This window comes from Dipodomys ordii, unplaced genomic scaffold, assembly GCF_000151885.1.
Source record: "Dipodomys ordii isolate 6190 unplaced genomic scaffold, Dord_2.0 Scaffold72, whole genome shotgun sequence".
NCBI lineage: Eukaryota > Metazoa > Chordata > Mammalia > Rodentia > Heteromyidae > Dipodomys > Dipodomys ordii.
Window position 1 is genome coordinate 2,579,693 of NW_012267288.1, and position 72,089 is coordinate 2,651,781.

At 36.9% G+C, this 72,089-nt stretch overlaps 1 protein-coding gene across 2 annotated transcripts; it reads left to right on the forward strand.

Annotated features, from left to right (window-relative positions):
• Positions 1 to 12,098: 12,098 nt before the first annotated feature.
• Tmem196 (transmembrane protein 196) lies at positions 12,099 to 60,537 on the forward strand. Of its 2 annotated transcripts, none has more exons than XM_013024016.1 (4): positions 12,099 to 12,263; positions 51,784 to 51,840; positions 56,361 to 56,615; positions 60,478 to 60,537. In XM_013024016.1, the coding sequence occupies exons 1-4, from the start codon at positions 12,099 to 12,101 to the stop codon at positions 60,535 to 60,537; spliced, it is 537 nt and encodes a 178-aa protein (XP_012879470.1). The 2 variants fall into 2 exon arrangements, with proteins under 2 accessions (XP_012879470.1, XP_012879471.1); XM_013024017.1 differs by having other exon boundaries at positions 12,099 to 12,245.
• The last annotated feature ends 11,552 nt before the right edge of the window (positions 60,538 to 72,089 follow it).

Below are 72,089 nucleotides of genomic sequence, written 5' to 3' on the forward strand. Positions count from 1 at the left end.
ACAAGACACTATGTTGAAAATGAACTTTACAACCTCCGGGGGCAGGGAGGGAGGAGTTGGGGAGGTGGGAAGGGAAGGGAGGAAAGGGAAAATCAAAGGAGAGGGTAACAATGCTCAATGGGAAATGTACTCATTACCTTACTCATATAACTGTAACCCTCTGTACAGTATCTTTAAAATAATATATATTTAATTAAAACATAAATAAATGATTTAGTATAAATGATAATGCTTGAAATTTTAAGATTTTTGATGGCTATTCTTTTTCTATATTTTACATATTGTTTTTTAAAATATTTTTCCAGCCTTATCAAGTTATAATTGACCAAAACAAGTTGTAAATATTTAATGTGTACATTGTGCTGCTTTAATACATTTGCATTGTGACATGAATACCATAATTAAAATAATTCACATGAATATCATATCTTGCATGGTGTCAATGGAATCATGATTAACAATTTTCAACAAATTTCAAGTATATGGTATAGCACTGGAAACTATAATGATCATGGTATACATTAGAGCCACCAGACCTCTCCAGAACCCCTTCAACTCCTACTCCCTTTTATTGACATCTTCTTTTCCAGATTCTCTACTCCCTGGCAACTTCTATTTTCTGTATTATTATGAATTCAGTTCCTTTAAATTCTGCATGCAACTTAAAATAATCTAGTATCCATCCTTCTATGACCTATGTTACTTAGAATAATGACTTCCATGTCTATCCATATTTTCACAAATGGAAGGAATTCCTTCTTTTTATAGCTGAAAAACGGTATAATGACGGATAGTCATTTTTGTTGGTGCAATTTCCATTCATTTCTGTGTGATGACCTCACCTGGATTTCTCTTCAGGAAATAACCTTTCCTTTATTTTCTATCCACGTGGTGTCATTGAAAAAATTCCTCCCATACTTCATGAATAGACGCAGTTTGGATGCCTTAGATTTCTTTTTCTTGTTACTTAGAAAGCTAGGACTTCCAGTATAATTTTGAATAGAAGTAATGAGAGGAACACCTGGCTTAATATTAGATCCTGAAAATAATATGCTACAGTTTGATGTTGGCCCTATTAAAATACATGCTGACATTTAATCCCCAATGAACTAATAGGTGTGGCCTTTGGGATGTAGTTAAATTATTAGGGCTCTACCATTATGAATTGGAGTACACCCATACAGGCTGAAGAGATCTCGCTCTTAACGTTCTATACCTTCTACCATGCATACATTCCCTCTGGAGAAAGATGCCATGAAACATATTCTTGCTAGCCTACAGCAGCTTTCATTTGACAGTGATTATGTGTATTTCTTTTGTTTTAGGATTTAAAAACATGAGAAACCATTTTCTGCTGTTTACAACATACTTAGCCTATAGTATTTTGTTTAAACCACAAAAAGAAAAGTCTTTATGTATATGTCCCTCACTGATTATGGTGTAGCTGATGGATTTTCACATTTGGCCTTTATTTTATTTTTTTGTGGGGGGAGGTTCGGTCGTGGGCCTGAACTCTACCACTTGAGCCACAGCACCACTTCCAGCTTTTTTTTTCTGCTTATGTGGTGCTGAGGAATCGAACCCAGAGCCTCACGCATGCAAGGCAAGCACTCTACCACTGAGCCACCTTCCCAGCCCAGATTTGGCCTTTATTGAGTCTAGTTAATTCCTTCTGTACCTGCTTTGTTGTAGTATTTTTATAGTAATTTATTTTTCTTCTAAAAGGTGTATTACATTGGTTGACTTGGTTATGTTGAGCCATGCTTGAATCCCAGGAATAAATCTACTTGCTCATGGGTTATAAATCTTTTAATGTGTGGTAGATTTTAATCTGTATTTTATGAGAATGTTTGCTTTTACATTTACAAAATCTATTGGCTTGTAAGTTTTTTGTTGTGATGTTTTCATCTGGCTTTCATTTCTTCCACTGTGACACAAGCCACAGCTATCCTCAGTCTTGAGCTTTGCAACTTCCTGGAATTTATACAAGGCTAGGTGGATGCCAGACTTCCACAAGGACCCATTTTCTGTTGAGGAATGTGATGCTTGCTTGCAGAAAGACAGATGAGCTGAGAGTCTCCTACCATCTTACTGACATCATTTTTCCTACAAACATAGTTTTGAAATTTTTCATGGGGATGTAAATGTTCTCAGTATTTAATTACGTTTTTTTTTAATCTAGTGTTTTAAAATGGCCTATAATTGAAAAATTGCTTTCAATGTAGTCATGAAAGGAATAAGTGCTACAAAAACAATTTTCCAGTAAAAGTGATAGCAGAAGTTCAGTACTTCCACCTCCAGAAAATTCTGCATCCTCTGCATGTGCCTGAATGGCCAATACTATCCCTTTATAGTGCCTCAAGTACCTAGAGTTTTTCCAAAGGCCAATTTGGGGCTGGGAATGTGGCTTAGTAGTAGAGTGCTTGCATTGCATACATGAAGCCATGAGTTCAATTCCTCAGCACCACATACAGAGAAAAAGCCAGAAGTGGTGCTGTGGCTCCAGTGGGAGAGTGATACCCTTGAGCATAAGAAGCTCAGGGACAGCGGCCAGGCAGAGTTCAAGCCCCAGGACTGGCAAAAAAAAATAAAATAAAAAAAGAATAAAATTCTAAATAAAAGCTAATGATGGGATAAGGTAAAGAAAGCTAAAAAGTATAATAATTTATAGACATTAGTTTTGTAAATGCTGATGTCTATGAAGACAATTCAAAATACATTTTAAATAGCATAAACTAACAATACTTTTCTTTAAAAGATAAATATAAAGAACATTGCAAAGAACTACATAGTCATATTAGATTTAGGGAATGATTATGGATTATCTTTTTCTTTGTGCTCTCTGTTTGTAAGCAATAAAACAACCTAGTATTACTTTTTAATTAGAAATAACAATAAGACCCAGTAACTAAAAGAGCCCACTACTCTAGGGTCATTCAGAAGTTTATAAGATTTTTAGAAATATATGTTTTTTGGTTCTTAATGATAAGGGTATATTGAAATTAAAATAATGTGAAATGCTCACTCTACTCCTAATAAGCTACAGTTGTATTTGGTCATATGCACAGAGCTTGAGAAAACACAATTTCTTTGGATTCCAAAGATAGTTTTATCCACTCAACCAACTCCACATTCTCTTAGTGCATATGACAATTGGGAGTCAAAAGAAACACCAGAGGTCCATTTAATTTTTTAGGCCATTGAGATATGAATAAAATTGGTATTCTATTTCATATACTACATATTCATTAATAAAAAAACCTAAGTCAGGTTAAAATAACATTTCTTCTGAATTATTTAAGTCCACCCACCCACACGTATCAGATCCTTATGGAATGCTATGTGTGATCTCAGACCCTGAAAAGATTTTAATAAAGAGTTCAAAGAAAGATTGAACAAGGAGATAATACCAAATATGGATAAAAGCTGTTACTTTTGACATGCCTTCTATGTGCTAGACATAATGCTATCCATGAAAAATAACACATAAATAAGACAACTAGTATTATATGCAACTAGTATTATATGATTTCAGACCACAAAGTAAATTAGAACAGAGCATAAGAATAAAGAAATTGTGTATAAGAACTGTAGAATTTGAACAAGTGACACATGGTCACATGACTACAGTGAAACCTGTGAGTGAAGCCCAGGAGAAGGGGAAAGAAAGTTAATCAGCAAAGCACAGAAATTGCCCTTGAGCCTTTCCACAATGGCAAAAGTCTAGTGAAGTAGGGGAACTGAGATAGATTGTTAAAGAAGTAGTCAGAGACTACATATTTCAAGATCACCTGAGCGTGCTATTTTATATTTACTTCTAAATGGATAGATTAAATGATTTTGAGATGAGGAGTAACATGATCTAATATTTTAATAACCCTAGTCTGCTAATTAGCTAATTCTAGATACAACCTACTGAGAAATGAAGCAAAGATTAAAAAAAATCAGAATCAGCCACAATAATAAAAGAGAGCTCACTGTAGAAAAGTAGGGTTGAAGTTGGTAGCAAGAACATTTTGAGGGGAGGCGGGAGGAGAAAGGGAAGGGATGGGAAGGGGAGACAAAGGAGGAGGCTACAATGCTTGATAAGAAATGTACTCATTATTTTGCCCATGTAATTGTAACCCCTCTGTACAGTATTTTCACAATAAAGAAAAGAAAGAACATTTTGACAGTATCATGGAATGGAGAAGAACCATATTCGTGTCATCTTATTATTTACTACAGGATTGAGAAACTGAAACCAGGCCAAGGAACCAAACAGGATACAATTTGGAAAAGTGGCTTCTATATAAAATTGCTTAAGGCAGAAGTTGGTTTTGTGTGCAATTGTTTTGAAGCATTGTAATAGTCCTACTTATATCCTAGGAAATACTTACTTTCTCCACTTTTAGAGTTGTTTTTAAGAGGTAAGAGAGGATGTGCATGCATGAGGTCCTGGGTTCAATTCCTCAGCACCACATAATCAGAAAAAGCCGGAAGTGGCAGTGGACCAAGTGGTAGAGCATTAGTCTTGAGCTGAATTGCTGAGGGACAACACCCAGGCCCAGAGTTCAAGCCCCATGACCAACAACAAAAAAGTGGCCTGTATCTTGTATATACACTTTTCTAATTTCGGGAGGGGAAGGGAGATAACAAAATGATGAAATAAGGATACAGGTTGACCCATTGTAACAATGAGATGTACAAGACACTATGTTGAAAATGAACTTTACAGCTTCCAGGGACAGGGAGGGAGGAGTTGGGGAGGTGGGAAGGGAAGTGAGGGTAGAGGAAAAACAAAGGAGGGTTAACAATGTTCCATAGGAAATGTACTCATTACCTAACTCATATAACTGTAAACCCCCTGCCTAGTATTTTTACAATAAAATAGATATGTATAAAAATAAAGAGAAAGCAGTACCTCCTTCCCAGAAAAAATATTATGCCAATTTATATTTTCTAATATATTTTTGAGAAGAATTAGTTATTCCCAACATTATTTACCATTTTGAAATAAATATTGTCTGGCTCAGGAGGAGTAGTCACTCATACTTTTTTGTTTACTACTTAACATTTGTTACATGTTGTCTAGTCATTTGTAATATTATTGTTGTGCTATACAAGTTATTTACTCATTATAATATGTGCTTGTTCACCAGCTTTTCTTTCCTGATTTTAAATTGCTACTGTGGAAATCATATTTTTATTTCTTCCATGTTTTATTATTTTTATTTTCATTTAAGATAAAAAGGTCACTTGGATTGAATCTATTGTAATAAGACATAAGTGATGGATGAAGTTGAAATGGAAAGAGACTGTGGAAGATATTATTTGGACCTGGTATGAGTTACAGTTCTCATGTCTCCTGTACAATGCTATTTGAGGACGGTAGAAATTTTTAGAGGTAAGGACTCTTGAAAGGACTTAGGCCATTTTGGATGTGCCATCAAATGGGATGCTGAGAGATTTCCCCACTCTTCTTCCTTCTTTCTCTTTCATTTCTCACCAAGAAGTGTGTGGTATGTTTCCCATGTACTCTCTTGTCATAATTTTCTGCCATACCACAGTCTTGAAAAGAGCCATCTGGCCATGGATGAAACCCTTTAAAACTACGAGCCAAAACAACTCTTTTCAATTGATTATCTCAGATTTTTTTTCTGATAGTGGAAAGACATCATCTCTTAGATTTTCATCCATTCTCTTCTCCTTACATATGTTCACACATTTTGTAAGTTAGTATGACCCTATATGTGTTCATGCACTTGTTAATATCACCTTATATTTCTTCCCAATGAAAGAAACACTGGCACAATGAGGCAAGCATTTGCATCTCTGAAATCTGGAATTTGAAGGATGAATCTCTGAGCAGATGCTTGAGTTGAAAGATAACTGACTGGACCGAAGGTCTCCTGCAATAGTTACCAGAAATTTAGGGTAGCTAAATTTACCTCAGGTTCTTGAGTCAAGAGAAGTATTTGAGCAAGACTTGAGCATAAGTAACGATTATAAGGAAGTTTATTTGAAAAAGAAATACAACCGAGAAAGAGAGCAAGTGGGCTGGACAGACCATGGGTTGGCAGCAGTTCAGGCTGTCTCAGCCATACTGCATTGTCAAGGGGCTACAGAGACTGGCCTTGAGTTAAATGAAGAAGTCAGGGCCCTTAACGATGGTGGCTTGCTACTACTAAATTATTGCATTTTTTCTTTTTGAAAAATTGGTCCATTTTACCTAATTTGTCAAATTCTAGGGTGAAGGCGTTTTCTATCATTTTCAGTTCTGCACCAATAGCCTACATTGTATATTGAAATTAGTGATTTTCATCTCTCTTTTTATCTGTTTTAACAGTTTTCTAGGGGTTTGCAAACTTTATGATCTTTTCAAAGTATGGACTCATCATTACTTATGTGTTCTTGATTCTTTTACTATTTTCAATTTCACTTATTTATCCTCTTAACTTTTTCTTTCTGCTTTCAATGGATTTATTTTGACTTTCTTTTCTTAGGTCCTTGATGTAGGAGCACAGAGAACTGTTTTTGAAACATTTTTCTATTATATCTATTTAATTCTATAAAGTCCTATAAATGTCCCTCTTAGAAATATTATAGTTCTAGAATGCACTTTTTGTTTTCTTTTCATTTATATCTTTAAAGAAAATTTTAGGTTATAAGACTTTCTTTCCTCCATGAATTTTTTTTAATTTCTTTTTTCTTTTTTTTTTTTTAAGTATGGACCCCTTTAGTTTCCAAGTGTTTGGAGATTTTCTTATATTTCTTTCACTGATTTCTTATATGCTTCTATTCTAATTAGAAAAAGAACTCCATATAATACCTCTTCTTTAATTTATTTAATATTACAAAAATAACTGTAACAAGACACATCTGGATGTGGGTACTAGAAACACACAAATATCCTGTTACTATTATTTGAGAGTTCTATAAATGTTTATTTGATACTGCTGTTGGATGATACTGTAGGGTACTCCCATATTGTTTCTGATTGCCAGGGTAATCTTTCCAAAAGTTACCCAGAGAGGTACAGATGACTGTTACTGTGAATGTATCTATTTCTACTTTTAACTGTACCATTCTTCATTTAGTTTATGTTCATATATTTTGAAGCTTTATTTTTTAATTCACGGACAATATGATGACTGTCTTGGAAGGAAATGAATCACTTTATCTTAATGTGTAATTTTTGCTAATTTTTCTTTGTCAATATTGTCTTACATAAATAAAATTTCTCTTCCACTTTTTAGATTAAAAAAAAAAGATGATGTTTTGGTTCGTGAGTCTCCTCTTTCTCTACTGCATATTTGGAAGTGCTTGGAACCTTGACATTGGTTGGGTGTCTTGTTTCAGAGAAAATATTGAGCAAGGGGCTAAAAGTGTGCCTCCATTGTTCTTTTGTGCTATTGAACCCATCTTCTGAGGAGCCCCATTTCACCAGAGTGTGAAAAACAGGACAAGGATGTATAAAGCAGGAAAAGAGTGGTTATGATTCAGCCTACCAAACCCACATTGGTCTTATCTTGACCCAGGGGATCACAGTTTGTTTCTTGGAGACCTTCTACACAATTCAGCACTTGTAAGTTTCCTTTTTAACATGGAGTCACATGCGTGAGATGGAGTCTTTCATGCTCATTTTAGTACCTTCAACCCCTGTCAGAACCAAAATTATAACTATGATAATAAATTATCTGTTTGAGGAAAGATAATTATTATAATGTATTACATCTTGTGCCCACCTAGATACTACAAAAAAAGCATGCATTTTGATGGAATTAGTAAGAGCTGAAATGTGAGATATAGTAAACAATAATAAACCCAGGAGTGACAGGAATCTAGAAACACAGCGACAGAAAAGAGTCATAAATGAGCAGACACTTGTTAAAAATGCCTAAGATAATAAAAATGACAGTTTTAGAAATGTTGCACAAGAATGAGGTCAGAATAGGCCCGTTGCTTGGGGGCATATGACTAGCTATTCTGGAAGGAATAGCTAGTATGTGGAATAACAAAGAAAGGTTCAGAAAGACCTCAGTAGGAAAGAATAGAGAGGGTCAAAGATAACAAGATGAAGTGAGGTAGTGATAAACGGATAAACCTGCCTTTAGGTTAAAAGAAAATCCACTGTACAAGATTGAAGGAACAAGAAAGGCCACAGGAAAAATACTATAAGATTTCCTTTGGTTACAAGTATGAACCAGAACAACTCAAAATAATCACTACAACCAGCAAAGGGAACATTTGCAGAAATGTTTATTTAGATATAACCTCCACTAGTTTGTCCTTCTCAGAACATACCTGTTGTACAATGTTTATTTATATATGCTGTTACTTTAGAAAGACAGGTGCAAGTTAAGACTCACTAATGCTAGGGACATGAATATTTAATACAATCTCTCAAAAGGCCTTGGAATATGCTCCTATAAATGATGAACTCAATACAGGGAACAAGAGTTTTAAAATGATTGAATGATTAGCTGTCATATAAAAACACTTTTTATTTGCTCCTTATTGGCCTAAAACATAGAACTTAAAGTAGTGGATAGAACTTATAAAATATAGGTATTTTAATAAAATGTGTTCTTACTTATTGAAGAAGTTGAAGAGTTTGGGAATATATGGGATTTAAATATAGGGTTGGAATCTAATTTAAATATAGGGTTGGAGTCAGTTTTCCTAGCCTTTTCAATGGTACCATTATATGTCCATCTACTTCTCATTGTGGCTAATAAAACCTATAACTTGTTCTTCTATTTCTTTCTAATAGTTATGCAAGTGATTGCTCAGGTAATAAATATATCACGCAAATGGTAGTTAAATAATCTTAACATTCACTTTTAAAAAGTGAACAAGGGAATATCAGAAATCAGAAAAAACACGTAAAACATGTTCCTTTCTGGCTACAGGATCAGCAGAACACTTTATTTTAATGAACCTTGGTAGATATCTGATTCTTATTATAATAGAAAGGGCAGCTATTTTTAATCTGCACTAAAAGAAAATAACAGATTAAGACAGTGGCTTGATAGTATTTTTTCAACCTTTTATGTCTTTGGTATTTTTTTCAACTTGTTCTATCAATTGTATGTTAAAAAAAATCCTGAAGTATGACTGCAGAACTTTGTGTCTATCCATTTTCCTCACATATTTGAAATTCTGTCACTGAGTCATGCCTTTGTCAGTCTGTTAGTCCAAGCTCTATGACACTAAAATTGTATGACTTGAAACAGTCATTATCTCAGTTTCTGCATGTTGCAGTCAAGGTGTTGGCTTAGATCTGTAGTCTGCTCACTACTTTATTATGCAAGGATGTATTTCCAAGCTCACTCATAAAGTTATTGGCAAGGTATCTAAAAGCTGAGTTTCAGCTATGTGGTTTATAAAGAAAATAAGGTAAGGAAAGGCACAAGGAAAGTGTAATTTTTTTTACATTCAGCCAGAATTGATCATTTCTGGTAATTCTATTGTTTTTTTCCACCCACGTATTATTTTTCCTCTTGAAGAGCGTATAAAAACTTATGGGCTAAATTTTATTTTGCTTTAAAAACTTGGAAGGATATCATTCTACATATTTCGGATTCCCATGATTTCTAATTAAAAGTCATGACTTTCTGTATGTAATATGCCATTTTTCTTTGTTTTGGATTTTAGAAAGTTAGTTTTGGCCTGCCTTAAATTATTTTAATATTTACTCTGAAATCCATTAGGGTCTCAAAATTTGAATGTCTTTCACCAATGTTTGTAAAGTTTTTGACCAATGTCCTTTCTGACTTTTTTTCCCCTAATTCAGGTACTCTACCACTTGAGTTACAATTTTACTTCTGGCATTTTGTGGTTAACTGGAAATAAGATTGTCATGGACTTTTCTTGCTACAGCTGTGATCACTTTTTTAAATTGCTATTTCACTCATGCTATGGGACATGGGCTATAAGATTCAGCTTTTATGTTTTTAATATTAAACTCTCAAAAGAAAAAAAACCCTCTTATCACAGAAGCACCTGCTCTGAACTAGTTTGCACACACTCAGAAGTCAGGATGCCCTCATATTATGTAACTGCTTCTTAATTTGAAGTTATTTCCTCTCACTTCCTTCAATTAATCCATCTCTTACTGGAGAACTCATATTGTGTGTGTGTGTGTGAGTGTGTGTGTCTGTCTGTGTCTGTGTGTCTGTGTTGTCTATGGTGGGGCTCGAACTCAAGTCGTGGGAGCTGTCCCTGAGCTCTTTCACTCAAGTCTAGTGTTCTACCACTTTGAGCCACATCTCTACTACTGGTTTGGTGGTGGTTAATTAGAGATAAAAGTCTCAGGGTTTTCCTGTCAGGGCTGGCTTTGCACTGTGATCCTCAGATCTCAGCCTGTGTAGCTAGGATTTACAGTTGTGAACCACCAGCTCCCGGCTGAGAACTCAGCTTTTGAGAAAGATAATCCACACCTTAGAACCTCCCTGAAGCCCTCCAACCTCCTGACTATCGTTGACATTTTCTCCTGAGGTAAAATCAGGGAAATGAAAGCAGGATGCAGGCCTAGAGATTCCCAAACATCTAATGCCCACATGCATCGATGATGACAGCCTCAAAATACCCCAGGCAAGCTTCAGCTCCTTGCCTTAACGATTTCTTCAAGACCAGATTTCAAGCACAGTTATCCATTGAGCTAGACTTTTTAAACAATTTCTGCTCTAGTATACTACTTGAGACCCACTTGAATGAGAGAGCGAGAGCGAGAGCGAGAGAGAGAGAGAGAGAGAGAGAGAGAGAGAGAGAGCCCAGCTATGCTCATCTGAGTATGCATCTCGGGATGGTGGCAAAGGGCCTGAATTTCAGGAAGCGAGGATCTCAGAGCTGGTGGGGGCGGGATGGGGGGACAGAAGCCACATCACTGTGGAAATGGGGGGCGGGGGGTTCTAGCCCAAACGTCTTCCTTTTTGTGAATGCAAGTGGGCAGACTTCCTTCACGGGTGTCCTTAGAGTCCTGGTGACTCGGAGGGTGGCTGTTGTGCATCCCCTGCGCGCGCTCCCTTCCTGGGCTCTCTGCTCTCCCACACACCCGCGTACATGCAGAAGAAAGTTTTATACAGCCAGAGCCCGCGTTGACGTAGGCATCGCCTCCCCTCCGGGCTGGAGAGGAGCCCGGAAGGGAGCCCTGGGGGCGAGGTGGAGGTAGGGGAGCGGGGTGGTTGCTTGGATTCCTATGGTTAGGGTCCAGGGGCGCAGCAGATCCAGAGCCACCCAAGAGTCTTGGATCCTAGACCCACAGATACCCCAGGCGTCTCCCTCTTCCGTCAAGCACCTAAACCCCAATGAGGTCATAGCAATGAGAGAGAATCGGATCAAGAGAGAGGGGGAGGAAGAGGACGAGGACGAGGAGGCAGAAAAAACCCAGACGGAAAGAGGCCATCAGACAAGGTCGCTTTTCCTGGCGACACAGCAACGGCGAGGAGGAGCGTGGTGCTGAATATCATCGGGCCGCTCTGCGCGGCTCGGCTCGGCTCTGCCGGGGACCGGGCACCCGGGGACTCAGAAGCACTTTGCCTTACCAGGAAAACAAAGGCGAGGAGGCGAGGCGGGGAGGCAGAGAGCCTGGGAGCCGGCCTCCTGCTGTCATCTCCCAGGAAGCGATGCCCCTCTCCCCAGCCTGGCTCAGAGAAGCGAACCTGATGGGTTTGGGAAGCTGAGGAGGGAGCGGACTTCCCTGCGGAGAGCTGAGACGCGGCAGAACTCTGGACAGCGCCCCAAGAGCCAGCGATGGGGCTCCGGCTCCCTCCACCTCCCCTCGGGTCCTGCAGGTCTCTGATCCTTGAACGCTGGGCTACTGATGTGCGGTCTTGACTCACACCCAACCCCTCAGCCCAGGACCATCCATCTACGACCCCCCCAGAACGAACGTGTCGGGAGGTGGAGTCCCTCTTCTCTACCTCCCGCCAGACCCGGGAAGACCAGTCTCCAGCTCCGGAAATCCAGTCCTTGTGGATAATGTGTCACTGGTGAAGAAAGAAAAGTTTGGGGATCTGGTAGGGGGTGGAAAGGGGTAAGGAGGATCGTGGAAGACAAGAAGGTGGATGGTTGGCGTTCCTCTCTGATCTGGAAGGGATGATGACCCAGGAAGGATGTGCACCAGCGGCCAGATTATTGGGAGCCTCTTGGTGCTCTCCGTGCTGGAGATAGGGCTAGGGGTGTCCAGCGTGGCCGTGGGGGCGGTCAGCTTCAGCCTGGCCCTCCGAGAGCACAAGCCGCAGCTCGGAGACTCGTCCCCGGTATGGAGCGGGGTGTGTGTACGTTGAGCCATTTCACTCTTTACCTATTTAGGATGATGAGCAGTGTGCGTGCTTGCTGTAGTCACTGGGTCACTGCCTCCACGGGAAACAAAATCGTAAAATCTCCTCTGGCTTTGCATGTAGGTCCCTGGTGGGCAGCTTTGCTTCTTGACGCTGTTCTTTTCCTGGGTGGTTTGGGGAAGCTGGAAGGGGAGGGGGGAGTCGGGTTGTTATGCTTCCCTTGGGTTTGAGAGCAAATTAACTGGCTTTGTTTAAACTTGAGAGGAAGGCTGGTTGGGAGAGGGGTCACACATGTCGATAGCAGACTCACTTGTCTTTTGTGCCTTTGATGTGAGAGCTACATTATTTTCCTGTACCAGAACAAGCATGGTCGTTATCTGTCCATACAACTCTGGGCAACAGTGCCCAGGGTGCATCCAAGCAGCCCCAAGATGACAGAAGGGGTGGCTGGTGTGTGTGTGTGTGTGTGTGTGTGTGTGTGTGTGTGTGTGAAAGGAAGGAGGTGAGTGAATATCATCCCAGAAATCATTGCTCTTCATTTTTCTTTTGCTGGTTTTCTCAGACTTCACCTCTGCAAACTCCAGTAAGTTCTAGGCAATACAGTGATGAGAAAAAGAAAACCATTCTAATTGGGCAGCCCCTCACCTTAACGAGTAACTTGGGCAAATTCCATGATTTTCTTTGGGTCAAGTGGCAGATTCATCTAGCTTCTTGGTTAACTCTTAAGATACATCTCAAGGAAAGTGGGTTTTTTTTGGTGCAAGACAGACTCGAACCCAGTACCTGATGCTTTCTCTCATTGGTTAGCTGTCTACTGAGTCATACCTCAACCCCTCAAGGAGAGTCATAAGAGGTCCTTTGCCTTCACAGCAGATAATAATTATGCACTGTTCCTAATGAGGATCTAAGTGTTAAAACACACACACACACACAGCTTCTTATTCAAGTTATAAGGCTATCATGTCCTTTTGGGTCTCTGGTCTTGCTCCTAGATAATTTACTAAGAAGTCATTCTGTCACTGATAGATAATCCATGGTGTACTTAATAGCCATTTTTTCAGTATATAAGCTTTGAGTCACTAACACAGAAACAACCACTTAGAAGTTCAAGAAAAATCAGTACAAAGTGAATTGCTTTTGAGAGATGGTCTAGCATGCTTAATTCTAATAAAATTGCGTTTTGGATGGTTAGTTTTTGCATTTTATTTTTCTAGTTGAAATAAATAGGTTTAAATTACAGGATCTGTAAGGAAAAATAGTGTTTATTCTAACACCAAGTTTCCCTAAGAATCCTTGTTCTGAATTCAACAAGTTATCAATACCCTCCAAGTAAGTCTCTCGTTCTCTATTATGTAGTTTGGGTCAATGTATGTATCAAATGTGAGTATGGGAAGGAAAAAGAAGCATCTTTAATCTGATAATTCTACATCTTATATGTGGCTACAACTTTTGGGGGAGTTGTTATTATCATATAGTTAGAAGTAAGTTAAACTTCATTATGGACTGTGAAAGTATAATGCCAACATATAGAGAAAGGGGGAGAGAATATGATGTTTTGATGACATAAGAAGAAGCTCACATAATCAAATCATTTTTCACTGATTACAGTCAAGAAGCTGAGTAATTAAATGTGAGTTGTCTCTAAGTAATACTAAAGCACACTGTCTATGGGTTTATCTTCAAGAACTAAAAAAATGATTTCACTAGCTTGGAATTGTATAAAATAATTTAATTTTTCTCTTCTCAAAATAGATCAATATTATCTAAATGAGTATGTACCAAAAAAGTAAAAGAAAAGAAAATTGGAATCAGCTGCAGGAAAAGCAATTGAATCAGTTATACTGATATAGCTGTTTTATAAAGAAGTGATTCTATTTCAAATGACTGTTTACAGTAAGCAAGATTCCTCAAGCAATAGTTTTGAATGCTACATTGCCTACTTCAGTAAAATCAAACAATACATTTGAGTGAATGAATGAATTGGAAACAACAATGCCCAAACAGTTGCTCACTTTCATAAATCTAACATTAAAAAGGTAACATTTTTAAAGAAATAAATAGCCAGTGGGAATCACTATGGTTTTCAAATTATAGACAAGATAAGTAAATTAATGAAATTGTTTTCATAAGTCCATTGTGGCACCATCTAAACTATCATTTAATCCTTTCACTGATTAATTCATCTAGCCAATAATTATTAAGGGTTCAGAATCTTTCCTGTAGAAACCATAAAATGATTCAGAGCACTGTCATCAAAAGAGTATCACCTTGTTTAAAAACAAGACTTTGTCAGGGGTAAGAAGTTGGAATGGGACCTCAGATCACAGGAAGAAGAGAGAAGTTGGTGTGGTCACTAAAATATCTGGTCGAAAAAGTGCTATTTTACTCTTGATATCACAAAGCTATTGAATCAATGTATCTCAGTGTTTATATATATATATATATATATATATATATATCAGAGCTAAGGTGTGAATTTGCACTATATAGTTACAACTCACAGAGGTATCATTCCCTGGTTGAGTAAGTAGCCAAAGTTTTCTCCTTCATAAAATAGGATTTTTACAAGGTACAATCCAAATAACGTTGTTAGAAAAGTGTGTGGCCTGAAGAAGCATCGGGTAATAATGAGCGGCTGATGTTGGATGAGACTTGCAGTGGAAAGGGTCACCGGAGAGCCTTTGGGGGCTCCACAGATGAAGGCAGAGTACTGGGATGGGATGGGCTGTGTTTCAGGAGTTGGCTCTTCTGTCTTCTAGGACATGAGTACGTGACAGGAAGGTCAGGATAGAAGGAGTGATGGGGCCAGAGTCTGAGGAAATAGATTTTCCTCATATTTTAATAATAATAGCAAAAACAGTCGTTACTGTTTCTTCTTTCTCAAGAAAACACCAGGAAAGCTCGATAGAAAATGAATCTCCGTGGGAACTTATAAGTAAAAAAAACTCTGTCTTATTTATGAATACCAAATGAGATCTTGCACTAATTAACCTGTCAGCATACACATAGAACCAGACTGTGTTTTGATTAGTGCTGGGAAGATTACTTCAAAACATTAATATCATTATTACAAGATTTCCGAATTAAATTGAAAAGTCAATGGAAGTAAAAGCTTAACTACGGGGGATTAATTTTCTATGGAGAGGCCCTGAAATCATAAGCTTTTATCTAGGAAAAATACACTACATTTTTAGGCAGTTACTTTGATTATTCGGTCTCAAATTTGCAAACATTTTTAAAAGTGGCTTTAGAACCAAGTAGTATTAAGATAAAGAGCTTTAAATTGATAATGTAGAGGCTTATGTAGATTATTTCCAGCCACTATTTCATAGTCAGGCAAGGCAATTCCCATGATCAGTCTTTAAAAGGTGTGCAATTAATGAGAAAAAAGTCATCTGATATAATTTTATAAATGTGTACAGCATTTGATTTTCTTTGTTCTTTTGTATTGCTGTATGGGCACTTGCAATGAAACCACAAAATCAGAAAGTGTAACTGTTAGGTGACAATAAATGAACTATTGATTAAACTGTTTTGGAAAAGACATAGTGCATAAGATTTGTTGACAAGAAGTTAATATACAGCATCGTGTTTCCACTTTCCTGCCAGAAACCAACCCTCTCAGTCTCCAGTGTACCTGGTCCAGTGAGAATGCCCTGCATTCCATATGGAGGCCTCAATGCAGATCCATGCATCCTTGAGAACTTGAGTTTGCTGCTCTAGGAAGTTGGCATTTGACAATCTAAAAATTTAGATGGTGGCTTTAAGGATAGAGACTCATGCTGAGTGGCATTTTATTTATACCATGTTACCATTCCTTCTATCTACCTCTGATAATTATTCTGTACAATTTAATTCAGAACAAAAGGACTTTTTGAAGTCTAGTTTTCCCACATGTAAATCAAAAGGTAGCCTTTTGGAGTATTTAAGACTTTTATTTATCTTAAATCATTTAACATTTGAATGATTTCATTGCTTCTTTTCCCAGAATACCTATGACAGGTATATCATAATTTTATCTGATTGCTAGATCTGATGTTTTGCTTGGGTGAAATTTATAGCACAATCGACGCACATACCTGTTCAGTAGGCTTTTGATTCACCATGGCAACAACTCAGCCAATTTGAAGAGCTTGTAGAAATTCAGCTCCTCACTGATCCATAGCACAGCAATATGAGGGAAGTGCAGTTGCTGCTCCAATACATTAGTACTGATATTTAAATCTAGCAAAATTATTTAATAAAAGATGAAACAACAACATTTTAAAAGCTCTTCAGTTACTTCAAACGCAATCCATTTGCATCGAGGGTCAAAATACCCACCATGCAGGCTCCATATTCCTTATTAGGGAAAGTAATCACTTCCCTCTTTTCAGAAAAAATAATACAAATGCATATTATGCCCCCATTTTATCTTTAATTTTAATCATACAAGTAATCCATGAATATACATATTAACAATTATACTTTGAAAAATAGTGAAGTCATCTTTCTTATCAACATTAGTTATCATTATTATCACAGTCTCAGACACATTTTTCCATGTATAAATACTTTATGGAGGAAGGAGTACTGTCCAATTGCAACCAAGTTTCTGGAAATAATAAAGCCTATCTATAAATTCTGCAGAGTACAGGTCAAACCTATTATATGACTCATTTTCATTCTAAGATGTTGCTATATACCTGATGGGCTTAGGCAATTTGATAAGTTAAGTAAACTGAGTATGTTTATTAATCAAGGAAGTATAACATGTATCAAAAGAGGCATAAACACAGGTAGATTCATCTCTGATGTTTACTGAAATGATACAATGGAAGAAAAATGTTGGTGACATTATTGATGAGATTTTCTTAGTCAAAATGCTGTTCTAATATAAGATATACCTGTTGGAGTAACAAAATTGTCTCTAGAATTATGACTTTTATACAAAGGTACAACTTATTGGAAGTCTTTGACTCTTAGGATTTGGGTGAAAATATTTGCATCAGTCACTTAGTTGATGATGTTCTGATAGAAACATGTACTGATCAAATTAAAAACTGAATTTGGGCATTTAAAATGTTTGGGTTGGCTTTTTGAATGAGCTTACATAACAAGTCTATTTAATATGTATTTTTATCATGGTAAAGCAATTAAAATTTTTACCCATTTGCTCACTCCTCTTGTAATAGTTAATCACACTTGTAGAAGTAAAAGCTTCCCACCCATCCAACCTTAAATGGTTACCTTTAATCTCAATGAAAAGTGCAATTAATTTTATTATATGCAAATATACAAGTGTTTAGGCATGTGTACTTGAGATACACACCACACACACACACACACACACACACACATTCCCCAGCATACACATTACATCTAAATGGGAGAAAACTTAATAGCTTAATATTTAAATGATATTGGGTCAGAAGCATCCCTTCACCTACCAAATTTTATTTTACTCTTATGTTAAAAGAAACATACACACACACACACACACACACACACACACACACACACATATTAAGTACCTCTTCCCTGAAATGCTTAAGACTAGTTTTCAGTTTTTCTCAGATTTTAGAACAAGTATGTGTGTATGTGTGTAAAACAAGCTATCTTGTGATAGAGGTAACAAGTCTTGTTATTCATTTCTGTTTCATACAGTCCTTATACATACAGCCTGAAGATAACTTTAAATAGTATTTTATGTCACCAGCCTTTTGACTATAATCTATTATGTAAATATATACCACTTAAGGTGACACAGAAAATGTTTGAATTGTGGAGAATCTCAAAATTTCAGGTTATGGATACTCTTATTATACATGGGTATACACACACACACACACACACACACACACACTGCTCATTTATTCAAATAGTTCAAAGCTAGGCAAAGCATTTGAATTTACTGTTTGCCTAACCAAGTGAAAATACCGAGTGACCACTATAGTTTTGTGCTTGCTACATGACAAATGCAGAGTGCCCAGATACTATGAGGTGACAGTATTTCTTTTATGGACATATTTTTGAAAGAAAAAAATTGTGACTGATCTTCTCCAGATAATTTTTTAGTAAACATTCTCATGATAGTAAATCTAATGTATATAAACTTATTTAAATTAAATGGCAGTCAAGTTGAATTTATAGAATGCAATATAACTGTTTCAATAGATGTTGTGATTTTCCACCAAGCTAGTTTCCTGATTTGTAAAGAGAAGGAAGTCCTGGTACTATTTCATTCATTGTTATGAAGCTCAGAAGAGTGCAGTTATCAACTGCACTAAGCTTGGCAAGAGGAAGTGCCAACTGAGCACTAAGTACTCAGCGAGTACTAGCTGCTGCCTTACTCCTGATATCCGTAAAGATCCATGATTGCCCAGATTCCAGGGTCTACTAACTAGAGTATTAATGAAAGACTCTCAATATTTCCTTATAGCTTTAATCAGCCCTTGTTTCACTTATTCTTTTGGTCCTTCATGTGCAGTATGTGTTAAGTTGTGTTTAGTTTGGTTTTTTATTTCATTTAGATATGTAACATTAGCAGATTCAAAAGTATATTAAAACATCTCTAATAGGTCAGGTAAATATTTATCATAAACTGAATGAAGAAACACCTATTACTGTAAGACATCTTTCTCTCTCCTTTCTTTTGAGTCAAAAGGAAGTCTAAACTATCATAGAGAAAATAGAATCAAATCAATTAGACAATTACATAACTAAATATACTAGGCAACTCAAACAATGGGGATATCATGTCTATGAGTGCTATTTATATTATAAAACAACATTGTCAGAAACACATTTTTAGGACTATTTAAGTCCCAGAAGCACTAAACAAAAGTATAAGTTAATATTTCAGTTAAACATACTTATTATTTTGTAATCTAGAGTGGTTTTATCTATATTACTAAAGTAGATCTTGAAGCAATGCATATCACATGTTATTTATTTCACAAATGCATAAATTAAATATGCAGATTTCAACAATGATAAATACAACCTCAATTAGTGTCCATGATTTTTTTGACACCATTATTAAAGGTACTGAGAAGCCTGTTCCTTAGACATAATTGTGGGATAAAAGAAAAACATTAATGGTTAAGTGAGCAAACTCTGAGACAGCGTGCCTACATCTGTTAATCTTGTAGAAATAATATCAGACATGGCTGCTGCTGTTAATTGTGAACTAATTTCCAGAAGTTACCATATTCATTGATATTTCTATGTGTAATAAGTTTGTATAGATTGTAATACTTTATGGAGTTTAAGTAGGAAGTGGAACTTACCTACAGTACTACCAGTAATATTTAAGCCATTAAATCAATACTAAAGCCCAAAAGTTTCATTTCAATGCCTATACTTTTTCTACTGAATTATATGGACATTGGAAATCTTCATGAAAACAGTCATTTATTGAACCCTGCCTGACCTATTTGTTCCCACACCTTTGAATACAGGAGTTTAAGGCTAGATACTAACTGATCATTTTTCTATTTTCTAGATTACACTGGTACAGTCAATCAAGGAGCACAACCCATGTGTTACTAGGAATGTACAGTGTTAAGGTGTTCCAAGTAAAATTTCCCACCCTTAAGCTTTAAAGCTTGGCTTTAAAAAATAAAACAAAAACTAAATTGTTTACCTTAATGATTACTAAATGTTGTAACGTAAATCAGAAATATACCGATAACAAATCCAACGTGTTCAAAATGTCCAGAATCATTGCCTGGGCAAAGATGACTTCCTCTTGGAGGGACTGGGAGGGAACTTCATGTGGGTTTGGGATTCAGGCATGTCCAGCAAGCAGAGAAACAATATGCTGAGTAGAGCAGAGCTAAGAGGATGTGTTAAGGAGGGTAAAGGAGAAAACAAAACAGAGTATTTGGGATTGCTGAATGAACTAGCTTTGTTAGAGCAAACATAGGTTCATGTTAAATTAATAAACAAAAATCTACCTTACATAACTAACATCCCTACGTTCCTAATGGAAATATTAGCTTGTACTTGATTCCCAGCTATACTTGGAGATCCCTGCTAGGTATATTGTTCTAGATATTCACAAAGCCATGGTATCACTACTAAGCTGTTCCAGCATCAGGTCCCAAGAAGTACATTTTAGATTTAAAAAAAAAAAAAAGATGTAGGGCTGGGAAGGTGGCTCAGTGGTAGAGCGCTTGCCTTGCATGCCTGAGGCCCTGGGTTCAATTCCTCAGCATCACATAAGCAAAAAGAAAAAAGCCAGAAGTGGCGCTGTGGCTCAAGTGGTAGAGCGCTAACCTTGAGCTGAAGAGCTGAGGGACAGCGCCCAGGCCCAGAGTTCAAATCCCACGACCGGACCAAAAAAAAATAAAATTAAATTAAATTAAAAAAGATGTGAAAAAGTCTTGCTCTTTGAAGGAAGTGTAAAGGTACATCACAAATCTAAATATATCTTTGAGTACATTTCCTGTTGATAATGGATTTATGAGCTTATAACTTCCTTATATTTGAATATTTCCACAGCTGCTTGACAACCAGGAATAAAAATGTACATTTAATTGGAGGTATTCATGAAACATAACAGACAATATATTTGGGGGGCTATAAAGTCTGTTCTAGTTTTAGTATTTTCTAGCTGTTGCATTATCTCAATTACCAATTAGTTAACTGATCTTCAAAATAGTAATGCTTCTCATCTTCCCTCAAACTTATCTTAAAAATTAAATATACTATTTGTACAGAAATTCAAAACTTGTGTTGCCAAGACAGTAGTCAGTCACAATGACCAATGTCCCAATAGTGATTAAATGCTTTAACCATTTTTCCTCAAATTCATAACCTGCCTATGATCTCTGTGAGTTGTAGGAATATTTCATTCTGAAGAAGACTTTATTGTAAGATCATTGATAAACATAGCTTTGGACTCTAGGCTTATTGTCATTTAGGTTGTACCTTCTCATAAAAGCTATGTTATATTGATAGTATTTTGGACAATTGCAATGGTTGTGAGTTAGTGTGCATGTTTCAGGATCTCAGGAGCTATGACTTCAGTTAAATGTGAAGATAAAGACAAATATTTTCACCTTTACTACCAAATAGAGAATTGGGCCTATATTTTTCACTTTTTGGTGGTTTGGGGAGAACTGTTAAGTGCTATGTTTTTTCCTTGTTTGTTGTCAATTGTTTTCCTACATAGCTTATTCTAAGGAAGTAAAATAATGATTCCATTATAATAACACCATACCAACAACAGTTCATATTTATAATAGAGTACATTGCCTAAGAATTTTTGTTATTCCATTTATTTCATCTAAGAAATCACTGCTAACCTGAAAGATTTTGGTGGTAGTGATTGAGGACCAGAAAGTGAAATCAATAACAAGAGTAGGGAAAAAAAAATCACGTATAAGAAGAAGTCTACGTGGCTGGGTGTGTGCACTCACCCATGGGCAAGTGGAAAAATAAGCAGCTCCTAGGAAGATGATGATGAACTATCCCTCATATGTGATATGGGCTGCATTTAGGCTGGTAGCATCTGGATTTCAGAATAGGCTCATAAGATGACTCTTAAGCAGCTGCAGAGTATTCCCATAACTGATGAGCTTTCAGAAACTGCAGTACAGGTTGGATGGACATTCAACTGTTACGTTGTTCTAGGGATTCTGGGGAAAAGCGTAACTGCCATCTCCTTTTCCTCTTCTTTCAGTAGTTATTTTCAACTCCATAACAACAGGTCACAAATCCAAGTTGGCACATACCCAAGGGTGTAACTCTTTTCTTTCCCATCTGTAAAGCTGTTATCCACATTGAAACTCACTTATAAATTCCATCTTTATCATGTTGAGAAGTGTATATTTGAGTGCTGTACTAGCATGTCACAGTGTCTAAGTTAATTTCACTCCCAGTTGATGAAAGTATTTCAAACAAAAAATACAAGCAAAAAGTTAAGTGACTTGTGAAAATTACATTGATACTTCTGTTACATGTAAATGTGCTTTGTAAGTTATTATATATATATATGTATGTGTGATTTAAGCTACTTTAATATATAGAATGTTATCAATAACATTATTATCTAATGATCAGAATTGATCATACCTCCTTATTACCTTCCAAAAGTAACCATTTCCTTAAATGTTCATATATATATATATGTATTTATTTAATTATAAAATTTACCTATGATTTGACTAAATAGAAAATTATCAGGAGATAAATTCTCATTATTTTGTTGCTACTGCCCATGAGATAAGGTTTATTATTTTTTGTCCTAAAAACAAATATGAATTATGACAATAAGATTTATTTGAATAATTGACATTTAAATATACTGCAAATTTGAAGTCTTTTTCATGAAAAAGTTGAGTTTTGCTATAATTTTCCTCATCACTTTTGAAGCTGAAACATCTCTAAAACCAAAAAATCTTATTTATTAAGCATGCTTAACATACTCGGTAGATAATTTGTTAAGAAATTTTTTAAGAAATTCCATCGGGAAAGAAATTTGGAATAGAACCGAATGCATAAGGAATTATAAACATGAACGATCACATTATAGAAAGAGTGATGTGGTATGGAAAGTGAAGAAATGACATTCTGAGAATCAAGGCATATTCCTTCTCTGTGTTGAAAGATTCAGGTCCTGGTCCAGTGGGAAGTGTCTGAGATTTTATGGATAGGGATTTATTTAGAAGAGTTTGACGTGGAAGGAAGCTACAGCTAGGCCTGATGATTTCTTCAGAGATTCTTTCTTGTATACATCTTTCTTTCAGTGACTTTGTGTGGTCTTTTAAAAGTTTTTCTCTGTTACTCATCCTCACTTAATACCATAACAGTATTTTCTCCCTGTGTGATGTTTTTAAATTTCTGTTTGCTGTGGGTGCGTCTCTCTCTCATTTGATTTGTTAAAACACCAAGATGGCCTGGTACTAATTGAGGAAAGTTTATCCCACCAACACAGCTGTTTTACATTGCTTCCTCTCGGGTTTTTCTTTTTCCAATATGATTTACTCTATTTGGGAGAGGTCATGACTCTATTGATAAAGATGTACATTTACCCTTTCCAGTTAAATTGATTATGAAAATTTCTGAAGTGGAAGAAATGTGATATATGGAGCTGTCAGCACATCATTCTGTGGTAGGAAAAAAATTAGTTTAAGCTTTAGGGAAAAGGAACACTGCATAATTAGCAAGGTTTTCCATGCACTAAGAAAAGAAATGAATATAAATAGGAAAGCAGAAAAGCTTGTTGTAAAATGAACAATGTTAAAAATGCAGAAGAGTTGGAAGCCGGTAAAGTCAAGACCATGGTGGAGATTTATAACATGGAGTGGGGGGGGGCAGAGAGACAGACAGACAGAGAGACAGAGACAGAGAGAGACAGAGATGAAGAGAGACAGAGAGAGAGAGAGAGTCAGAGAGAGACAGATAGAGACAGAGAGACAGAGAGAGACAGAGAGACAGAGAGAGACAGAGAGACAGACAAAGACAGAAAGACAGAGACAGAGAGAGACAGAGAGAGACAGAGAGACAGAGAGAGAGACAGAGAGACAGAGAGAGACAGAGAGAAAGAGAGAACCCAGGGAAGTGGAGTGGGAGATGGCTCAGGACCAGAGTCCAGAACTTAGGCTCACAGTTATGGGGCAAAGTTATTGTTGAGGTCTATGGCAAAGACCCTGGATGGGTCTGAGGATCATGGTCTCTACTAGATTAAAATTAGTCAAAAAGATCACTGACAGGTGAGCCATCATAGAAGGAGATCCTGGGGAAAGCCAGGAAGACTGGTTCCTCATTCTCATTATCCAGCTTCTCTCACTCCTCAGTTTTCTTTCCTATCAGATTAATTTAAGTTTGATTCCAGAGCCACCACATTATGTGCTGAATATCTGGCAGTGAATATAGTTAGTATGCTTCCTGATTTTCTGTAGTTTAATTTTTAAAAGATATATACATCATACATACACATGTACATACATACACACACATACATTCATACATATACATACATTTGAATTAATGAAACACAAATTTAAGTGACAGATTGTGCTATATTGAACAGGAAAAATATAGGTATTGAGACTATAAAAGGATTTCACCGACAATGGGCAATCAAGAAAAGAACCTTTAAAGAAAAAAATACATACTGAAGGATGATAAGACAGTACTTGATGAAGACAAAGGACTAAAACTGTTCCAAGCTGGGGAACAGCCAAGGTAAAGATCCTGTGATAGAATACCAGAGTGAGGAGCTGGCTGAAAACCAGAGCAAGGATCATGACAAGTGAGGGAAAGGTAGAAAGCATTAGGTGACATAGAGAAGCAAACAAAAAAATCACTTTATTTTTATGCACAGGCCATGAATTTGACTGCACCCTAAAGTCTTCTTTTTGAGACAGGGCTCAGGCTGACCTCAAAGTCATAATATAGCCCACTTCACATCAAATTCACTGTTCTTCAACCTCCATCTCCTTAGTGCTGGGATCATAAGCATGTACTAGCAACCCCAGCCTGATTTTACCCTGTTTATTTTTTAAACTGGAACTTTTAAGAAAGAAGGAGGAAAAATTGTATTTTGTTACAAGAAGCTCAATCTGGGCTTCAGTTCAGAAAACATACTGGGGTCAGTCAAACAAGTTAAGAAACCACAAATCCACACAAGAGGCTAAAATATATGACTCAATGGTAACTAGATGATACTGGAGGTGGTAAAATGCAAGCCTAGATTTTTAAATATGGAGTGTTTGTTTGATCTGTATTTGATCACATGTTATCATACAGGAAGTATAAAGAATTGTTGCTAAGTTTGAAATTAACCAAATGATAGTATATTTTTTATTTAATCATTTGAGAAGTAGATCATTAGAAAACAGATAGGAAAATTCTGTGTGTGTGTGTGTGTGTGTGTGTGTGTGTGTGTGTGTGTGTGTGTGTGTGTGTGTGGTAAGAAAGGCCATGAATCCATTGTTTAGGTACAGATTACTGTGAGACATGAAAATGGAGAGATTCTATGGTCCAAGATAAAAATGGGTCTAGAAAGCCAGCTGTTCTGAAAAAACAGCTATATTAGAAATCTAATGTAGGAGTAATTTGTAAATATAATGTATGGAAAGCTACCTAACCGGTAGAAACAACCCAAAGAAAGCCTTTCATTACTTGCCACTCACAGGCCTGATAATAATGACAGACAAGAAGGCAGAGACTAACTTCCACACAGTTTTGGCATGATTTTCCCAGTGCTTTCTATACCAAAAACAAGATGGAAGATCATTTTTAAGAAGTTAGGTAATATTTTCAAATCCACAAGAACTATTGATCAGTTTGCCTAAGTAAATAAATTGCTTTCTAAATGCTTTAAAAAGATTCCAAATATCAGTTATCAAACAATATTCAGAGGAATTTGATCTGAAAATGTCCTACAGCTATAGATATCTGTCCCTTCTTTTCTTTTTTATTTCTTTTATCTCAGTGTTGAGTCTCATACCCCAGAGTATCACACTTGCTAGGTAAACCCTTGTGCCACATCCCAATCCCTTTGTCATTTTTCAGATAAGGGATATGGTTTTATTCTGGCTGAGCTTGGGTCAAGTTCTCCTGAGCCACACCTCCCAAGTAGCTGGGATTACAAATGTGCTTATTCCATCCTCTGTGCCCAGTTATTTGATTTTTAATTCAAATATGTAAGGATGAAGATTAGCAGGTCTATTATCTGAAGTACTTAGGAGCAAATACATGTGTAAATATTATGCTGTCATCTACCTGTTGTTTGCGGGGGGGGGGGAGGTTTGGTTTTAATTTGGTTTGTAATTTGTTTGTGTGTGTCAGTCATGGGGCTTAAACTCAGAGCCTTGGCACTGTCACTGAGATTTTGTGTTCAAGGCTACAGCTTGAGCCACAGCTCCAGGTCTGGATCTTTTGCGGAGGATAGTTAATTGGAGATAAGGAGTTTCATATGCTTTCTTGCACAGGCTGGCTTTGAACTATGGTTCTTAGGTCTCCGCCTCCTGAATAGCTGGGATTACAGGTGTGAGTCACCAGTACCCAATTAACCTACCTGCTTCTAAAACTTTGTAAAATATTCCATAAAGGAAAATAATTTTAAATTGTTAAAGAAACATGTTTTCTATAAGTTAATGAATTTTCCTGAAAATGACATATTATTCTGCTTGATGGATCAATAAAATTTGAGTGTATACAAATAAAAAATGTGTATACAGCCAGGCGCTGGTGGCTCATGACTGTAATCCTAGCTATTCAGTAGGCTGAGATGTGAGGATCATGGTTCAAAGCCAGCCCTGGCAGGAAAGACCGTGAGACTCTTATCTCCAGTTAACCACCAGAAAATCAGAAGGGGCACTATGGCTCAAGTGGTAGAGCATACACGCCTTGAGCTGAAGAGTTCAGGAACAGCTCCCAGGCCCAGTGTTCAAGCCCCACAACCAATAAGAACAACAAAAAATGTGTATACAAATCAAGTGTATACCAATCATGTATATACAAATAAAAATGTAATACATATGTAATCAAGAAAAGCAATATAAATTATATGTATTATATATAATCAAAATAATAGCATAGGCATCAATGTACAGAATTAAAAACTTTAATATCAAAAATAAAATTAGGAGTTGGGATAGAGGGGTTGTCAGTGAGAACAATAAACAAAAAGGCCTATGTGAGAAACTTTATGGAGGAAGGTTCAACAAGACTGGATAAGAAGCAGGCTGGGAAAGGCAAAGTTTTGGAAATTGTGGCTTGGGTTATAGAGAATGAGAGAAATTACTGAGATTAAAAAAATGATATTTTATACAAGGTGGGCTTTGTATAATATTCACAATTCATTTATTTATAAATGTCCATGAATCTATTATATATAATTCAGCTATGCTTTATTTTATTAGATATCCAATGTAGAATGATAAAACAGGTCTCTCTTTTCCTACATTTATATTCTCAGGAGGACAGTATAAATGTGTGTGACAGTATAAATGTGTGTGAGGATGATGTAAAAGCTTAAAATGGGATCTCCATTCAGAAAGCTGATGAGGTCTGCTGATGAGGTCTTCTGTGAAGAGGCAGAAAGCTGACCAGGTAGAAAAGGTCAGGTCAGGTAGAAAAGAAGGAACATTACCGGAAAAGACACAGTGTAGACCCAACGCTTGAGTTGGAAACAATTTGATGTGTTTTGAAAACTAAAGAAGTGGTCCATGAAAACTGAGGCTGAAAAAGAAAATTTGAACATGAAACCCTTTGTAAGCCACATACAAATTTGAGAAAACATCGACAGATTGTTTTAACGTGGAACTAACAAGTTCAGAGAGAAGTGGGCTTGATGAAGGCAAGCATGAAAAAGAACAATTCGCAAGCTCTTGCTGCAGCTCTGGTGAGAGATGAGAGAGTGGTTGGGAATAGAATGGAGGCAATGGCCATGAAGAGAGGAAGATATGTTTCAGAAATGCTGGTGACAAAAAAGTACTGTGTGGATGACTAAGTACATACATGAGGGTTCTGAGGAAATTCTCAGTACTTGAAGATGTCAGGGAGCAAACAGATGGCTATCCTGTTAGCAGAAGTGAGAAGTATTCCAAGAGGAAAATGTATCTAAAGGGTAAGATTAGAGTTATTGGGAAACCCTGAGTACAAAGGACAATTTGTAAGGCGCTCAGTAATTCTGCTACCTGGCTTTACTTTTGGTTTTCACAACCTATTTCTATCAGTTCAGGCATCATACTATCACCATACCAAGTCTGCTTTCTTGACTAATAAAACAAACAGTAGTTCTTTGACTTATGATTGATTTGTGTTATGTGATCTTATGTGAAACAATTACTGAGATCAGAGGTTAAAATATTCTAATACATTAAATCTGGTTCATAGTACCATAGGAAGAGGAGTATATGACCAAGAATAAATGGTGGATGACTTTTTCTACAGAAAAATGAAACATAATTGCTAGGAGATGCATTAAAATTTCTTAATAGCAAAATGATGGCTTTCTACTACCACACAAAATGATTGATACCACCCAAATGGATAAGCATAATTTTAAAACATCTAATTTGAAATGGAGGTAATGATGTGCCAAGACAGTTAGACCATTGTCTCTGAATTCAGATAGAGGTCAGTGCTCAACATGTAGATTGGAAAAGTTAATGGAAGAGAAGCAATAACTAAAGCCACAATTTGCATGGAAGGAACAAGAGAACTCACTTTAGGAACACCTGCTTAAAAGATGCCTAGGGGGCAAAAGGAAAGAAATGTACATATCACTCAATGTGGTAGCAATCGTTGTATTGTCAGAGCTCATGGATCACAAACGTTATATATCATGATAATGACAATTTGCCTCGTGAAGGTTAAAATGTGTTTGTGACTTTAAGTATCACTACCCACAATATTGTGAAATTTTTGAAATTTATGTCATCACTTAATTGCAATAAAAATTATTTTTAAAAACAGCCACCAAAGCATTAAATAATTAATTAATCAATTATAAAAGATGCTTAGGGGAAAATCCAATAGTAGGAATTATTGAGGAGTGATTAGGGAAAAAAGTAGAAATCAGGAGAGCATCATGAAAGCCAACAAAGAAAGTATTTCAGAAATGAGAGGAGTGATCAACAGAGATAACTTCTGAAAGGGCAATTTCAGTAAAACATGAGCCTTAACACTATTACTATTCAACCTTACCCTTTCACTCCAACCTTTCTGTACGTGCCCATGCTAAGTCATGAACTTTGCCAAATATCCCTCGTGGCAGTTGTGTGCTGATAGTAGACATGAATGTACAAAAAGAAAAAGAAATGCTTTTCTCTTTCAAGAGCTGAAGGTCTACTAACTCAGATAATAAAAACAATACAAGACAAAAGGTAGTAAGAAACTTAAAGAATTAAAATTAAGAAGAAAGCTAATGGCATCTTAGCTGACCAGAGAATTTGAGATGGGATTTGAATAGGAAAAAATAAGGACAAAACTTCCCAAGGAACGAATTGGAATAGGAAAAGATGATAAATCAAGAGTATGTATGATTGTTTAAATTCTCCTTGGCCATGGAAAACAAGCAAAAGACTAATTGGTAAACTGAGTTCTAACTCCTATCTGGGTTTTGAAGCCAAGCCAAATATGAAGCCATTGAAAAATGATTGAATGAAGGATTGACATAGGATTTGAGATGTTTTAAAACCATCCTTAGGCTAAAGGCAGTCAGCTCCTGGAGGAACACAGGTAACAGATTCTTGCGGGCATAAGCTGGTGAAGTAAATGAGAAGATCTCTGTATTCACAGTGAATGTAGAATGGATGTCATACAGTGATTGATTTGATGGGAGTGTCATGGAAAGGGAAGGGAAGGGGAAAAATCAATAGTGTGTCTCTGAATTCTAAGAGAAGAGTAGCAAGATTTATAGTTATAGGAAAGGATTTAGTAGCAACAGAATCAAGATTCATTGCATGAGTTTTTGAAACTGCAAATATCCCTGCTGGATCTCTTTTCATTGACTCTCTTACATCTGGCTGTGCACACAATGAATTGCAAAATGATTGTAGGCTGAGCTAAAAATAGACAAAGCTGTCAGAATGACCACCATCCTGTGTTATTCTCTGGTCTCTTGAGGCAGCAGCACACTGTAGACATGGCATTTCCTTTGAAACATCATATGCAACATGTAGAAAACTCCCATTGTACCAATCACAAATTAATACATCTGATAATTACTGTCTACAAGCTCATCTATGTACAAGCTTAAAGTCTTGCTAATCGAAACTCAGTGTATTGGGTCATAGGTTATTGAAAATAACAGTCTTCAAATCCCAGAGGTGATGTGGGAAAACTCTCCACAGCAGAGACAGCATGTTGTAAAGCAAACACTCACATAGGTTTGTCATAAGGCAAGATTCAGTGAATGAGAAAAAGAATAGAATGGTTTAAAAAAACAATTTATATCTCTATGAGGAACTCACATACTAATCTGAATTTTTTAGATGAGTTTTAACACTGTGTCCATGTTACAGATGTAAGGTTGAGATTCAGAGAATTTAAGTAAGCACTCTGATTCCCACTGGTAGGAGACATTGCCACATGCTCATGGGTCTGATATTGAAGAATGTACTCTTCACCATTGTACCATGTTCTATTTCTTTTAACCTCTAGCTCTAAATTGCACTATTAGTATTATATTTCAGACCCATTAAAAAGCACCCATCAATTAATATACCCCAAAGTGAAAAATGTTCTGAAGTCTCACTCTTACTCCTGTAGTGTTTCAGAAACTAGCAGCTTAACTTGACAAAACATTATTAACGCACACTGTGCCCCCCCACTGGGCGCTCAGTCTGCTAGCTGATGCACAGCCAGCTTTCTCTCCAGCAAGTCACAGCAAATGATTACTTATCCTTCCTACCTTGTGTTTCTTCTCCATACTTCATAGAGTTTAGAAGTAAAACCATGCCAACATACTTCTTCCTTGTTCTGCACTGATAGCAACAACAACAATAAAAACACTAATAACTCTCTTTCCCTAAGTCAGATACTCTTTCTGCTTCTCTCCTGGAAATGAGGGAAAACTGAATTGCATTACATTTTCAATCCTTCCTCTGAATTTAGTTCAAACATTACAATTGCAACTTACAGATACCTTAGGAAGCAAAACACTGTTCAAAGAAATAAGACTGGGGGAATTGAAAATGTGTTTAATAGTTTAATACATTATTGTCCCTTCCCCACTTCAGTGATACTAAATCTGTAGTTTCAGTCTAAATTGTGTAAGACTCACTATTTCTGGGAGAATGATATTGCTTTATTGAGTTTTGTGAAGGACAGAACTGCTCAAGAGGGAAGAATTGAATAATACACAGGGTCTGCTTATAGACTTCTAAATGTCACAGGTCCCATGTTTTTATCTTTTCTGTCCTATGAGGTATAAAATGATTTGGAATAGACAGCACCAGAAGGCTTTTCTTCTTCAAGGCAACTTTCTACTAATTTAAAATTGGTGTTTGTTAAGAAGTTCTGAGGGCTGGGAAGGTGGCTCAGTAGTAGAGTACTTGTCTTGCATGCATAAGACTCTGGGTTCGATTCCTCAGCACCACATAGCAGGAAGGAGAGAAAACTTGCAGACAGTCAGAATTATTTAATAATAAAATATGGCTTTAAAATATTGTAAAGGTGTTGTACAGAGAGGGGTTACATAAGTAAGGGGTTATGTTAGTAAGGCAATGAGTACATTTCTCATTGAACATGGTTACCCCCTACCATTTCTCTCCCACTTTCCTTCCCCCTCACTCCCCCTCCAAGTTACAAAGTTCATTTCCAACATTGTGTCTTGTGAGTTGCTGTTGCATTGTCCTTTGTCTCACCATTTTGTTTTCCCCCTAACTTTCCCAAATCAAATAGAAATATTGCTTTTGTCAATGGAGATTGATCCTAAGTAGGAAAAACTCTTGTTAAGCAAGGTATGTACATAGGAAAATGATGTTGGCTGAGTAATGGCTCATCAACACCTGTAGCAGTTTCAGCTTAGGGCAAGTAAATGGGAGAACTGTGAATGTTATCTTGAAATAGGATTAGTAGAGGAAAAGAGAGAGAATAAACAAGAGAAAAATCTAGAGCAGGTGTAAATGAATACAAGGCTAACCCACAAACAGACTTTCCTTTCCCTTTTTTGCTGAAGGAATTGATGAATAAATTCATCTGATTTACTAGAAGTAACCATTTTGCTATTTACCTCTACCCTCTAATGTCATATTGTGTACATATATCATAAATATACACAATAACAAAGTCACCCTGTAACTTTTGACACAAGGTCTTACTACGTAGTGACAGACTGGACTTAAAACTCACTATGTAGCCTAGGCTAGCCTCAAAATCCTATCTCAGCCTCTATCTCAGCCTCTCCAGTGCTGGCATTATAGGAAAGAAGGCAAAAAGATCAGAACTCCTCAGAATATTTAACATATCTCTGGGTGTGCCCAGGATTGTTGTTGACAAACACATAAAGTGAGATGATGGTATTTCTCTACACAGATACTCATTTTGTATGGGCAACTGCATTCAGATTAGAAGTCAGATTTTAAGTGGATGCCCTGTGGAAACTGTCATGTAAATCAAATTAAGTATTCCCTGTGGCAGATGAATGGCCAGTGAAGGAAATAATTTGATTGTTTTTTTTTCATATCTCTCTTTAGAGGTAGATCCTCTTTGCTTCTGCTGGCATACTTTCCACCTTCTTTAGAAGCCTTAATTCTTCTAAATGTGAAAGCCATCAATCAATGGCATAAAGTAAAGGTAGCTCTCAGAATAAATTTCTGGTAATATTGTATTTAATATCCTGTAATTAATCCTTGTTACCCTTGCTGCATATATATGAAAATACTAATTTGCTCTTATAAGGACAAAGTATGTTCTTTTTACATTCAGTCATTTTGTTAAATTGAAAATAGTCTTTTAAAATTGATTGTTGGGCTGGGAAGGTGGCTCAGTGGTAGAGCGCTTGCCTTGCATGCCTGAGGCCCTGGGTTCGATTCCCCAGCACCACATAAGCAAAAAGAAAAAAGCCAGAGGTGGCGCTGTGGCTCAAGTGGTAGAGGGCTAGCCTTGAGCTGAAAAGCTGAGGGACAGCGCCCAAGACAGGCCCCATGACCGGACCCAAAAAAAATAAATAAAATAAAATAAAATTAACTTGATTGTTAACTTATGCAGAAAAACGTAAAGATTATTGAGTTACCACTAATGGGTTACCATGTGATGTTTAGATACATGTGTACATTGTATAAAGGTTAAATCAGGCTAAGCATCTCTATCTCTTTCCATTTTTTTTTGCTTCTTTTTGGTGAAAAGTTATTTCTTCTACCTTTCTTAAATGCACAGCATATAATTGATATAGGCAACCTACAGTATACCAGAATTCCTTACACCTTTTTAACTGTAGCTAGTATCTACTGCTTCTACCTACTCTCTCCAACCTGTAGTAAACCATACACTCTCACCTCCATGAAAGCAACATTTTATAAGTATTTCACACAGGAGTGAGAGCATGTGATGGTTGTCTTTCTGTGCTTGGCTCATTTCAGTTAACATAATGATATCCGCCTCCATTCACATTGTCACAAATGACAGTACTTCATATTTCTTATGGTTGAATAGTAGTCCATATCCATATAGACCATATTTTCATCAACCATTCATCAGCTGGAAGACATTTAGCTTGTTGTCATCTCTTAGCTATTGTGAATAGTGGAACGATAAACATAAGAGCACCTGGTTTTCTTCAATGCACTGATTAATTTCTGGGAGTGAGATTGCTGCTGGATTACGTGGTAGCTACGAGATTTACTAATTTGTTTTGATTCTTTTCAATACCAGAGAGCTTTATACTTTCCTGTGTTTTCCTTTATTCCCTTCTGTTTGAAGAAGACCATTTAATATGGTTTGTAGATCAGGTCTGTTGGAACTATATTCTCTCAGTTTTTGTCTTTCTCTTTCTTTCATTTCCAAATGATAACTTTGCAGAGTATCTGAGTGTCACATTCTTGTTGGGCAGTTTTTCATTCATAATTTTTGTTGTGCTGTGTTTTGTTTTGTTGTGCAGTTGTTGTTGCGTTTGTGGGTAAGTATATGTAGGCGGGGAGGGAGACAGAGAGAGAGGGAAACTCTTGCTTTGTGACTCAGGCTGCCTTTGAACTTCCATTTCTCCTGCCTCAGCTTCCTGAGTGCTGGGATTGTAGTTATTATCATTCCAGTTTTGTGTGGTAATGAAGATTGAACCTCCAGCCTTGCTTAGGATAAGCGAGTACTGTCCTGCTGAGCTACATGCAAAGCCTAAGGAAATTATTTTTATTTTTATTTTTTTAGCTCACACTGGCCTCAAACTCATGATCCTCCTGCCTTAGAATACCCAAGTAGTTTGGAAAATTTTGTGTCACTTTCCCCAGCCTGTTTGGGGTTCCTTTAAGAACTCTGCTCTCAGGTTAATTGGCAAATGTTTATATGATATTTGTTTTGATTTCTTGCATCCTTGAGAAACTTCTGACCAGTGCTTATTGTAATTTTTGTTCTACTTTGTTTTGTTTTCTATTATTGTAGTTCCAAAGTAGGTTAAGAGATTGATTATAAGTTACCTTGGGAGGAGACTAGGTGGAGACGATTATCATTCACTCCATAAATTTATGGGAGGGATTCTTTTTTTGCCTGATGGTACTGGGGTAGAACTCCCTACCTGATAAGCAACTGCTCTGCCCCTTGAACCACTGGCCCATGCTTTTTGACTGGCTGTCTCTTCCTTTAGCATTATCAAGTTCCTCTTAGTTCCCAATAAATCCTCTTTATAAAGCTGGTTCAAAGCTATCTTTATTCCCACCTTTCTTCTTCACTCTTCCATATTTTCAAACAACCGGTCATCAAGCTCACATTTTTCCATCGGTTTGATCTATTCTGCTATTGATGCCTCCTATTATGTTTTAATTTAAGTTCACTCAGTATATTTTTCAGCTCACAAGATTACATTTCATTTTTTTAAAATAGATAACTGTTATATTTCTCTGTCAGCATACTGACTCGTTTCCCTAAGTTCCATTGAAGGTCATTGCATTTTTCTTTAAGCAACCATTTTTGCCATGCTGGTGAGTGTACATTTTATTTTAGGCACCTTATTTTGCCTTGTATTTGAGTTCATAGTCCCCCTACAAAGTTTTTGGTCCTAGATTCCTGTGGGTGCGCAACACTTTCTGGACATTGAAGAAGGAGGTGGATACTGTAGTCTTTATCATATGCTGTCACTCATTCTGTTGTCTCAGAAGCTATGAGCTCCTGCTTATTTCATGTTGAGCCTGTGGTCACTCCCACAGTTTCAGCAGGAGATTGTGTCCTATGTTCAGGTTTAGTACAAGTCCATTCTTGGTGTATGGGCAGCTATGTTGGCACTAGAATGTGAAACAATCCCAGAATAGTTCTAAATGCACAGCTCTTGTCCTGTTTAGCATGAGGTTGTCACACAATCCTGTACCTGGAGCTAGGGGTACATGCCTCATCCACAGCCACCTGCATGTGGTGAGTACTGAAGGAATTTCCCTGGTTCTTGGAAGAATTACCATAGAGGGACAAGACTGGCCTCCAGTGTGATACCTACTCCCACCAATGCTTCACTATTGTGTCAGAGCTCAGAGGCCAAAAGAACTAGCAAAGCACTAGGGTAGGTTAAAACCTACACTGCTATTGGCTTCTTTCTAAGAGGATCTTGTCCCTGTGTCCCCCAAGACTATTAAAATCAAGCCAAATCAGGTGCCAGTGGCTCATGCTTACAATTCTAGCTACTCAGAAGACAGAGATCTGAGGATCATGGTTCAAAGCCAGCCTGGACAGGAAAATCCATGAGACTTTTATCTCTAACCACCAAAAATCCAGAAATCGAGCTGTGGCTCAAGTGTTATAGTGCTAGATTTAAGAAAAACAAAAGTAAGGGACAGTGCCCAGACCTTGAATTCAAGCCAGGATCAGAGCACACACACACACACACACACACACACACAGGGACGCCAAAGTAAAGCTGGTGTATCTGTGAATGGACTCATCCATCTTCTCATGTTGTCCCTAAATACACCAAGATGACACTAAGCTAAGTCGCATCTGAGTCTTGTGACTATGGGGTATGTACAGGCTCAGGAGTATTCTCAGGCTCACACTGCAGTAGCCCTTGGTGTCAGCCAAAACACCAGTCCATCCCACCAGAGCAGATGACTGTGGCTCCAGAGTACTTTAGAGTCTCTGTGTGTTACTACTGACCTCATATAGGACTGTTTGGTTTCTTCCTGAGCTAGGTCTTACCACAGGGGTCCTGACATGGAACTCGATGGCCAAGTTCTGTGTGAGCTTTGATGCCCAGTTACCCAGCAGATAGGGGGCTACTCTCCTCTTCCTGCTGCCAGAGGTGGGGAAGATATGGTATAGGTTGTCACATAGCTGCCTAGCCAAGGCAGGCTGAGTGACTCAGTTGGTGGTACTGGCACAAGGGCAGAGTTTAGATGTTCCGCCCAACATTTGGTTTTCCTATCGTGAGCTTTGGTATGGACTTTCAATTCTAGTGCCTGCACTTAACTCCTCCTTTCTCCACCAGGTGAAAAATGGCTCTCCCCAGGTTGTTTGGAGTTAGGAGAGGGGTGAGACAGGCAACTCTCTCCTGTCTTCCTCTTCAATGAATCTTTCCTTAGGGTGCAAAAACCAAGTGATTTGGTTTCTCCCCTACTTTTCTTAGCTGTTATGAATGTTGTGAGATGACTCGGTGTATTTATGGAGAAGAGATCACTGGAAAACATTAGCTGCTGTTTTGTTCCACATCTGAAGCTAATCTTACAAGGACCTTATTACAGCCTAAGGGGTTCCAAGAAAACAGTTGTCAGGATTAAATTTTAGCAATTCATGAATCCAGTCTTCTGCTTTTAGATAGTTCCATGTAATTATTTAATATAAATATTATTTATAATAAATCCTAAATGGAATCTACACTTACATCTTCCTTAGCTCACTGTAGTCGAATACCAACTTTCCAAAGGAAAATCAACTATATTCTTTATAAACTCATTTCTTCTTCTTGAGTGTGTTCCTATCTCTTTTCAAACGAGAATTAAAACTGTTTCTTAATCCGCCATTCTCTTGGGCAGGGTGATGCCATCAAGCTAGAGGCAGCAGATGAAAATGAAGAAGTAGCATGCTGTTAGAAAGTTCTAGGTTTTAATTCTCCCTTAGTTAAGTGCATTGTCCAAGTACAGTTTAGTAAAAAAAAAAAATCCTTTAAGCTTTTCTAAACCTGGTGCCTCTGTAAACTAGACTGATCGTGTGAATTGATATAATAGACTTAACCCTCCTTGATTAGTGCAAATTCAGAATAACAGTTTAATGTTTAATTATTATAAATGTCCTTCTAATTCTAGTTTCAGAAGACTTCATTCTTTCCAAAATATGTTATTACTTTCTTTCAGTTGACCAGATATTGCAATAAACATCTGTAAATGTATAAGTTTGAATGAAGGTCACTTTGTGTTGTATTATTTACATTGTTTAAATTTTGTTTTATTGTTAAGGTGTTGTACGGAGGGGTTACCAGTACACGAGTAAGGCAACGACTACATTACTTGTCGATCCTTGTCCCTTCCTTGTTTTTGTCCCACTATCCCTTCCCTCCCCTTCCCTCCCCCACCTCCACACTCCTATCCCCAAAGAGAAGTTCAAGGACAAGGAGGAGCACATTGCTAAGTGATCTCCAAAATAATAATTAATAATAATAATATAATGATAATGGTACTATTGAAATCCTGAGGTAATAAATGTATTACATAAAAGGTTAATTGAAAATGAGGTTTTAAAAAGCCATTCATTCCAGCTAGAAGTAAAGACAAGTATTTGTGAATTCAGAAACCAGTCCTGCAGATTAATTGGTCACTATTGCCCCCAAGTGGTAGACAAATTCTTTTTTTGGAGACTAGACCCTAGTAAGCTTCAGGAGAAAAAACATCATTTCCACACTTTGCACCTAAGCATATTCTGCCCTTTCCTATTGTATCATTGCCACCAAAGACCTGATCTTCATAAAATGGAAAAGGTCTTTGATTGTTTTTTGCTGGTGGTGGAGCTTGAACTCTGGGCCTGGGAGCTGTCCCTCAGCTCTTCAGCTCAAGGCAAGCACTCTACCACTTGAGCCACAGTGCCATCTACGATTTTCTGAGTGGTTTATTGGAAAAGAGAGTCTCACAGACTTTCCTGCCTGGGCTGGCTTTGAACCATAATCCTCATATCTCAGCCTCCTGCGTAGCTAGGATTACAGGCATGAGCCACCAGCACCCAGCAAGGTCTTTGATTTTTATACCAACAGTTCCAAAATATTATCCTGTCAAAAGATGAGATCTATAACTTTATTTTTATCTCTACCCTAAAGTTTCCTTTAATAAAAAAAAGTTATGCAGGCAGCATGACAAAAATGAGCACAGAGAGAGTTAAAGTAAAATAATTATCTGGAAGTACTACATTATTCAGCCTTGAGAGTTATAATGAGTGCTGCTCATTTGTCAAAGAACACTATATCCCTCCATGGGATTATGACAATGAAACTTGTATTACTATTAGCACATGGTAATTTATAAAAAGTACTGTTGTTCAGATACCAGCTCTGCCACTTACCTGCTCTAAGATATGAACAGAAAATTATCAGTAGATTACAATCCTCAGCTGAATTATAGGGAAGAATTTAGGTGACGTGTACATAAAGTGTAACTCAGAACCTGGCAAGCACTCAGTAAAGGTATATTACTACTACTGAAGGGTTAAAGTACTTGAGGCAGTGACCATTTGTTGCTTGTTTAAGAGCAGAGCAACACGTGGTGCTAAACCACCTGGTTGTGTGCCTTTATAAAACCTGCAAATCCTTAGCTTGGGGCCCTCCTCCTGGGCTCCACTGTGTTGGAGTGTAGGATGAGGCCCAAGCTGCAGCCCATTTAAATAAGACAGCTGTAGAGTCTGACTCTCGGTGGTCTTCTTGGTGGGGGTCCTGCGACCTTGGCATAACACTACTACTACTACTACCACTACCACTACTATTTTACTGAAATACTTTCCCTAAACCTAAGAATTAATCTGATATCATTACAATTAGAGTAACATATATTAAGCTGAACCTGTAAAGAACAACAAGAAATTCTACAAGAAACTTTGCCCACCATTATAACTATGCTTTGTGATGTTTCTGGTTTGAAAAAGAGCAGTGCAGAATCAAGGGAAGACATTCTCTGGGTTGTAAGTCTAGATCAGGCAGTCATTGTGCCTTCTTCCTGCGGCTCTAGGCAAAGCAATTAAGCCTACTTTTAGCTCTCTGAACTCACACAGTGCTATAAAGAACGTGAATCAATCAATGTTTGTGGGAAATGGACTAAAATACAAAAATCTGTATGTTGACACTAATTATAACTTCGTACAATATAAACTATAAAGAGTTGCCTGCTATTAATTTTAAGTAGCAAAAGGTATTTTTTGTAACTAGTGTGGCTATTTCTTCAGTTAATGTCACCAAACTTAGACTATTACCTGACTCTTCTATAGCAAATTGTCTCAAGTAACCAGTACATCTGTACCCAGGACACTGAAGGACTCTAAAAGTGTCTTGTGTGTAATCAGAGATAGATTGCATAATGCCCTATGTGTAGCACTGAACCCCAATTCTTTGAAATCGGAGCATTAGCCAAATGGCAAGTTGCTATGAACCACAATGTCAGCATATTTCACAGGATTCTACTTCAGTAGCCTGTCAGAGTTATTCCAACTTCTCATAGGTGGCTTGTCACCATCTCCCTCAGGATTTACAGTCAAAGAATCTTTTTTTTTTTTTTTTTGGTCGGTCGTGGGGCTTGAACTCTGGGCTTGGGCGCTGTGCTTATTCTCTTCAGTTCAAGGCGAACGCTCTACCGCTTGAGCCACAGCACCACTTCTGGTTTTCTAGTGGGTTTTTATTGGAGGTAAGAGTCTCACGGACTTTCCTGCCTGGGCTGGCTTTGAACCATGATCCTCAGATCTCAGCCTCCTGAGTAGCTAGGATTTAGGCTCGAGCCACCAGTGCCCAGCAAAGAATCTTTTTAATGTTATCAGGAAGCCCAGGTTACTCTCTGTTAATGGAGTGAAAACTTCCTACATGTAACTCAGCTCCATGGCTGGTTGGATTTAGCACTGAGATCCAGAAATAATAGCCCACATTTTATGGTACCCCCAGTCTCCTAAATAGGCCCTAGAATAGATTCAAGTTGTAAATACAGCCCATCCTGTAGCATAAATGCTGCGGACCGGGTTCTGTCGGGACGACGGAGGACACCTAGGGGAGGAACTGGAATAGGTGGGGAGATGGCAAACAGACAACTCACACACAAGAGGAGTGGATGCTGAGTGCAATTTAATGCAGAGGATAACAAACTTTTATAGCAAAAATCTCCATAAGAAAGGGCAAAAGGTTACATAATCTTGCTGCAGGGCTTCATTCTTGGGCGGTCACCAGCTGGTCGCCTGATAGGCACTTGTTTCTGGCTTATCTCTAAGAAATATAATAGGTTTTGATGTTTGTCACCAACTAACCATTACCTTATTTCTATAGAGGCCTTAACTGTCCCATAAGATCTTTTCTGTTCCTTCTTTAATAGTAAACACCAAGGAGACTTAGATCTAGCAAGTCTCTTAGTAAATGAAAGAGAGTAGTAGGAAGTTCTTTCTCCTAAGTAGTTATCTCAGCAATTGCCATACATTCTTTCTGTTCTAGCCGCGCCTACAGCTTTTTGTAAATCTCTTACAAACAATTCCTTCTGCTGAAGTGACATCGTGAAACCCCCAATACTTTTATATTTGCTTATGACTTGTCTACTAGCCTCCATAAGAGGGGCTTCCAGGGTAGCACTTAACTCTGGTGAGTTAGTCATATTTTTAAGACACTCATCAGATTTTGGAGTCGTCAACACTCTTAAGAAAGAGCTTTGAATAAGGGAACGTTGACAATGAGTAAGTACAATGAACAGCAGAAACAGTAAAAGATTAATAGGCACTTTTATACAGTGAGGAAAAGAAAGGCAGAAACATATCTTTCCCAGGGGCTTGCCAGCCTTTTTCCAGGAGTAGGCCTCTTAGAAGCCCTATTCTCCGAGGTAGACTTCGGTGAAGTCCCAAAACTTGGAGATAGGTCTCTGTAAAGCCCCATTCTCTGAGGTAGACTTCGGTGAAGTCCCAAAACTCAGAGATAGGTCTCTGAAACCCCTATCTTAGGTCTGATAGATGGTTTCCCATGCTAAGCAGACTCCACTGGAGTCTGCGTGGCACATAAATAGGTACCTTGTGAACAGCTTATCTTTTGTGAATAGCTTATCTGCCAGTAATCATATAATCTCAAGTGCAGGTATTTTTATGACCTCATCACTTTAAAGTCAATAAAATGCAGGTCCCCTGAGTTATTTAGTTTTAAAACACCTCAGTAGAAATCAGAATGAAGTGTAAAAAAATCTTCCTTTTGATACAAAATAAACCCAGAATAAAACAGAATGGTACCAATTGATAGCAGACGACAATGGAAGTGGTCTCTGGCTCTTCAACTCCTAAAGTTTGATATCCTCTCAGGACTCTCAGTACAGGGCCCTTGGCAGGATGTAGGGTGGAACAAGGCCTGAATATTCCATGAGCTATTTGTTAATTTTCCTTTGTGTCCCCTTGTATTTTAGTCATGACCTTTTTGAAAATAGCAGAAACAAAGTGGGATAAATGGAAAGGGACTTACTTTAAGTTTTACTGCAACTGAGCAAGAGCACCAAAGGAACTCTGAGTGTGATAGTGTCCATGAAGAAAAATAAAAGCTTCTTCATCTAGACAGAGTGGTCATGCCTTTGGTTCCAACTACTTAGGAGGCATAAGTAGGAGGATTTCAGTCTGAGGCTGGACCCAGGTAAAAACATGACACACTATCCTATCCTAAAACAACATGAGTCTGGAGCCATGCTTTAAATGGTAGAGCACGTGGCTAGTAAGTTCAAACCCCAGTATAATCTGCCCTCCAAAAAAAAATTGGAGGAAGAAGTTTGTGTTAATGTGATAAGCTTAAAACCTTTAACTGAGAACATTTTACTATGTATGTATTAAAGAGAATATTTAGACAAGTTATTTATTTCATAATAAAAGGCACAATGAGTGATGATAGGAACCCTAAGCCCCCATTATTAAAAGCATGTCCTGTCCTGACCTGCTGTGTGAAACTATTGGCATCATAATTTCTCTACCCACAAAACAGAAATCTTAAAATAGGAGTTTTTCAACTCTAGAAACATTGAATGAGAGAGTCTACATAGTAAGTGTTTCACACTTTTGAAGTAACTATGGACATTAGAAAATTTCCTCCAACAGAATACTCAAGAAGTACTTTTCCTTCTTGGGTCCTTCAACAGGAGTCAAAATGAAGGACTGGGCCATGAGCATAAAAGCCCCTCTCTGCTGAGCCATTCTGCAGCCTCTCTTCCTCTGAGACAAAGGAAGATTATGCTGAAGTATACTGATAAACAGTGATGTGGTTCATAATTTCTCCAAAACCCATAAGCCAAGTCTTTTTCCAACCTCACTTCTTTTTGTTTGCCACATTATTATTTCTTCCTGTAACCTTTGTGGGCTTTTCAGTAAAGGCACACCTCAACTCCAGGAAATAGAAAACCTGTCAAGCTTAATCTTTTGGTTATTTTATGAGCCAGTACCTATTATCTGGCTCTGTTGAGAGTACAAGTTATTGCTTATTCATTGTAATAACATCTTACATAACATTACAAGTGTCAAGTCCTCTATGCAACTTGGATGATGTGATAAAATTGTGGAGTTATGAAGAAATTAGCCAGTGAAAGGTCAGAAGAAAGGTTCCAAATGATTTTATGATGTTCTTCATGCAGAGGAAGCTGAAAGCTACCACATTAATAACACAAATCAATGAGGCTCAGAAACCACCATTCAGAGCTATTCTTAAACAAGCCAGAAATGCAGCCTCTTCCCTGGGTCCATAGTTCATAAATCATCTGCAATGTTCTTGTACTTCAATTATAATGCTTCCTTCCAGAATCTAGTTCTTAAAAACCTGACTCTCCAGAATCATTTCCCAGAATCGTGTTTTTACAGCCAGGTTCATGTTCCTGTAAGATCTTATTTTAGACTCTTGGAGACAATGAGGAATTTATAATCTTAGAGAAACTTATGGTTAGTTTTCAATTTTATAATTCTGTAATGTTCCTCTTCGAATTGGAATGTCAAGTCTCCCTTTTGACCTCATGAAGCTGTTAGAACTCTGATCATCAAATAGAAAGAGGCCACACATATTTGCTGTTCTGTGTAACTAATTTAAAGTTAACTGGGTAGATATATGGAGAATTACAACACTTCCCCTCCCAGAAACCTCAGGTGAAATTAAAAATTACATTCGGCAACTCATTGGTTTTCTGTGGAATTTGGAAATACTTCATCTGGTTTACTTTCCAATCTCTTAGTTTTCATGCACCAATTATGTATGTGGATAAACTCTAGGAGAAATGTATACAAAAAGAAAATTATGCTGATCTAAAATATGCATGATAAGATTGCCAGAGAAAGAGAAAAAAGCACATGCAGATGTAAAATTATTTCCTGTGTTTGTTTCAGAGTTCTCTAGTCAACTACTCCACACTCCTTAATAGGAAGTATAGAAATAATCAGGTAGGAAAATGTCCATTCCCTTATGTCCCTTGAAGAAGGAATTCCTTCAATCTTCAAGTCTGTGTTTGGAATATTGTCAGTCTCCTGCTTCAGATCCCCAATAGTTCAACATAATTAAGAAACAGAGATACAAGTTAAGCCCAAAGGGACGTTCAAAAGTTCTCTTCTACACCCAGTACTTTTATGAAAGAAATCGGCAAAAAGAAATTGTCATGTAATGGAATAAAATGTCTAAAATCAGGTCTAGAGAAAGCAATTTTAATTCTATTCTCCCATGACTGATGGAGACATAAATGTGAAGGAGACACTTGACTTCTGCTTGAGTATTTTGTAAAATAGCTTAACACGTGGAAATAGAAAGATGAATGCTCTTTGTAAAGAGTATGCGTTTTGGGGTTTTTGTTGTTGTTCTTCTTCTTCCGGAAAGAATGTTGGTTCTTTCTACAAGCCTAGAGTCTCTGAGATCAAATGCTAGGCATCCATCATTGCTCCCTTCCAGTCACCCTCCAGGATTTCTCCTCTTTCATCAGGTCTCATGTCTGACCAGTTTGGCAGGGCTGCCTTCATCTAAAGGGAAAGCAGATAATTAAATCAGTGCTCTTACTCCAAGCAATGCTCTCACAGCATAATAGTTACATTGGGATGGATCCAAGTACAGATTCCTCGGCTTCACCCACCCAAACTTGATTCAACAGAGGTCTATGAGCCTGAATTTGTAGCGAGTATCCCCATATCATTCTGGTGGAAATTGTCCTCAAAAGTCATTCTTTGGAGTTTCCTGCCTGTGCTGGCTTTGAACCATACTCCTCAGATCTCTGCCTTCTGAGTAGCTAGATTACAAGCATGAGCCACCAGTACCTGGTCATTCTCATATTTTTAATAGATGCAAGGAACTCCAGTAAATATAACTAATTCTCTGCTGATTAGCATTTAGGATTGTCCGTCTTGTGGATTTACTAACAATTCTAATATAAATAATTTGACCCAGAGATAACTCTGCTCGTGTGTAGGTACCTACACTAGTAAGATAAATTCTCAGATAAATTTCTAGGGCAAAGATTAATGCACACTTATGTATAACTATGTTTTATACACATGATATTTTGAGAGTTGCTGCCAAATTTCTGTCAATGGCAGCACACAAATATCTGATTATCTAGACCTTTGCCAAGATCATCAAACTTATTATTAAACTTTAAGACTTCTGCCAATCAGATAATTTGCAGAACTTCTCTGAGGTAGTTTGAAATTGAATTTGTGTCATTGTAGGTGAAGTTAAACTTATTTACATTTGAAAGTCACTTGCATTTCAACAATCATCTGCTCATAAATTTGGATGATTTGATTAGATCATTAGTCCCTTATTGATTTTTCAGAGTTCATTTTACATTAGGAATATTCATCCACTGTCTTTAGCTGCAAATTATTTCCCAGTATGAAGTTGGATGTGTGTTGGGGAGAGGTATATTTGCAATGTAAGAAGTTTTTCATATTTTTTGAGTTTTTCTTTCTTAGCTCACAGTACTTTAATAAACCAAGTCTTCTTTGTGGATCATTACTCCAAAGATCTTTATCACTTCAAAGTAATAAATTCTATTTCTACTACTAATCTTATTTTATTTGCAAATTAAACCTATGGACTATAGGCTATCATGCTAATGTTTTGCAAATTGTAGATCTAATTTTGTTTATTCCAAATGGACATACAAGTGCACAAACACGATTTATGAAATCTTTTCAAAACTGCTAAGAGATGCGATTTTATTATATGGTGGATTTTATGTACATGATAATCCTATTCCTTTGTTCAGTTTTCCTATGCATATGTAAATTCCATTCTATTTTCATTAATAATGTTTTAACATATGTTTTAGTATCTGTGATTAACATTGAACAACTCTATAGCTCATTCTACTAGACTCTACCTATGCAAGATATTTACTTTTAATGCAAATTTTAGTCATTTTTCTAATTTTTAAAAGTATAAAATTTTAGTGTTCAATGTAATCATTTTAACAAATAAAATTAAAGCTATTAGCATACTTTGCATTTTAAACTATTCTATCCATTGTCATACTCTGTTGGGAATTATGGCAAAATATATTTCACTGAATAATTTATAAACAACAGAAATGTATTGCTCACATTTCTGAAGACTAGAAATCCTAGACCAAGTTACAATCAGCTCCTTTATCTAGTGATGACTCTTTGTTTTATAGATGACGCTCTCTTTGAGAAGGATGAGAAACAGTGCTAATGTACGGAGATGTAAAAAGGAGTTATGCCTATTATATAACTCATACAATCCAATAATAAATACATATTTTTTTATAAAATGCTTTCTAGTGTGACCCATCACTGAAGATAAGAAATTAGAAGGAATGATTCCCATTTTAAAAAACACCATACTATAACAGTCATGTTTATTTTCACTTGTATAAATCCATTATGTTCCTTGTTCATATTTATAGTGTTCTTCTGTGGCTAACCTCTGGATTATACAATGTATTTTAGGGCATTATTTTATATTAAAAATTGTGTTTCTCCAATTATATTTTTCCCATGTTGTGTGTATGCACCAATATGATTAATGTCCAGATATTTTGTCTTGCCACGTTCCTAAATCAACTTCATTAATTATAGTTATAGTAAATTTTACTTCCTTTTTTGTTGGTCCTGAGGCTTGAACTCTGGGCCTGGATACTGTCTGTCCCTCAGCTCTTCAGCTCAAGGCGAGCACTCTACCACTTGAGCCACAGCAATACTTCTGATAGTAAACTTTAAAGTTGTTTCTCTTGGAACTGTTATGGATCAATCATTTTATTCTTAAATGATGATATCTTGCCTCCAAATTTCCAATTTTAGTGTCTTTCATTTCTTCTGATTATCAGTTGTTCATTCTGATGTTGAGCACAAATGATGACAATGGACATGCTTACCATTCTGATCATACCTTATATCAAGGGTTCTGATGATCAACATGACTTATCACTTGCTCACCTGACTGGGCTAGTATTTCTTTGATCTCTACATCCTGAGGTTACTTCTTCTCCCTTTCCATAGGATACTTTTTGGAAGGAAATCATTATGTATCAGTCACATATAATGAGGAAAGGAGCTATGCTTTGCCTTCTTGAAAACCAAATATCTACATGAATTATTTAGAATTTTCTGCATAGAATATTTGTCTTGTCTCCTCATTTATTGAGTTATAATCATCTAATATGTCAGATGTTATGGATATTTATTGTACAACTGGGTATTAAACCAATACTTCTTATTTTGCTGCTCAAATTGTTTGAACTTTGGTCATTGGATGTTCTCAATTCTTTGGCCTTTCAACAAACCTTAATCAATATAGGCTTGCTTGTTTGTTTGTTCATTGGACACTTCGTTATCTGCTGGTTCTCTATAATAAACTTCATGTTTCTAACATTATATGCTTTTCTCCTTGCTTTTGTCTTAAAAGACTTATATAATTACCTTTAAAATATAGTATTTCATAGCCAGGCACCAGTGGTTCACGCCTGTAATCCTAGTTACTCAGGAGGCTGAGATCTGAGGATCATAGTTCAAAGCCAGCCCAGGCAAGAAAGTCCATGAGACTCTTATCTCCAATAAACCACTAGAAAACCGGAAGTCGTACTGTGACTCAAGCCGTAGAACGCTCACCTTGAGCTGAAGAGCACAGGGACAGCACCCAAGCCCGGAGTTCAAGCCCCATGACCATCAGCAACAAAAACTTAATATTTCCACAATGGGCTTCCATCTCAATACTCTTAACTTAATCACATTTGCCTTTTTGCCTTATGAAGTCATATTCACATGGTTGGATGATTTGAAACAGATCTCTGTGAAGGATATAATTCTGTCAACCTGCATGCTGTTGACCATATATGGATGTCTTTCTTGAAGTCTTACTTGGATGAACAATATAGCTTAAAGTTCAGCCTCTGTTATTTCCAAATTGTGTGTTTTCTTACATTCTAAAATAGAAGGTTTTGCTGTTTCTTTGCCAGGGGCTTAATGTTATTGTTTTGTAAAAGAAAGGTTTTCAGGATAGAGCAGCATTCTGCACATCTCTCCAAACACACACAGTACATACATATCTAACACACACAGTGCATATACAAGCATATAACACACCTACACTTACACACATAGCAGCATGACTACAATGTTTTTCCTGCCACACTTTGGGACAGGTGACACAATTTTCTTCCTCCCTTCCATATTTCCCTTGGAGGAACTTGACCATCCCTAAATTGAGGTACTATATTCATGGAATTTAGTTTCTTAAGTTCTCGAAAAGATGGCATTCTGCAATTTATCAGTTTTGTCTTGTTCATGTGGAAATTATATTTTTGCATCTCTGAACACAAAAAAAACGGAAATCTCCTTTGTATAAGTACTTGGTGACAATACAGCAGAAAACTTCACAAAAGAAATATGCTGAAACAGAGAACACTGTTTCCATAAAAACTCCATTTTATCCCACAAATCAAATCTTAGTTATCTATTTATTCTAGTCTAGATTAGAGTCCAATACAATTTCATTTGGAGGACTAATGTAATTTATTTTATTGTATAGTAATTCATTTCTTATAGTTGTACTGGCTATACTGGCAATGCTTCAGAATAAAAGTGAAGCATATAAACTTCATTGGATTTAAACAGATCATTTTCTGAGAAATAGAATTCTATTTCTCATGTGAGATTGTGTCCTTAATTCATGGTATGTGTACACACACACACACACACACACACATACAGAACCAGCAGCTACAGTGGCTACAGTTCCTTTTAACTATTTGTTGTTGTTGTTGCATTGGTACTTGGACTGGAATTCAGAGCATGTTTTCATTTGGCTTTATTTCTTTTTTTTTCAGGAACATGAACTATTGTGAATTTTTAATAAATATACACGTTTGTAAAATATACATGCTCATTTCAAGAGTACTTTTCTTCAACTTTTTCTTTTTTTTAATTTTATTTGTGAACATACTGTACAGAGGGGTTACAATTACATGGGCAGGATAATGCGTACATTTCTTACCAAGCATTGCAGCCTCCTCCTTTTGTTTACCCTTCACATCCCTTCCCAGCCTCCCCCCCCCCCCCCAATCCCAATCCTTCTCCTTTCAACCCTTCCCCCCCCCCCCCCCCCCCGCACCGATGTCATTTGGCTTTATTTCTGAAGGCTGGTACTCTTATTACTAGACCTACACCTCCACTTCTTGCTTTTTGCTGGTTACATGGAGATTAAAACATTCACAGAGATTTTTTCCCTAGCTGTCTTTGAATTGGGATCCTCAGACCTCAGTTTCCTGAGTAACAAGTTACAAGTGTCAGTCAATAGTGTCTGGCTGCAAATTTGTATTTTACTTGGTAAATGATTTCATGATGAGTATAAATTCTATGCACTCTAGATAAAGTTATGGTGAACAACAACAAAAGGTACTTTGAAATATTATAAATTCCCTTTTAAGATAAGGACATTTACTGTTGGACTATAATACAATGATTTGTTTTCAAATTGGTTTAATACATCAAAAATTAACTATGACAATGGCAAAGATAACAGCTATACGTGACCAGATGTCCACTGAACACTCCTGGTTAGATTTGGAGATATAATGTACACTGCTTGAACTAAAAGTTCCTTTTGAAAAGCATTTCATTATAATATTAGAAGCATACTAACTCAGACTCTTAATAAAATTTTAAATTCTATGTATGCAATGACTAAATTTAAGTCAAGATTTCTTAAATTTTACTAAGAAATCCATTATTTTGTATACTTCCTGTTACATGTGTCTTTTTCTCAAATTTCCTCTAAGGAATGTTGAATGTAGAACGTGGGTACCCTAACAAAAGTAACTCTTAGTTTTTACCCTCCAGAGCCAAGGAAAATGGAAAACTACTCCTTCATTTCCTTACTACTGGACCTTCTCCTCCCCAGCCCTGAAATCTTTTTATTTTATTTTATTGTAAGGATGATGTCAAAGGGGTTACAATTACATAAGTAAGGTAATGAGCACATTTCTTGTCAAACATTGTTACCCTCTCCCTTGTTTTTTTCACTTTCCCTACCCTCCCACTCTTCCCTCCCCAAGTTGTAACATTCATTTCCAACATACTGTCTTGTATGAATCGCTGTTGCATTGGTTTACTCTTTGGCCCTTGTTATTCCCTTTCTCTTCCCCAAAATAGATAAGTGGCCCTGAAATCTTATTCCTTAGCTCCTTCCAAGTCAATTGATAAAATAAGAAATAGCAATTTTTGTCTCCCCTCAAACAGGTGGCTGGGATGGAAATCTTTGCTTATGTTCCTGTAGTTCTTTGAATTTTACTGCAAATAAATATTGATGATATTTATAGACAGGTCTAAAGAACACAAAACTATACTGCATTCATAATATCTCAAGAATGAATTCTGTGTGAATGGACTCTCAGGTTGAATAATGGATTAGACACAGAAAGGTAAGGAGAAGGACATGTTTCAGTTTTTATCTGAATCTTGGAGCACTAAGTACATAATTAGAAGCAAGTACATATATATATATTTATATGTAATAACTTTGAAATTTATGAGATGGAATCAATAGGAAAGACTCTACAAGAAGTCAAAGATGGCTGAGCATCGATGGCTCATGCCTGTTATCCTAGCTACTCAGGAGGCTGAGATCTGAGGATCATGGTTCAAAGCCAGCCTGGGCAGGAAACTTCATGAGACTCTTATCTCCAATAAGCTACCAGAAACCCAGAAGTGGTGCTGTGGCTCAAGTGGTAGAGCACTCACCTTGAGCTGAGGAGCTCAGAGACAGCGCCCAGGCCCAGAATTCAAGCCCCATGACCAACAGAAAAAAGAAAAAAATGTTTATACTTCTGTAACAGAGGGTCTGAGAAAACAGTCACTCAGAAATGGCTTCATAGGACATTTTAAGTATTTGCAAGTTTTCAAGTTTCATAAGGCTGTGGGTTTCTATCTTTTCATGATTTTATACTACCCAAACTATTGTGGCACATGTACTTTCATAAACTGTTGTCTTTCCTGTGACCTTTATGTGTTAGAGAAGGTGAACAGATATAGCAATTTCATTGACTGAATAAATGATCTTGATTCTTTCCTCACTAATTTTGCAGGTCATCCATATTATGTTTCAAATTCCCATACCTCCTTGTGTGCCTTGTCTTTTTGTACCATTGCCTAGCCTACAATCATCTTGCTCTCTTTTATTGCATTTTTTTGTTTTGCTTTTTCATTTTTATTGTAAAGATGGTTTACAGAGAGGTTACAGTTTACATCAGTCAGGTATTGAGTATATTTCTTTTTTAACAGTGTCACCTTTCCCTCATTTTCTTCCAGTTTTCATCTTGCTGTTCTATAAGGAAAATTATGTTGCCCAAGTTTTTTTTACTCATTATTTTTCAGCAAATTTTATTGTTGCTTCTCATATGCAAATTATTTCAGATAAACTATAAAATATTTTGATATATTTAAAAATATATCTAGTCCTGAAACACTTAGTTGAAGCCAGTTATATTATTAGTTCCTATTTGAAATTGCAAACTTTTTAAAGTCAAATGGAAGTGAGTTTTCATATATATATATATATATATATATATTATTTATACAATTAGGCCAAGCCAGTTATATGTGCAAATTTAGAGTCAAGTGGCCTTATACGTTTCTATGCAAATTTAACTAGCTATTTTATGATAATCAAAATGTCTATATCATTGGTAGATAATGTGATGTAACTGCTTTCGTAAAGCAGTTAAGTCATGAATTTTCTGGCTTACATGAAACCCTGTGACATTAATAAGTTCCTCTCTTTGGATTTTTTGACATATATCCGCTAGAGTCCTTTCTGGTAGAGTGAAGTTGCCATTTCCATTTGAGAGATACGAATGATGTACCTGTAGAAACATCTCATATTTAATGTCCTATGTGTTTATCGGTGCTAGATTATTTAGCTTTAGCAGGATGGGAGAAGAAGGAAGTGAAAGAAAACTAGAATGGACAAAGTTCTAATGTCCTTCATGTCATAATTTTGCCTAATGTTAAATTAGGCAAAACTGATTTAAGGTTTGGTTAAATCCCACAATTACATTTAGTGACATTGCAAACATTTTTTTTCATAAAGTATGTGTACACTTTCAGCTCTTACACTTTTAGAATGAGGTATTTTCCTTTCCCAGTTTTGATGGTAATGTAAAAACATTTGGGCTTCCCTGGAGCAAGTGTCATGAATGAATTATAGTAGGCCAGGTTCTAAGCGTTCTCTTATCTTTAAATAAAAAAAATTGTCTTCTTTTTTCCTTTGCAGTTTCTTCTTTGTGGTGTCTGTGGAATATTGTGCGCCAAAAAAAAATCAGGACTTGTCGTAAGTTTTTCCTTCTTGTAAGTTTTTGCCATTTTTGTATTGTGCATTGAAGTGTTTGAAATATAAGAGTTCAAAAGCAAACTTGACGACTACCAACTACTCTTGCACAGAAAGTTACTAATTTAGAATAAAAGAGAGACTGGAATATCCTGGGTTTTTTGTTTCAAATAGAACTAGTATTAAAGTCTATGACAAAACATAAAAAATCCCTTTGAGATGCTCTTTAAATACATGAAAATGCTAACTTGAATTTCTGCTGTGGATGAAAGTCTCCCTGATTTTCTACTAAAACCCTCCCAGGCAATCACCTGAACTCTTCAGTGAACTGAAGGTAAAGTCTGAGTCAATGGGAAACTTAGCTGGGTTAAATATAAAACTGGCCTTAAGGATTACTGGCTTTCTTTGACTGAAGCTAATTTTGCAAAGCACCAAGATTGCAGAGTTGCTATGGTTATATATTTAATTCTTGGAGATTTATTTTGCTTAATTTTATTATTGTGAGTACACACATAACTGCGTTCAGATGTTTTCTGTGTTAGGGAGCATGCACCTGTTCACTGCGGCATTGGCCAGAGGAAACCCGTGCGTGGCAGAGTGCCATTCCATGACATTTTATGAGAGTTTTCAAAGAAGTAAAAAACATGGCTTATTTTATTGAGTCCTGGAGGAAAGATCATAAACCTTTACAAACTGGTAAAATCCATGCTACACAAGGCCTCCAGGAAGTAACTGCTGACATTAGAAAGGAAAAGGGTGGTTAAGGGAGAACCCTGCTATAGGAGCAAGGCCAAGAACAAGGAGAACTACAGTTATTTCCACTTTACTCCTTTCTTTAATCATGCTATTTTCCCTTCACGGTACTAGGGATTGAACCCTGTCTTCTTCCGTACTAAGCAGCTACTCTACCACTTAAATCAAACCCCTTCCCCCAAATATTGGAGGATATGTTTAGATGGTATCTATGATTCTATCATTCTTTGGACATGGCCTTCACTCTTTCTACATTTTTCCTCTACCAAAATTCCTTATGGATGTCTATTTAAAGATGGATGGAAGGAAGGAAGGAAGAAAAGGAGGGAAAGGAAAGGAAAGGGTAGGGAGGGAAAGAGAAGGGAGGAAGGGAGGGAGGGGGAAGGAAGAAAAAATGAAAGAAGAAACAAAGAATCAAAGAAAGGAAGGAAGGAAGTATAATAATGTTTCTGTTCTGTTTTTCTAATTCTCTTCTAAATTTTTAGGGCCTGAAGATTTTAGAAATTATAGATGGATGTGAGTTATGTCTATCTGTACCAGGGTATAGCATCTTCTATACTTTTCCATTAATGGAAAGGATCCCATTGATGGCAGTAAGCCTCAAGCAATCTATCGTCTCCAATCAGTCTAGAACTAGAACCTTCTGCCTGGTGGAATTCAATAATTGTATATGGTTATGAACTTGCATACAAAATTTAATGTCTAATTCTTAGGTGAATTAAGAACATATGTTAATGAAGTACCATGCTTTTAAAGAATTAATGAGAATAGCACTGTACAGATGTAGATTTTCTCATGAGGGTAAATTAGGACTAACAGTAATTCATTATTTGAAGGCTAGAATATAATGTTTCTTCATATTTTCTGAGAATGTGTAAACTATTCAATGTATACTCAAGAAACAGCATACTAGCTGTCAGTTATATTCATAATTGGTTAATTTTACTTTAAATTGTGAGTTATGAGCTGTGATTTGAGGGAATGATTTGGTAGCCAATTTTCAGCATTTTACTTAATCTAATAAAAAATAGATTTTACTTCTCCATCAATGGTTTTCAGCCCTGATGGAAGTATTCAGACAGATACAATTAAGTAATGGGGGAATAAGTTGGAGAAATTAAACAACTACCATATCATTACCTTTCTTCCTTCTGCTATTTCATTTATCCATAGAAATATTCCTGTGGTTCTTTCACTCATACATCCATTTACATAGGAACTCTATGCACTGAGCTGAGATGCATATTGCTAATAAAGCCTCTAAACACTGATTAGGCCAAGTTCCTTTTTCCCAGCCATTTAGCATTCTCTCTCTCTCTCTCTCTTTCTCTCTCTCTCTATTTATAATGTCATATTGACTCTTTGTCTCTTTGCTTTTGCAAGATCACAATACCTTCAAGGGAAATCATTATAAACTATTTGTTTTTCTGCAATGTCAGCAGCTGCCTCATTAGGGCTAGCAGATGCTAAATAAGCACTTGCTAAACTCAACTGTAAACAACAAATAATACCTTATAACATACAGGTGAATGCTAAAGTGAGTTATAAAGCTGTCTTCCCTGGGGAACTATAGTAAAGGAATTAATCTGTGAAGGCTAGGAAGCCTTTCAGGAAAGGTTGAGAGTTGCATTTTGCAAGAGTCCAAGGAAAATGGGAAATTGTTTCCAAGGAACTAAAAATATCCTTGAGGGGCACAGACAGTGGGGAGGAGTGGGGAGAACGGGTACATTAATATACAAGGAAGGTTAGGAGTAGAGGTGTAGTGGTAGAGTACTTGCCTAGCATTCATCAGGCCTTGGGTTCCATCCCAAGCAAGCAGGTGTTGGGGATGCATGGGAAGAGGTGATTGCTTACTGTACTACAGAGAATAGAAATAAGATTGGATAATTAAATTACTATTACCCTAGAAGACTATAGGAATGAGTTAAACCTGTTACCCAAAAACAAAATGATTAAAATTTTTAAAATATTCAATTGAGTTTCTCACAATAAGTGCTTACAGGGCATTTATTATGCAGAAAGCATTGCACTTCATTCTGCACAACTCTGTAAGTACAAACCTTTGCCTTTCCAACAATGAGATCAAAAATCAAAGCTTCAGTACAAACTTATTTTTGGAATACTTATTGTGTATATTTCATTGTGGTATCACAGAACGTTACAAAAGATTTGTAAGATAGAAGCCCAGCTCATAGGTCTTTTAGAAGATAGATATTGAAATAAACACTTAGGGAGCAGGAGAAAGGATTTAACTAAATTTCCTGAGTTTGAACAATAGGAACTTATAAATATTCAAAAATACGTAAAACTAGTGACAATTCAATGAGAAGATATTTAGATACTTGGGAAGGATTGACAGGGTGAATTGGATTTAGGTCAGAAAATCCCTAAAGATCAATGTTACCTGATCACTATTCCTTTTTTCAAAATATGTATTAGTATCTCTCTCAGAGGAGCACTAAGAAAGCTGACATATTTGTTACAGTTCCTAGCATAGGAGCATACAATAGTTATTAAATAAATATTTTAATCTGAATCTAGCTAAAAGATGTGTTTTCTTCAGAGTTCAGAAGATAACCTTGACTTCAACTTCTTTATTTTCCTTTGTATTCTGGGGGACAGAGGCGTTCATTTGGATTGAATTAAGGAACTTGCACTGTCAAGGCGAGCATGCTACTACTTAAGCCACATCTCCAGCCTTGATTGCTTTCAATTACTTTGTAGATAGGATCTTCCTGTGTTTGCCAGAAATTAACCTCCAACAGTTATCTTCTTACCTCTACTCCCCCATCCCACCCCATCCCCCCATTCCACCCCACCCCCCCAGAAGGGACTGTAGTTGGACCTTTATTCCCCTTTTTTTTTGGGGGGGTGGGGGTCTGGTCGTGGGGTCTGAACTCTGGGCCTGGGTGCTGTCCCTCAGCTCTTCAGCTCAAGGTTAGAGCTCTACCACTTGAGCCACAGCGCCACTTCCGGCTTTTTTCTTTTTGCTTATGGGGTGCTTATGAGGAATCGAACCCAGGGCCTCTGGCATGCAAGGCAAGCACTCTACCGCTGAGCCACCTTCCCAGCAACTCCCGCTTGTTTTTGAAGTGATATCTTGCTATCTTCTTTCTCCAGGCTAGCCTCTAGCTATGATCACCTTGCTTTTGTCTTCCCAGTAGCTGTGATTACAGAAATGAGCCACTACACCAGCTTCAATTTCCAAAACACTGCCTCCCCCTTCTTACCTCTTTGAAACACCAAGAACACCTTCTCTCTGTCTCTCTCTGTCTCTCTCTGTCTCTCTCTATGTCTCTCTGTCTCTCTCTGTCCCTCTGTCTCTCTCTGTCTCTCTCTCTGTCTCTGTCTCTCTCTCTGTCTCTGTCTCTGTCTCTGTCTCTCTCTCTCTCTCTCTGTATGCTGGTCCTGAACTTGAACTTAAGGCATGGATGCTGTCACTGAATGTTTTTGTTGTTGTTTTGCTTAAAGCTGTAACTCTACTACTTGAGCCAGAGCTCCATTTCTGGCTTTATTTTAATTTTTTGGTAGTTAATTGAAGATAAGAGTCTTATGGACTATCTTGCCTGGGTTGATTTTTAACTGGCGTCTTCACATCTCAGCCTCCAGAGTATCTAGGTTAACAAGAGAGAGCTTCAGGCGCCCAGCACCTTCTGTGTTTTGTGGCTTAGCAATCCTTGACATGTGGCAGCACTGGGGCATTGGGTTCTGGGTGGGTTTTTTTTTTTTAACCATCCCTACATTAATGCCCCCTTTCTTTTCCTTACTAGATGATCCTCTTTTCAGCCTGTTGTATCTGTGGACTCATTGGAGGCATCCTCAATTTTCAGTTCCTTCGGGCAGTCACAAAGAAGACCTCATCCCTGTACCCTCTGCATCTGGCCTCCATGTCTCTGGCGTGCATTGGAATCGGGGGCTGCACGCTGTCTTCCTGGCTCACGTGCCGCCTCGCCAGCTATGAACAGCGGAGGATGTTCTCAGAGCGGGAGCACTCGCTGCATCATTCTCATGAGATGGCCGAGAAAGTGAGTTTTGTGCCTTTGCCTCCGCTGCTGTCCCGAGATGAAGACTGCAGTCTAGGTGAAGCAGCTTACAAGCTTAGATGAAAATTTGGAGGGGCAAGATTGTATAAGGTTGGCCCTATTGGGATAAGAAAAGCATTTTCCATTATTTTGCGTGGGTTTTTCTTTTTCCTCAGCCATTTATAGGTGCACCTATTTTCAACAGAATTTCGTCTCCTCTCTGTCTATTCAAAACCACATTTCCTAAAATAGCATTTCATAAACTATTGACTACCTTATAAATATGGATTCTGATGTATTAGACCGAGACAAAACTCACAAACCAAATACAGTCTCCATTCAGTCTCATGCCAGCTTTAGAAATCACATGAATTCCTAGCTCATCCCTATGCCTGTAAGGAGATGCATTTGATTATGTAAATCAGATCTTCGGGTACAAAAGGGGCTCTTTTATAAGGCTACAGAAAGTCTTGTCTATCAGTGCAAATACTACAATTCCTGTAAACCTTCACTTAAGTCTCATCTAGACACATGCACAATTGTATAGCTTCGCCTGTATTTTAAACAATGGTCCTTGCATAATTATTTCAGGCAAAAACTTAAAATAATTGTACATGGCATGAGAGCTATGTGTATTTCCACTACATTTTGTTGTGCATTTCTTAGTTCAATGTCTGCCGGTGGAGCTATTAAAGAAACTGGATTGCACTGTAAAATGAACTCACTGATGACCAAATTACATTTTGTTGAATATGATGGAAGTGAAATTGTACTGCCACAGAGTAAAATAAATAGTAACAAGAGGTACTACTTTCTTTTAATTTATTTTGAAATCTAAAAAATATGTAGTTTATATGTGGTTGCTTTGTTTATAATCTATAGAAGAGAGGAGAAGTTCTAAAATTATCCCAAGAGAGCAATTTTAAACAGATCTATAACTATTTTTAAACAGATCTATGCATGTTCTTCCAAAAACTAAAGAATTAATTATGTAAACACCTAGCTGATAAGAGGTAGGTCATAAAAATACATGATCATTCTATATTTGATTACTGGCTGTTTGTGCTCTATTTATAATACTAGTATGGTTTGAATTTTTGTCTGTAAGTTTGTGCAATATTTATTGTATACTTGTTATATTTACATCAGAGATTGAGGGCTATTGAAATAACCGACTTGCCCAGCTGCCCGGTGGTGCCCCCGACACCAGAGTTACCTACAAGGTACGCTGACTCCCAGGGAGTTATCCTGTTGTGATGTTGCTGTACAAAGCACTACCTCCTTTAGGAAGCCATGACACCAGCACATCTGTCTAGACTGATGTTGTCATGTCGCTCCTCAAAGTATCTCTTTCCCAAAGGCTACTTTGAAGAGTTGACATAAGCCTTCATGGCAGAGTCTTGCAGCTTGAAAGAAGGTTGAGTATTTAAAATATTCAGCCTGCCTATAAGCATCCAAACAAAAATCTGCTTGGATGATTCGTAATTCCTCTTATTTTTGTCTCCCCTACATTCTAATTCTGTTGAAAAATCATTATTCATAGACCAGAGTTTTACTTTGAATAATAGATGAGTCTGGATAAAAACAATGTATCTCTATCATGCCACAATTGTGTGAACACATAGCCAATGTTTTACACGAATCTAGTAAAGAAACAAACAAAAATCTGGCCGGGCACTGGTGGCTCGTACCTGTAATCCTAGCTACTCAGGAGGCTGAGATCTGAGGATCACAGTTGAAAGCCAGCCCAGGCAAGAAAGTCCATGAGACCCTTATCTCCAATTTACCATCTGAAAACTGGAAGTAGCGCTGTGACTCAAGTGGTAGAGCTTTTACTTTGAGCTGAAGAGCTCAGGAACAGTGTCCAGGCCCAGAGTGCAAGCCCCACGACCAACAACAACAACAAAAAGCTGCATAGAATGTTTCTTCCAGTCAAATCATCTGAGATGACAGATTTTTAATTTCCATATTTCCAACTGCTGAAAAAAATTGTTGATGAGCTTGGTTTATTTGAATCGTAAAGTTGGAAATACAGTAAGTCATGTAGTTACCATGCTCCATTCACTAGACGTTTGTCCAGAGTGCAAATCCACGATTAGACCAGCCCAAATTAAGAGGACACTCTTTTTGTTTAGCAGGACGTGCCTATTTGCAAATAAACCAGTATGAACCATCCATTTGAAAACTAATTTCCACTGTTATATCCTAGGAGTAATTTTGCTGTCCATGTTGGGATAAATTTAGTTAAGAAAATTTAATTAAGAAAATTCTTGGAATGTAGTGCTGGTGGCTTATGCCTATGATTGTACCTGTTCTGGAGCTGAGACTAATACATTTTTGTTCTAAGCCAGTCCAAGTAGAATACTCCACAAAACTTTGTTTCCAGTTATCTAGGAAAATACTGGACTAGAGGCTTGGTTCAAGTGACAGCCCTGAACAAGGAAGCTGAAGAAAAGTACAAGGTTCTAAGTTCAAGCCCCAGTACCAGCACCAAGAAAGTTCTTTGATTTTTTTTTTGTAATTTTAAGCCCAGTTTTCTTTAAATCCTGTAGTAAAATACATATACCTTAATCTTTTAAGGCAAAATTTCTTACAGGAAGGAAAATAACTTGTTTATTTCTGTATCCATTAAGAAATTTTCCTGGTAGTAGTATGAATAACAAAAGATGTTTGTGTAAATATCATTGATGATTATTTGAGGGGAATGATCTATGATTATCTTCCCATCAGTTTCCTAGCAACAAATTTACCAATCCAATAATTCCAGTCTATTTTCAGCCTGAGCATCTCCAAATCTAAACAACATAAAAACAGCTGGGAATGAGACAATTGAGAAAACAATTTCTGCTTGAAACACATTTTGATTTTTTTTTATTTTAACTGCTCTTTTGCAAATAGGCTTGTTCAAGTGTGGAATGATGCTGTCAACCTATTGTTAGATAATTTTGCTGTCATAGTTATATGGTGTACTAAATATGATAAATATGAATGGGCCTCATATCTCATCACCTTTTATTGCCTAAAGGAAGACTAATACTTCATAAATGATGAATTCAAAGCTTTTAATTTTTATTAATGGTTTTTTTATAATTGCAAGTGGGATTTAAATGTTATTCTTTTCCTATTTATTGTTATTGCCTTCTCATGTACTTTTCTTTGTTAATTTCTTAATAATTGTTCCCTTGAATATACAATGAGCTTTCACTGATTTCTTTCCATTTTACTATATAATAGTGCTATTAAAAACTAGTTACAAGAACTTTCCAGCTGGGCATCCCAGTGCATACATGTAATCCTTATGCCCAGGAGGCTAAGACAGAAGGTCTAGAAATTGGGACTAGCCTGGGATATGTAGTGAGATCCTCTCTCAAACACAGTCTTTCCTGTTTTTGATTTTCTAATGATACATAATTATAAATAAGCATTGATCCCTTTGTGAGTTCTAGTCCAAAGGCTAGATGTTTCTCTTCTACTTGTAGAATGTGTTAGCATATTTATGACATGTTCCCCAGAAGCTGAATATTGGGAAAACTTGGGCACTTAATCACTTTATTCCTAGTTAACTTCCTCCAAAATAGAGTTGAGTGAATAAAAGGCAAAATCAGGAGTGTGAAGAGAGAATGAACTGATTTTGTGAGTAGAAGATTTCAGTCCAAAAGACTGTTACTTTCAGCATGATTATATGCTATAGTTAGATGCCATGAAATTCTATTTCCTCAAATACATCAATAGTATCAGTTCATGAGATTTCTCTCAGCACCCCAAAAAAGGTTTTTCCATGCTTGTAACTTCAGTTTTGCTAACCTAATAAATAAATCCATACCTTACTCTCCATTTTAGTTAACTCATATTATTTTCCTAACAGGAAATGACAGACAACATGAGCAATGGAAGACCACAGCTGATATTTAATGGAAGACTATAAGAATGCTTTGTAAAGAATCGAAAATATTTTAAGGTGTTTCATGAAGCAAACAGATCTACCAAAGGATCAGGAGATAAAATTTTAAAAAATTCTTGCATTTACTTTTATCTCTCCTGAGCATCCACTGAAATTACTTTTCCTGGATTTTGCCTCTCTTATTCTCCAGCTTTTTCTCTGGAGAAACAAACTTTCCAGAAATGCTCTAGTTTAGACATTTCAACAGAGATGCAGTGTTCCTATGAAGATGTTTCAGGAAACCATAATAATAATAAACCAATGTGAGGTTCACATTCTACAAACATTATTTGACTAGCATGAGTATTAGATTTGTAATTCCATATTTCATATGAGTAATTGAAAAATAGAGACATCAAGAAATAACAATACTTTATTGATGTCTTTGTTTTGAAAGATGGCTTCAAGAATGCCACAATTTAAAAAAAAACCTCAACAATGCCTTGTTATAATAACATTGTACTTATTTTCAATTTGTGAATGAAATATATTTCATAATTTATTTGTATATGGCAAAATCATAAAACATAAAAAGGGATTTTTTAGAGAGAAGATTAATCTGTTGATATTTTTGCATTTTTGCACAAGAGTGAAAACTTGTAAGTGAGCTCCATGTATAGATTAAACATGTTTTGATCATACTGTGTAGCTTGATCTGCATGTTCATTAATGATCCTGAGAATAAAGTACGTTGTGTATATGTATATATAACTGTACATAGAGAAAATGTATAGAGCATATATTTGTAGCTACATGAATGTAGTTAGTAATAAAAAGGAAATTATGGTAAGGATATTCCAATATGTATAGGAAGGAGTTTACTCAAGACTTTTATCTGCCCACAAAAATAACATGTTTAATCTCTACTAAACATGTCCATTTTTCTTCTTTTTATTATATCTGCCATTTGTAAATATTCTTGCTGGTATTTATGGAGCTGAGTAATTAGAATAATGCAATATAAACATAGATCCATTTTTGTTATCTTAGTATACTTATGTTTATGTAATAATTATTATTAAGATTAATTTGTAAACATAACTTCTAATCATATATTTCCATACCTATAAATGAAAACCCTCATGATTATACATGATATGTGTGTGTTTCAAACACCTGTCAATCCAATTAAATTATACAAAATGACAGATGATTTAATCATCAAATGAAGTTACAATTAGCTTTGCTATTATTTAGATGTTTGCTTTTCTTTTGGCAATTAAAAGGAGGTAATATAAACATTTGTATACAAAATAATTTGAAAGAATGATCTGTAAAGCAAAATAAAAAGATAAACTGACATTCAGAGGGCTAAATTCAATTTTTTTCTTCCATAATGGAATGTTACAATAACAAACAATAGTCTGTAGATGCAAGACAATAGCATGATATTTAAGAATATTTATGAGAATATAATCTCTGGCAACAGACAAATGTATCTAATATTTTTAAATCAACAACTCCCACAATGTTATGTATATTTTATTACTCCCCAAACCTAATCAATTTTCAAATCATTTTAATGAGTTGTTTACTGAACTCCAGGTAAGTTAAAATCTTTAATATCCAACCTGAGAACATGTTATAATTTATACACATGATTATGAACTTCAGTTGTTTTAAAAATAACCATCAATGAAGTTAATCTGAAGCTTCTTAGCTTTATAGCAATATGATTATGATTTAATGTATTAAAACTGGCTTCTTAAACAATTCTGGCTGAAGTGAACTAACTCTTCAAGATAGGGTTTTAAAATCTCCCAACTCATTTGCATAATTTTACCATCTAATAAGTGCAACCTCAAATAGCATATGAGCATTCTCACCATTTGTTTCATGCCACAAGCAGGAGGGACATTTCCCAGAAAAACTATAAAGTGCAGATTTTTTGTGTGTGTCCAAGGTTCTACTGCGTTTATGCAAGTTAAGTCAATTTTATATTGACAGACTAAAACATTAATTGTCAGCTGCATTTCTCTACAGACATGTTTGTACAATAAAGAAATACCACTAAGCTATGCCTTTTGAATGGATAAAACTCACACATTAATTTACACAAATAGGCACAACTCTGCCTTGACATAGTTAAAAAGAGAAACAATCTCATCACAATTATCCTTATAGTCCTCAGTGTATTCTCATCATATATAGATATATACTTAAATGCAATTAGTTCAGCACAGTGTTTTCTGGGATTGGCCAGCGTGATTTATGTGGTAGTGGAGGAGAGGGGGGGACATCCTTGAGATAATTGGGGGAAGGTAAGAAGACATTCAAGTAGCTGAAAACTTATTTTTCACAACACACTGATTATAAACTAGGAATTTTAAAGTGACTACAATATAGTTTTAGTAAGACACTTCCCTTGATGAAAAGAAATGAGACACCATATTTTAAATATATATATATGTATGTATGTATATATATATATATATATATTTAATTGGTGTGCAGGTGTGTTTAGAGACTCGCAAACAAAGAGTTATGCTTATAGTAAGCTGAAAAATGAACTTTCTGGGAAATTTTCAAACCTATTTGTGTGTGTTGTGTATATATATATTTATTTATTTATAATATATATGCACACTATGATTTGAACTAGAACGTGGTATGATGACACTATTGATGTCTATGTAATAAAATGGTGTGCTTTGAAACTACGTATTGTATTGGCTTTCTTTTCATAATACAAAAAATGTTTTCCCCTAATAGCTGTATAAATAAATGTGGGATCTGAGATTGGCAGGGGACAGACTGCTGTGAATGAGGAGAAAGAGAGTCATGGCTGGAAGACATGAAAGTGGGAAAGGTTATTATTTGAACATGTTCAAATGCAGAAAGGGAGTGAGTGATGATACAGAACAAAATGAGGGCAGTAACATAGTGAATTTCCTGAGGTGCCAGGAGGAAATAGACACAGATCATTGAGCCAGAATTAACACTAGGTAGGATTGAAGCTGCAAATCTCACAAATGAAACAATATTTAAGAGTCTTCCAATAGCTTGCTTGGGTTTATCAAATTGGTTGCTGTCAACATTTGGGATGGATACTGACCAATGTGAAACCTGTCCTATGAGCTTAAGGTCATTTAACATTTCTGTTCTTACCTACTAGAAGGACATTTCACGGTTCAGTTCACCAAAAATAACCTTATAAATTTATGTCTTCGCCTTTAATAAAGAAATATTATTTCATTTAGAAACACTAAGAATCCTTCAATATGATCCAGAGCAGCCAATAGTAATGTGGCCAAAAGTGTAGAACTGAATTACTTAAGGTCATAAAGACGCTGCTCTAAGGTATAATGGTTAAGATCTTAAATGTTCTCCCCAAAAGTGCATGAGCTGATTGGTTCCCAGAGGAAAGTGGGAGTGACAGGACCTGGGTCACGGGTGGTATGACCTTAGTAGAAATATTAGGACTTGTATCCCTCCCTTTTACTCTTCCTTCCTTCATTTCTCCCTTCTTTCTTCCTCTCTTCCTCCCTCCTTTCCTTCTTTCTTATTTAATGCCTCCCTCCCTTCCTCCCTTCTTCCCTCCCTTCTTCCCTCCCTTCTCTCTCCCTCCCTCCCTTCCTTCCTTCCTTCCTTCTTTCCTTCCTTCCTTCCTTCTTCCCTTCCCCTGTTGCTCTTTCTCAGTACATCTCTCTGTGTCCCAGCACCCCCCCAAACCTTCTCTCACTGCCTTTGGCCATCATGAGGTGAGCAGCTTCCTCCACACATGCTTGTCTTCATGACTTTCTATCTCACTATAGGCCCAAATAATCAGAGCCAGCTGACAATGTACTGAAATCTTTGAAACTGTGACCTAAATTGGTTACCTCAGATACTTTGTGACAAGTATTGAAAGCTAATTAACACATAAGATCTCCAAACCTCAACTAAAATGAGGAGGTTAAATATAAATTAATTTTTAAGTAATTTTTCAATGCCTCCATCAAACTAATCACATTACAAAGGCTAAAATACTCACATATGGACAAGTTTTAGAACATTTTAAAAAGTGCCATTAGACAGCATTGGTCAAAAGCACACAGAGGAAATGTTCTCTTGCTTTCTTTTGCTCAGTCCTTGTAGAAGTCCTTCTACAATCAAGTCTTCATCATGAGCTAGGCACCTGTGGCTCAAACCTGTAATCCAAGCTACTCAGTAGGTTAAGATCTGAGAATTGTGGTTCAGAGATCACCTGGGTAGAAAAGCACATGAGAAACTCATCTCTAATTAACAAGCAAATAAAAATGTAGACAGTAGGCATGGCTCAAGTGGTACAGTACCAGATGTTAGTGAAAAATCTGAGCAAAGCAAATGGCCCACATTTTAAATAGTGGTATTAACACTAGATAGGAAGGGAAAATAAGAAGGAAGGAAGGAAGGAAGGAAGGAAGGAAGGAAGGAAGGAAGGAAGGAAGGAAGGAAGGAAGGGAGGAAGGAAGGGAGGAACGAAAGAAGGGAAGAGGGAGGGAGGGAGAGAGAGAGAGACAGAGAACGGGAGGGAGGGAAGAAAAATTGATAGACGCAGAGACCGGAAGAAGATAGCAGAGAAGTTGGAGGCTAAACAAGCAGTTTTAGTGTTCCAGTGAACAGTCCTATGCTAGAGAATCACACCAACTGTGCCATCACAGTACAGAGAGTTTGGCCAGAGAGGGAAAATCCAGGCAGCTTGGTCAAGGAGACAGATCTGAGCACTTGCCGGTAGCCACGGCAAGTCCGGAACAAAGGCACTACACACAGCATGCGAGTGGATTCTACTCACTATTAGCAAGAACTTACAAGGAGTAGTCTGCTGATCGCAGACCCCAGAAACCAAGAGTCTGGCGTGAGTAAAACCCTGACATCCTCCCTCCTTCTCACAGAGCCGATGTGGGAAGGCAGCTCCTCTCCCACCACCGGAGATCTCCATCTTTGATACTGACAAAGGCCAGCAGAGCAGCTAGTTCCAACCCAGGCCTTGGAATAATACTGTTGGAGACATTTGCAGGTCACAGGAACCTGACCTGACCTGCTAGGCTCAGCTCCACTCAGTGGAAAGTCACCCTGCCCAGGCAGAGAAAACTCTGCCCCCAGAGGAGTGACTTTCTTCACTGGGTAAACAGAGCCAGAGGCTGCCTCTCCCTATGGCAGCCTAGACAAACAATTGAAACTCAGTAAACATAAACCCTGAGAATCGCTCCAGACTGGGTTCTGTGAGTGTCTCAGGAGCTAGCCTCTCAGGGAAAAGCTACCGTTTGCTGAAAGGCCTCAACTCTACCCAAATTCTAGCCTCTTCACAGCATCTCCAAACTAGAGGAAACAGCCATCTCCTTCTTTTGTGATACTCAAAGCACTGAACTAGCCTGGGAGGAGGAGGATCACAAAGTCCTGCAGAGCTGTCTGCATGTTCAAAAAATCTGACTTAAGAAGCCACAGGGAAACCAAGCACCACCAGCAGACAGAGACTCCACCATGAGACTGGTTATGGACACAGGGGAGATATAAGATCTTCCTCTCTACCGCCCCCCAAAAAAATAAATCTTTTTTTCTACCTATTTTTATTATTATTTTAATCGTTTTCTATTAATTTTTTTATTATTTTTTAGGAATGTATGTATGTGTGTATGTCCTTTTTAAAAAAATCTCTTTTGAACTTTTGGTCCTTTTTTTTTCTTTTACTTTTTCTTTTTTTTCTTTCTTTTTTGCATGACTTAATTGCTTTTCTGCTCATCCCCAGATATATACTCGTGGTTGATTATTAGACCTTATCCCTCATTGTGTATACACTTAATCCAGAAACTTATTACTCAATTCACAACCTCTTAGGCTTAACTTCTTTAATGGTAATATTATTTCTTTATACCTATATAACTTTCAATTATTCCAATTTTAAGAATTTATATTTTTTATTTTTTCATTTTTCATTTTTATTTTTCCCCTCCTCTCATCCTATCATTTTCTTCTCTCAATATCATTTCTTTATAGTTACATAATTTTTAAGTGTTTCATTTTTTTAATTTAAATTTTTGTTTTTCCATTTTTCTTCTTTTTTTTAAATCTCTCCTATCGTTCTGTCTTATCCATTTCCCTCTCTGAGATTAGGAGTTGGTTAAATTCAGTCTCCTTTTACCTCTCCACAACCTTCTAATCCTATTTTTCCCATAATTCTCTGTAAACCTGAAAATTTCTGGTTTGCTGAATCCCTCTGAGATGTTCTTAGCCCATTAATCCATAATTGTTTGATGATGAATAGATTTTATCTGTTGAACTAGATTGTATCTGCAGCCATTTTGACTCTGCAATTGCCAGACTCTGGTTGATGCTTGCCTTAATATAGTGTTCTAACACAAAATTGGTGTTATTTTCATACCAAATGGGCAGAACAAGCCAGAGAAACACAAGAAAAATGACAAGTCCTGGTATCTCAGCTCCCACTCAGGATAATCAGGTGACAGAACAGTTAATGAATAATCCAGAGGAGAGTTCCCAAAAAAGCTCTATAAACACTACTGGTAAACATGGTAAATGAAAAGATTAAAAACCTGGAAAGAACTCAGTGTGAGTGTGATAGGGAGTGAGACAGGCAAACCAAAGATTAATACAGGAATTGCATGAGCAGGCTGAGAACAATCAGAGAGATAGACAGGAATTGCATGGGCAGGCTAAGGACAGTCAAAGAGAAATACAGGAATTGAGTAAGCAGGCTGAGAACAGTCAAAGAGAAAGACAGGAATTGCATGAGTGGGATGAGAATAGACAAAGATCAATAGAGGCATTCATGGAATCCATAAACAAACAGTTGAAAGAATCCAGGGACCACAAAGGGAATGCTGTAATGGAACCCATCAGAAGGAAAGGGAGTCCAAGGAAACCATAACTAATCAACTGATTTGAGACTAAACACTGACCACCAAATTAAGGAAGTAAAGAAGTTCATACAAGATCTAAAACAAAGCTCCAACAAAGAATTTGAAGCCATCAAAGCTGACCAATTAGAAGGAAAGGAAATAAAAAACAAAGCAGAAAGTCTTGACAGTAGGTTAGACCATGAAGAAGATAGAATCTCAGGGGTTGAAGAAAGGCCTAGATATTATAAAGAAAGAACATACAACTATCCAAGACAAATCCAAGAAATATGATAGATCTATTCAACATTTGGAAGACACCATCAGAAGGCCTAATCTGAGGATAATGAGTATAGAGGAGCACCCAGAGACAGAAGTTAACAGTCTAGGAAAATTATTTAACAGGATCCAGCAGAGAACTTCCCAAACATGCAAAAAGATAGGCCTATTCAGATACAAGAAACGTTTAGAACCCCAAATAGGGAACGAGAACAGGACAGACCACCTTCACATTATAATCCACACAGGATGAGTTCAGACCAAGGAAAGGATCCTTAAAGCTGTCAAGGAGAAAAAAATCAATCACCTATAAATGGAAACCAATTAGAATAAACTCAGATTTCTCAGCAGAGACAAAGCAAGAAGAGCCTGGAATGATGTATGCCACACCATAAAGACAAACAACTATCAACCAAGAATACTGTACCCAGGTGAACTTTCCTTCATAACAGAAGGTCAAATGAAAACCTTTGATAGCAAAGAAAAACTGAAACAATATATCTCCACCAAACCAGCCCTACAAAAATTACTTAAAGATGTACTCCTACACATAGAAAACCAACAAGACCAAAATAAAGGCCAAGAAACCTCGCCCAAACTGAGAATCCAAGAACCTTCCATCTGTTGTCTTCAAGAGTTACACCTTGTCCATAAAAACAAACATATTCTGAAAGTGAAAGGCTGGAATAAAATCTACCAAGCAAATGGCCCCCCATAAACAGGCAGGAGTTGCAATGCTAATATCAGATAAAATAGACTTCAAATTAAAATTAGTGAGAAGAGATGAAGAAGGTCACTACATAATAATTAAGGGATCTCTCCTTCAGAAAGATATTACAATTCTAAATATCTATTCGCCAAACAATGAAGCACTCAAATTCATCCAAGAAACACTACTATCCCTCAAATCTCACATAGATCTAAAGACAATAATTGTTGAGGACTTTAACACACCACTATCCGCACTAGATAGATCAACTCGGCAAAAACTCAACAGAGAAACCACAGATCTAAACAACTGCATAGATCAACTAGATTTAACAGACATCTACTGAATATTTCACCCAGCATTAGAATACATGTTTTTCTCAGTAGCACATGGAACATTTTCCAAAGTAGAACACATTTTAGGTCACAAAGCAAACTTTCACAAATTCAGAAACATTGAAGTTATGCCCTGCATTCTCTCAGACCACAAGGGAATAAAATTAGAACTCAACACCAAAAGCCACCAAAGAAAGCCCTGTAACACATGGAGACTGAACAACACAATGTTGAATCACCAGTAGGTCACGGAAGAGATTAGAAAAGAAATTCAAATGTTAATGATATTCTACAAAAATGAGCACACAAAACAACCAGCTCCTCTGGGACACAGGAAAGGCCGTACTCAGAGGCAAGCTTATAGCTCTGAATTTCTACATCAACAAGTTGGAGAAATCTGAAACCAACAATTTAATGAGACATCTGAACCTAATTGAAAAAGAGCAGCAAGGTAAATCCTAATCTGGTAGATGGAAAGAAATAATTAAAATTAAATCAGAAATAAATGAATTAGAATCCAAAAAAATAGAATCAACAAAACAAAGAGTTGGTTCTTCGAAAAAACTAACAAAATTGATAGACCCTTACCAAATCTAATCAGAAAAAGAAGAGAACACACACAAATAAACACACACAGATAAACTAAGAAATGAGAATGGAAACATCACCACAGAAACAACCAAGGTCCAGAATATTATAAGGGAATACCTTTATGCTAATAAGTTTGAGAACCTGGAAGAAATGGATGATTTCCTAGCAAATATTGAAACTAAATCAACATAAGTTAAACTAAATTAACAGACCCATATCAAGCATTGAAATAGAAACTGCAATAAGTGACCTCCCATCTAAGAAAAGCCCAAGACCAAAGAAGTGAAGGACCCCTGGGAAGAAAACTTTAAAAACCTGAAGAAGGAAATCAAAACAGAACTTAGAATGTGGCAAAAACTCCCATGCTCCTGGATTGGAAGGATCAACATCATGAAAATGGCAATACTTCCCAAGGCTACCTACAAATTCAATGCAATGCGTATCAATATTCCAACCTCATTCTTCAAAGAAATAGAACAATTCATATGGAACAATAAAAGACTCCGAATAGCAAAAACTATCCTTAACAGAAAGAACAGTGCTGGAGGAATATCAATATCAAATTTCAAACTCTACTACAAATCCATAGTAATCAAAACAGCTTGGTACTGGCACAAGAACAGACCTCAGGACCAATGGAATAGAATTGAAATCCCAGAAATGAACCCACAGACTTTTAGTCACCTAATCTTCTATAAGGGAGCTAAAAAAATAGAATGGAAGAAAGACAGCCTCTTCAGTAAATGGTGCTGGCAAAATTAGTTAATAACTTGTAGAAAACTAAAGCTAGATCCTTATATATTACCCTGCACTTGAATCAACTCCAAATGAATCAAAGACCTTGGATGGAATAGGAGAAAACCTAGGTCTCCTTGGCACAGGCTGAAATTTTCTTAAAAGAGACACAGAAACAGAACAAATCAAAGAAAGGTTGGACAAATGGGATTGCATGAAATTGCAGAGCTTCTGCATGGCAAAGGACATAACTAGCAAGATCAATAGAAAGCCCACGGATTGGAAGAAGATCTTCACTAGCCATACAATGGACAAGGCCCTCATATCTAAAATATACCTGGAAAAGAATAAAGCAAATCCCCCAACAACAAATCCTCAAAGAAACAACTGCCCAATAAATAAATGGGCTAAAGACTTAAAGAGAAACTTTTCTTGAGGGGAAAGAAGGATGGCCAATAGACACAGGAAGAAATGTTCAATCTTTCTAGCCATAAAAGAAATGCAAATCAAAACAACATTGAGATTCCACCTCACCCCTGTTAGAATGGCTAGAATAAAGAAATCTAATAACAACAGATGCTGGAGGGGATGTGGCCAAAGGGAACCCTACTGTATTGTTGGTGGGAATGGAAACTTGTTCAGCCATTTTGGAAGCAGTATGGAGGTTCCTCAAAAGACTGATCTTAGAGCTCCCCTATGACCCAGCAATCCCACTTTGTGGCATTTACCCAAACAATCTCAAACAAGGCTATAATAAAGCTACCGGCCCAACTATGTTTATCACAACATTGTTTACCATAACTAAGATATGGCACCAACCCAGATGCCCCCTCAGTAGAAGAATGGATCAAGAAAATGTGGTATATATATACAATAGAATTGTATGCCTCCATCAGAAAGAATGACATTGCCCCATTTGTTAGGAAATGGAAAGACTTGGAAAAATTTATATTAAGTGAAGTAAGCCAGGTGCAAAGACACAGATTCCATGGTTTCTCTTATTTGCATTGACTAGTATATATCTGAGACAAGCAGAAAAGGTCAGATAAGATGATGTTAAGTGAAATGCACCCCAAGATAAGGACACAAGTGGTTTTTCTCTCTTGCTATTGTTTCTAATGTATTTATAAGGTACCAGGTGATTTTTGTGTTGCTTTGTATGTCTCTCCCTCATGGCATAAACCCCGTTTTCATTGTGTTTGATGCTGGTATAATTTGGTGAGTGGAAGGGAAAAAACAAATTGTTTAAATAGGAATACAGGTTGACCCATTGCAACAATGAGATGTACAAGACGTTATGTCAAAAAACAACCTTTATAGTTTAGAGGGGCGAGGGGGGAATGTAGTTGTGGAGATGGCATGGAAGGGATGGTAGGGGTAAAACAAAGGAGGAGGCAATAATGCTTGATAAGAAATGTACTCATTACCTTGTTCATGTGATTGTAACCCCTCTGTACAGTATTTTCACAATAAAAAAGTTATTTAGTAAAAGAGAAAAAAATTGCTAGATGTTGTGCAATTTTTAAATGGACTGAGCAGAACTAGTTATAACTAGCAAAAGTAACTAAATCAGCACATAGTGAATTTCAGAACTGGTTTTAGAGTTTCATGACGCACAAGTTCCCTCCATAGAAAATGCCACTACTTTACTAATTATTTCCTATTTGACAGGCAAAATAAGTTGAACAACTTCTCTCATTTTGGAGAAGTGTATTCAGCTTATTGACATGTGTCAATATATAATCCCAAATTCTTGTGTTGGGGAAGGTGTGAATAACAGCACATTGCCTTCTGCTTTATTCTCTGACTTAGCTCAAAAAAGTGGCATGTTTTAAAACCGTATGTCTAAACTACATTTTCAGAGATATTTAGCAAACATTTTTCAGAAATGAAGAGAGAGCATCTTAAGTACCGTTTGGATAGAACACTGTTTCCAAATAAAACTTTAGAACTTGGCATTCCTTCACTATTTTCTTCTTTAAGTCATTTTTTCTGGAAACAAATGTAATATTTCCTACTCAAGTAGATCACAGCCAAGAAATTCAATTGTTCCAAATCCACAAATCACAAGTT

Excerpts from the sequence above, each read along its gene's own strand:
- Tmem196 (XM_013024016.1), top strand. The coding sequence starts at position 12,099 with ATGTGCACCAGCGGCCAGATTATTGGGAGCCTCTTGGTGCTCTCCGTG. Across the intron at positions 51,841-56,360 it reads AAAAAAAATCAGGACTTGTC|ATGATCCTCTTTTCAGCCTG; the intron begins GTAAGTTTTTCC and ends TTTCCTTACTAG. Across the intron at positions 56,616-60,477 it reads CTCATGAGATGGCCGAGAAA|GAAATGACAGACAACATGAG; the intron begins GTGAGTTTTGTG and ends TTTTCCTAACAG.